Genomic DNA, 72089 nt, shown 5'->3' on the forward strand with positions numbered 1-72089 from the left:
GTAACCTGGTACTTTACATTTGAATATGGTTGTGTTTGTTTTGTTGTGGCTGCAATTTATAGCAAAAAAATACCATGTTTTGAAAAAAGTCACCTGCTAGTTCAATCTTAGGGTTTTATATTGCCTCTGAATGTAACCTGGTACTTTACATTTGAATATGGTTGTGTTTGTTTTGTTGTGGCTGCAATTTATAGGAAAAAAATACCATGTCTTGAAAAAAGTCACCTGCTAGTTCAATCTTAGGGTTTTATATTGCCTCTGAATGTAACCTGGTACTTTACATTTGAATATGGTTGTATTTGTTTTGTTGTGGCTACAATTTGTAGCAAAAAAATACAATGTCTTGAAAAAAGTCACCTGCTAGTTCAATCTTAGGGTTTTATATTGTCTCTGAATGTAACCTGGTACTTTACATTTGAATATGGTTGTGTTTGTTTTGTTGTGGCTGCAATTTGTAGCAAAAAAATACCATGTCTTGAAAAAAGTCACCTGCTAGTTCAATCTTAGGGTTTTATATTGCCTCTAAATGTAACCTGGTACTTTACATTTGAATATGGTTGTATTTGTTTTGTTGTGGCTACAATTTGTAGCAAAAAAATACAATGTCTTGAAAAAAGTCACATGCTAGTTCAATCTTAGGGTTTTATATTGCCTTTGAATGTAACCTAGTACTTTACATTTGAATATGGTTGTGTTTGTTTTATTGTGGCTGCAATTTATAGGAAAATACCATGTCTTGAAAAAAGTTACCTGCTAGTTCAATCTTAGGGTTTTATATTGCCTCTGAATGTAACCTGGTACTTTACATTTGAATATGGTTGTGTTTGTTTTGTTGTGGATGCAATTTATAGCAAAAAAATACCATATTTTGAAAAAAAAATCACCTGCTAGTTCAATCTTAGGGTTTTATATTGCCTTTGAATGTAACCTGGTACTTTACATTTGAATATGGTTGTGTTTGTTGTGTTGTGGCTGCAACTTATAGGAAAAAAATACCATGTCTTGAAAAAAGTTACCTACTAGTTCAATCTTAGGGTTTTATATTGCCTCTAAATGTATCCTGGTACTTTACATTTGAATATGACTGTGTTTGTTTTATTGTGGCTGCAATTTATAGTAAAAAAATACCATGTTTTTGAAAAAAGTCACCTACTAGTTCAATCTTAGAGTTTTATATTGCCTCTAAAAGTAACCTGGTACTTTACATTTGAATATGGTTGTGTTTATTTTCTTGTGGCTGCAATTTATAGGAAAAAAAAATACCATGTCTTGAAAAAAGTTACCTGCTAGTTCAATCTTAGGATTTTATATTGCCTCTGAATGTAACATGGTACTTTACATTTGAATAAGATTGTGGTTGTTGTGTTGGAAAGAAACATGTTATTTTAAATTTCTTATAAAGTAACTTGTTAAATGATTTTCATTTTTTATTTTTGCTTCAAGAAGTGACCTGGTACTTGTAATTTTCTTGGAGAATAAATTTTATTAAAGCATTAATTCATTATGGAGGAGAGTGGAAGCTACTCAATTTACAAAGTGTCTGGTGTACATATTCCAAAAAATTGTTCATTATTTGATTTGGGAAATTTGATCAAAAATGAAATAAACACTAATTGGGACAATGTTGAGATCTCATACCAAGGTACTACTTGTTGTACCTTTGGACTTGCCAAAAAATTTATTCAACCTTCCTGAATATGAAGTTATTATATTCTGGAAATGGTCAAGAAAAAACAGATTAGAATTCTTCAAGACAAGAAGGTTCTAACATCAAGCCATTTCATAAAGGAAAAGAAAAAACCAATTCAAACATACAGCAAAAAGAACTAAATGACAAGTTTTTTTCACCTAGCAAAGTAGAAGAGAATATTGCAAATTCAACTATTCAAGGGATAAAGACAAAACATTAATCAACTGTAGAACAAATCGAGGAACCAAAAGAATGAACTTCTTAACAGGGGAACAAAACAAAAAGATGGGATTAAAAGTAGGAATCTACAAGAGAACCTGCAAAAGAATGGTGAGAAGTCGTTATATGTAATAAATTGGAGTTAGGGCGAATCCGAAAAATGTTTGCTAAATCAACTCATTAAAAAGGAAAAAAATAAGTAAATAAAATGATTAAATGGCAATGAAAGCAACCCTTTAATCCCTCTCAAAAGGAGTGAATAAAACAAGTAAAGATATAAAACGTTTGAACCCCGTAACACACCAAGCTATAAATGAGAGAAAAGAAACCCACCCCAGCACAAAGAGAGAGGATATTGGATAAGCAGCTTCACAGCCTCATTGAGCAGCTGGCTTCGAAACAGGCACAAGCAGAAGGCTTGGTAAGTGAAATTCATATAAAAGGGATGGAACTAGAAAATTTGAATGGTGTGTGGAGGTAGCTTGAAACTAGCAGTGTAGAAGTGAATGCAACAAGAAATCAGTTTGTACGAAGTGCATCAGAGAAGGGGTCTGCTTCTTCTGATTACATTGTTGAACCTAATTAATTACAAGAACCCTTATTCTCCTGGTGGCCGAAATGAAAGTCAGCAAAGGCTTATGTTGCTCAGATCAGGTTTTGTGCTTTACATTTTAGTTTTGCACATCTTAGTCTTCATCAAAATTTCATTTTGGTAATATGATATATGTATTTTTATATAAAAAATATATATGGAGATGCTGAGACTGATTCACTACGTTATTTTATTCTTGGTTTTATGCCTCTAATATAGAATGGAGTATACTAGGAAAAAAAGGAGATTATCTTAAGAACTCTTGCGTGTATGAATTATAGTTGTGTATATACAATGTAATGTTTTATCTATACTCTCAAGATCATGTTGTAGTAAATTCGTCATTAATGAGAGAAAAGAAACAAAACAGAATGCTTTGGTACTCGGTTCAGTTTGTGAAAACGACGACAGACAACATCTAAGAAAAAGCTATGGTTATCACTCACCATGATCCACATCAATGCTATACAGGTGTGAAATTAATGATTTCAGAGAAGGGAAAAATCATAAGACATGGAAAAAGTTTTAGAGAAATTATTAGAGCATGTAAAAAAGTATGACACCATAAAAAAGTTACCAAAAAAAAATCAATGTTCATTGTTCATTGTTCATTTACTTGCATCACAAATTAGAGCCTGAGAATTGGCACAAACATCCAAACATTCTAATTTTTCAAGAAATATGATAATTAAAATCAGCCCACCTTGATGGAAAGAACTAACAGTCACACTAGGAAGGAGATGCTCAAATTTACCTTCTCCCATTTTTGATTTCCCACCTCTGTCTCAACAACTCGATTCGTCGGAATTGAACCACAAGCTAGCTTCGCCGGAAAAGGGAATAGAACCCTAACTCTGCTTGAGAAGAAACTCACACCTGGTTGTCACCAACCTGAGAAGGAAATGAGTGAAGATGGCAGAAGACGAACACGATGGAGATGAGTTTTAGAAGAAGCTTCACCTGAGAATGAAAGGGGTGAAGATGGAGGAGAAGACAGAGAGGTGAAGAGGAACAATGGTGGAGAAAAAGACAAAAAGGTAAAAGAGAAAGTGGTTTTCTGGAAAAATATATAAAAAAAAAAGTTAAAAAAATGAAAAAAAAAAGAATAATTAGCTTTTTTAGTCCTTGTACTTATGACACTATACTATGATGCCCCTTAATTTATAAGTGTAGTTAAAAATACCCCCTAAAATATATCAGTTGGAATAGTATAATCCTTCTATCTAATTCTGTTAAAATTGACTAAAGTTGACTGTTAAATTAATAATGTGGGATTATACATAGATAGTAGTTGAAAAATTATATACCATTAGGAAAATAAATTACAAGTCATAAAAATTACAATCACAGGAAAAAAAAAATGAAAAATAACATCCCAAAAAATAGAATATCATTACCTTAATTTTCCAAAAATCCCATGTTCTTTCTAGTGATATCCATCTCTTCAAATACTGTAGAATCCTAATTTTACACATTTTTCTAATTTGAACGGCTAAAAAACGATTGGAATTATTTTAATAAAATTACTTTTATTAATTTTTTTTAAAAGGTTATGAAATTATTTTTTAATCATCTTTCATTGTCAGTTATTATGCCATCTCATAGTCAATTTTCCCTCTAAAAAGAGATGAAATTACTACTCTATCCTTTGTTATAATACCACATCATCAATACAAACGGTATTTTTAAACAAAATAAACAGAAGGACTAAATGTATGCATATAAAATTATACAAGGACTATTTGTAACAAGCTGAATAGATTAAGGGGCATAATAGTATAGTGTCATAAGTACAGGGGGTAAAAAAGATAATTATTCAAAAAAAAATCCACATAATAAATTAAAATAAAAAAATACCATAACTTACTTAAAATTAAAATTTATCCATATATCTAAATATTTAATAAAAATCCATAATACAGGTAATATCTAAATATTATTCATTTAAGCTATAAAATAAAAATTAAACAACTTATTTATATATACTTATAAATAAGCAATGTAAGATTAGTCTTATAAAGATCTCAAAATGTACCTTTTTATTTTTTTAATAATTCATAAACAATGTTTCAACAAGTTAATTTTCTCATTGTTTTATAATTTATTTATAGTTAATTTTAAGTTGTTGTGAGATTAATTTTTTGTTATTTTTGAATTATTTACACTTATTTTTTTGATGAGAAAAAAGTATTTTTATAATTTAAAATTTTAAAATCATATTTTTAAAAAATTTGATTTTTCTTAAAGAAAATATTTAATTTATATGATTGTAAAAAAATATATACTTGAGTAAAAATGTAAAGGGTAAATTTTATTTTAGACTCTGTGTTTTACAAAAGTTACTAATTGGATTTTTTGTTTTGTTAAATGGCAAATGGACCTTATATTTTTCAAAATGGTAAAAATAGAACATTCAGTTCAATTTTCAACAATTTTATTTTTTAATATAATCAACTTTAAGAAATTCTTTAACACAAACAAATACAGAAAATGTAACTAGTTTTGTCATAACATCTCTAGATCAGATTATTATTAAGTTTTATTTTGACAAAAAATGGATCCTATTTGTACAATTTTAAAAAATACAGGGTCTATTTTGTCATTTGATAAAGCAGAGACTCTAATTAGTAACTTTTACAAAACAAAGGGTAAAATTGTATTTACCTAAATCTAAATAAGATATACTTACTTGGCATTTGTGATGAAACGACAAGTCGTCATTAGTGCGAGAGAAAAACAAAAAAACCGACTTGTCGTCTCAAACAAAGAAATAAACGACATTAAATTCTTGAAAAGCCGTTTGGACTTTGGAGTAGCCAGAAATTGGCGGGTAAAAACCGTAGAAGACACTGTTGAATTTCCATAATAGCCCTCAGAATTGTTCTCAATCTTCAAATCTTACCCTTGTATTTTCCTGATTAACAATGGGATTTCTTACCTTCAAACCTGTTCTCCTCAGATATTATCTCTTAAGACTCCTCTCCTTCAGTGTTTTAATACTAGCCGTTAGATTTGCATTCATCGTCACCGTCGCCGGCGGCTACTGTGGCTCCGGCCGCTGCTTCTTCCCCAAGAACGACGTTCTTCCCGGAGTCGAAGACGTATGTCACCGAGATACTCTCGCCGGAGAATCTTTAATCCCTGACTTCTCCACCACTAAGAGGTACCGTAAAACTGTTGATTATTATTCTTCCATATTCCAAGATTTGGAATCCGAAGGTTTCTTATCGTACAATTTTAAGGCTCTCTGTGTGGAAACCCAAGCCGGTGAGGACGTGGTGGCGCTTAGAGAGATTGGCGTGTTTGATTCTGTAGGAATCTCCAAGAACCCCTCGCCGCCGTTGCTTTTCTCCGGCGAAGCCTATCGCCAACCTTTCGATGATAACACCTTCGATTTCGAGTTCGTTGGGAAAAATCGTATGGACTGGTCAGGTCGACCTGGGGATTTCGCTTCCGAAGTTTGTCGGACTTTGAAACCGGGTGGGTTTTTTGTGGTTCACACAATGGCTAAAGATTTGTACAGCTTCAATTCTTTTCTTGATTTGTTCAACTGTTGCAGACTGATTAGGGCTCGACAAATCGATGGCTTTGATTCTTCATCAGTTCGCGAGATTGTGATGAGGAAGGAGACTGCATTTCTTGGCCATGGAGAAGAATTATCCATTGGGAATAATTGCTCAGTTCCTGCGTATAAACGGCATATAATTGGGAATGCAGAGCCATTGATCCAGAAAGAGTCATTAAAGCCTTGGGTTTCATTGAAGAGGAATATAAAGAGTATAAAGTATCTGACTTCAATGGTGGACATTAGCTTCAAGCAGAGGTATGTTTACGTTGATGTTGGAGCTCGTAATTATGGTTCAAGCATAGGAAATTGGTTTCTTAAACACTATCCAAAACAGAACAAGACTTTTGAAATATATGCAATTGAGGCAGATAATACTTTTCATGAAGACTACAAAAGAAAGAAAGGGGTAATACTTTTGCCTCATGCAGCCTGGATCAGGAACGAGACTCTATTTTTCGAGATTTCCAGAGACACAAGCAACAGAATTGGGAAACAAAGAAGACGAAGAGGAGGAGGGATGGGTAGGATTCAGCCAGTGATGCCTTCAACAAGTTATATGCAAGACCTGGATAAGATTCAGGGATTTGATTTTGCAAATTGGTTGAAAAACACAGTAACTCAGAACGATTTCGTGGTGGTGAAGATGGATGTAGAAGGAACTGAGTTTTATCTGATACCCAAGTTGATTGAAACAGGGGCAATATGCTTGATTGATGAGCTATTTTTAGAGTGTCATTACGATAGATTGCAAAAATGCTGCCCTGGTGTGAGGAGTTCCAAGTATGAGAAGACATACGATCAATGCTTGGACTTGTTCATTTCGCTTAGAAAGAGTGGAGTTCTTGTACATCAATGGTGGTGATGGGTAACACAAAACTGTCTCTGCTAAGTTTCTTATTTTCTGTATATGATAGGCTGTATATTCTTTGTATTGAGAAAACTATAAAGTTGGTCTTTTTTTCTTCTTTATAATCATCAATTCAATTGTGACAATTTTCAATGGAATAATGAATCAAACACATTCTTTTATATCAGTTTTTCAGTTCCTTTAAATCGTCTGATTTTCTGGTCAATACACATATTCTCTTTGCTAAGTTTATAAAAATGGTGATAATTTATCTTTAAGACAAGGTTTATATTGTTAGACCTAATCATGATTCTAATTAATCAACGTCCAATTTTAATTTCAGTCCGTCCAAATCGGGGTTCAGTTTCTACATGTCTATCTTGTCTCTATACAAAAATTATATAAAATAAATAAAATTCCGAGTTACATCTCATAAATACTAAGCCAAGGATGTATGGAAATGCCAAAGTGACAAATTATCCTTTGCCAAGTGGATTGGTCAAACGTCTCAACGTATAAGAAGGAACAATTACCTCTCATTTTTGGTTCTTTTGTTTCCCATATGTGTCTCAATTTCTCCCAGTTGGTCTCCCATGCAACAGCCATAGCGTTTCCTCTCCTCTTCTCTCCATAGCTTTCTCCATAAAAAACAAATTAGAGGGGTTCTTGTCCACACCTCTCTGTGTTATTATGCTGCAAGGTTCAACTAGCCATTGACGCTGGCAGGGTAAGCCCGTATCGGACCCAATGTTTATGGGTAAGAATGATCTTAAGGGAGAGGTTACAACCTCATACATTTGCCATATTATTGATCAGATCAATTCCCGGGGTATATGGTTTGGAGATGACCCTTTGGCATTTTCTCTTCCATTGTTGCTGCTGCAGCTTTCTCTCATCTCAATAGTCACCCGCTTCATCTATTTCATCCTCAAACCATTTGGCCAGCCCTCAATTGTTTCTCAGATTCTTGTAAGTGAATACTTTATTATAAAGAACTTGTTTTTAATTTGTCATACAATTATGTCTGATTTATGTTTTGTCACCAGGGTGGTATAATTTTAGGTCCCTCGGTTATAGGAAGAAGTCCTACATTTGCAACCAAAGTTTTCCCACCTAAAGGGAGAGCTTTATTCGAGACATTATCAGTTTTTGGTTTCATGCTCTCTGTTTTCTTAATTGGGGTGAAGATGGACCCTTACATTCTTCTAAGATCAGGTAAGAGAGCCATTGCTGTTGGATTCTTAGCCTTCTCTGTTCCTTATGCGTTGGCTGGATTTGTTGCCTTTGTCATAGACCATTTTCTGTCTTTGGATCCTGATGTTTCAAGTGCGCTTCCCTTTGTGGTTTCAATACAGACCCTAACAGCCTTTCCTACTGTAGCTTGCTTTCTCGATGAGCTTAGGCTTCTCAATTCAGAGATTGGACGTCTAGCGTCTTCTTCATCTATAGTATGTGATGTATGCCACTGGTTTATCTTTGTCTTGAAGTTTCTAACACACTTAGCTTCACAAAGGTCAATAAGAATATCATTTGGGTTTTTACTCTCAGTTGGCCTTTTTGCTGCAATACTATTCTTTGGAGTCCGTCCAGCTGTTTTGTGGGCAATTCGACAGACCCCAGAAGGGGAACCTGTAAAAGAGGCATATGTCTTTGCCGTTCTGATCAGTGTATTGGTATGTGGTTTTATTGGAGAAGTTATTGGTCTTAATGCATTTTTCCCATCATTCCTTTTGGGTCTGGTCATTCCAGATGGTCCCCCTCTTGGAGCTGCTTTAGTAGAGAAACTTGATTGCTTTGTTTCTCAAATACTCATGCCCATCTTTTTCGCCATGTGTGGATTAAGAATGGATATATTTGCCATTCAACAGTTTAAGAACGTAGCCACTATTCAATTGATTGTTTTCCTTGCTTTTGCCGGGAAGATTATTGGATCAGCAATCCCTCCCCTCTTCTGCAGAATGCCAATCCTGGATGCTATCTCCCTTGGTCTCATCATGAACTCCAAAGGCGTTGTTGAACTTTTCTTGCTTCTGGCTTGGAAGACCGAACAAGTAAGTCACCTATACACCTATACTTTTTGGTCTAGTACATAACAATTTGGTTTAGTTGGTTGATGATGATTAATATAAGTGACCCTATAAATTAATGTGCAGGTACTAAACGAAGAATGCTTTGCCATTATGATTATCTCTGTGGTGATTGTTGCAGGAATTATCTCACCTCTTGTGAGAGTTCTCTATGATCCATCAAAGCGTTTCTTGGCATATAGAAGGAGGACTATTTTACATCACAGGCAAGGAGAAGAGTTGAGAATGCTAGCTTGTGTCCATAGGCAAGAGAATGTATCTGCCATTTTGGACCTCTTGGCAGCCTCCAATCCCACCGAGGAGAGCCCCATCAATCTTGTCATCCTCCACTTGATCAAGCTTGTTGGGCAAGCCTCATCTCTCCTCGTCTCCCACCAGCCACGAGAAAAGCCACCTTCAACCCAATACCCTTCTCAATCTGAGAGAATCTTCAACGCATTCCACAAGTTTGAAAAACATTACAGCGAACATGTCACTGTACATTGCTTTAAGGGCATTTCCCCATACTCGACAATGCACAACGACGTTTGTTCTTTGGCTCTAGAAAAGCGATCAACCTTTATTATCATCCCTTTTCACAGGCTTTGGATAAACGGTTCGGTTGCTGAGACCTCTCACTCTCTTCGCCACCTCAACAAGAATGTTCTCGAAAAGGCTCCTTGCTCGGTAGGGGTTCTAGTTGACCGAGTGAACCGTAGGAAGTATCTATCCTCTCTTTGCATAAACACTTCGTTGTATAGAATTGCAGTGCTCTTCTTCGGTGGTGCAGACGACCGAGAGGCATTGGCGTACGCAGGCCGCATGTCTAAGCATTCCAACGTCTTGACCACTCTCTTCTGCTTCTCTTCTTCGACAGACATAGTGGAGGGAAGCGCCAGGAGCAAGGCACTAGACACTGATGTCTTGAGCAAGTTCAGGCTCAGCGCCTTTCGCGATGACAGAGTCTCGTTCCAGGAGGTTGAGGTGGGAAGTGGGAAGGAAGTGCTTGACGTACTGAGGTCTCTGGATGGCGCATATGAACTTGTCATGGTTGGAAGGCGCCATGCAGAGTCGTGGTTGATGACTCAAATAGCAAAATGGAAAGACCGTGGGGATCTCGGGGCGATCGGTGAGCTTCTAGCTAGCTCTGAAATCAGAATTGCTGCTTCAATTTTGGTAGTGCAACAACAAACAAGAGTTTGGGGGCTACGTGATCCTGAGGAGTCTATGCACTTGCAAAGAGACAGTACTAATCCTAGACAAGATGCTTAATTAGTGACTCCTATTTATTGTATTATGTACAGCCTTTAGATCTAGCAGTGTTTGTCAAACTCGTTCTTATATACTTACACATTTCCATATTTGGTTTGGTTTGGTACTACTCTCCTCGTGTTTATGCGTGATCACAATTATATAATTATGTGAATTTAAACACTAAAGAGTAGTAATTAACCAAGAGAGAAAATTTATAAATTCAACTCTCCCAGTTGGTAAATTTATGTTTTGAATATTGTTAGTAGATGTGTGTATTTATGTGTGTGAATGTATGAAGATAAGTACAACTTTGCAGCTCCATGTGTCATCCAAACGAGGCATGTGAAGGTGTCCCTATCATACTGATTGACAAGAAAATTTAACTAAAGCATCGAATTCAAAACTAGATAGATGGCTAGTTAAAGTTGCAATAATATTCAATTGGATCCTGAGCCATATGGATGGTGGAGTAGATGAATTCAGACATGAGAATATGTTGGAGTTGTATAAGTTTCGGCAAATGCATGAAAAAAGTAAGTTTTCTAACACAAATTCATGAATTATTGCAATGAGAAAGATGAGCACATGTAGTGGGAGCAGTAGAATTTCTACCATGAAAAGCTTCATATGTTCCAGTAAATTAATAAATCGAGAGAGTACCCAGATAATCTTCCCAAAACTAGATAACTACAAATGGCAAGAGATTGATTCACTGCCAATCTGCCATACCTTCAAAGCAAACCTTTCTCTACTCTGCTTCAAATAGGAACAAAATATTTCCTCATAAAAGTTAGAAATTGGTGATCAAATAAGCAATCAGTCATGAAAGTAACATTTTGCAGTTCCCATTATAATTTTGGAACAAGAGAGTATTAAATACAAGTGGTTGAGGATATGGGCATTAAAGAAGTTGAAATTGAAACTGATAGTATAGTTTTAGTACAAGCTATCAAAGACAATCAAATAATGCACTCCACTTTTGGTTTTCTTATCCATGACTGTCAAATTTATTAGCTTGTTAGTTTTCATTAGAGAATCAACAAATCGAGTAGCACACTATGTGCCTAGACACTCTCAGTTGTAGCATTTATTAGTCTAATAGTTCAGCTGATTTCAAAACCTTAATTATATCCAGAGCTAAATTTATGTTGATATTTCATTTAAGAAAAGTAGAAACTAAATTTCTTACTATTTAGAATATAATGATATACATTATACATTTCCCCTTGGCAAGTTCCTTTATCCTTATTCTGCATTTGATGCAGCGTGAGCTACATTTCTTCCATTGGGTCATAGACTCGCAAATATCAAGTAAGGATTAATCAAACACACTGAATTTTACTCATTGTTAGATGGTCTTACTCCAAATGTTAGCCTTTGTGCTCAAATTTGGAAGTAAGAATCAAAATAATGTCACTCTTTAATGGCTTTCTGATTTTTATATAAATCACTTCTCTAATCTACTCCGCATTAAGCAGGGGCTGCATTTGCTACCCCATCTAGCACTAACCCACTAGTACCTTCAAAATTAACCATTAGGTGACAGTGTCACATCCATAGCCACACCTTCAGCCTCTGGCATATTTCCAACCTCATTCAGTATCCTTGCAACTTGTTTTATCAGTTCCGAACGTGCATAATCAGAACGCTCCCTAGTAATAGATGATTCCGCAAATAGATTTTCCATAAGACATTGAAATTCTGGAATCCAGTCATCATTGCTATGTTGAGTACCATTTTCTTCATAAAAGACTAGAGAGCTTTCTCTTCGCCACCTATTCAGATAGTATTTTTCAGGAAGCTGAAAGTAGTTCTTTACTATAAATACCCGCAGAGCATGTCTGCATAATAATCCTGAAGATTCAAATTCTTTACAGGAACAGTGAATCTGTTCATCTTCTGGAACCCATATAACAAGACGCTCCCCGTCCATCTTCTTGAAATGGCGTACAATATAGGATCCATTAGCCATCTCAGAAGTAGCATATTGCATTGACAGGGCTAGTTCATGCTGAAATTCGTTGAAAACAAAAGGCATAAGAATACTCCTAGCATGCTCCTCAATGGGGATGCATGTCTTGGTATACATGTATTGCATCTCTGGACGCGTCTGATTCTGAAAATTAGCAGAGATGCTTACCTAAAAAGGTGAAATTTTGATCAGTGCAAGAACTTAAGGACAATCAATTGAGCAAAGTTGTGAGAAATAATATAAACCAGTACCTGCTCAAAAAAAGTGCGCAAACATGTTTGGGCATTGAAAATGCCCTTCAAAAATCCATCAACAGATTTCGAATATACTGTTTTTGCCATTCGAGCAAGCAAGTATCCTCTTGTATAGGATGGAGCCCAAGATGAACGGAATGAATAGAGTAAAGCAATATGTTTGTCTGCATTGAATCTAAACACAGAAATCATTTGATTCCATTGAAGTTCAAACTCCTCCGTAGTTTCCAATCGACAAAGTGTGTCAAACTCAGATTTAAATTCTGCAAAACGAGATCCAAGTGGTTGAAAGAACCAACTGTATACCTTGGATAAAATATTCCACACAGAAATGACATGTTTAGTTGCTGGCAAATCAGTCTGTATAGGATCCCTAAGCCCGGGGTCAAGATCAGTTAGAATTGTTTGTGGACAATTTCCTCTCATGAAATGAACAAAAGTCTGTATGCAAAGTAGAAAAAGCATCGTCAGGAATGCTATATGAATACACAGCTAAAATCACTATAGAGGATACTGATGGTAAACCTGTAAAGCCCACGAGAATGAACGAGATGTTTCATCTTGGAGTAGAGCACAACCAAAGAAGATGGTTCTTCCATTACTGTCAATGCCAAGCCACGCTCCAAAAAGCATGCCATATGTTATTGATCGATATGAAGTGTCAAAATAAACTACATCACCGAACATGTTATATGCGTGGACTGAATCACTATAAGACCACATGATGTTCTCAACCTTATCATTTTCATCAACAGTAAAATCATAAACAAAATTTTCATCTACATATTTGGCCAGCATGCATGCTTCAAGGAGTTCCATTGTATCACTCTCCCTTTTCTCTGTTAGCAACGCATCATTCTCTTGAACAACCTTCTTCTGATTTTGAACAAAATTTCTAACATCCCTCTCCAAAAAGGGAAGCTGCCCACCTTGAATACCCTTTTCCAACTCCAACACCTTCACAATTCGATGTATAGGGAAGCCTGCTGTTGGAAATTATTTTACCAGGATCTAGATTTACTAACAAGTATGTTGGATTAACAACCTAATATGAATTCTAAAACAATGAAAATAAACACATATAAAGTTAGAAAACCTTACAGTGGGTGCAGCGGAATAATATGACTCCTTCCATTCAGATCTCTAGCCCTTGATTCCTTTCTGTAGCAGAGCATCACCAAGATCTGAACCTGGATCTTCTTTTCTCCTTCTTTGATGCAGAAATTCCATAGTCTTCCATACTATGATTGAGATACCACTTGATTTGTGTGGGCACTACTCATCTCACAAGGATTTCGAAATTTCTCTCTATTTTTCTCCCTCAATTTCGTGGCTCATGGTTCATATGATGTACAAGAGAAGAGAACAAGGGCTGCTATATATAGGGAGAAGGGAGAGCACAACTTTTCAAATAAACAGTTTCCTCTTTTACTGTGTAATTGATTAACTGCCTTATTTAGTGTGATTCACCACTTTCCTATTATAGCTAGGCTTTGATTAGCAATTACATGACAATTTAAAAATAAAAATAATAATTGGGAAACACAAAGGGAGTGCTCGGCCATAGAGGGAATATGGGCCTCACTTGGATTTTGCAGTTTCCTCAATTTTATTTCAATTTCTCCAAAAATACCATTTTTCCAATTCTAATCATTTAAATGCCAAAACTAATTATTTAATAACTAAAATAGATTATTAAATAATATTGTCATTTAAAATAATTATTAATTAGACATGCAAAGTCTCTAAATTAATAATTAAACCTAAAAACCCTTTTCTTTACGATTTCATCCTTAAACTGTGAGAATTCATAAAGTAGACATAGTCTAACTTTTAGAATTATAATTGATTAATTAAAATCAATTAACTGAGTCTTACAAGCAGTATGGTCTCAACTAGTATGGGGACCATGGGTCTATATAACCGAGCTTCCAATAAGTCGAACCGAATTTACCAAGTAAATTCCCTAACTTATTAATTCCTCATTGAATCCACACTTAGAACTTGGAATTGCACTCTCAGTCATATAGAAACGCTCTATATGTTCCACGATATAGACACGTCATTAGTTATCCATTGTTATAACCCTAATGTGATCAATGATCCTCTATATAGATGATTTACACTGTACATGGATTAAATTACCGTAACACCCTACAATGTATTTTATCCTTAAAACACTTAACCCTGTATAAATGATATTTCACCTAAGTGAAATGAGATCTCCACCATTTATCTTCGTTTGGTTAAGCTCGAAGGAAATCATCCTTTACTTCTATTTGCCAAATAGAAGCTATAGATTCCATATTTATGTTAGCGCTCCCACTCAATTGCATTACCGTGCTCCCAAAATGTACGTATTACCCTGATACAAAACTAGGCTTAACTAACAAATCAAAGAACACGAATAATACTCTTGAAATTGAGCCTAACCATATTAGGATTTTGATCATGTGATCTAGGATCAACTTATGATATTGAATTGAATAGATATTTACGGTAAGTTTCAAAATCTAATTCAAAGTTCAATATCGGTCCATTCCAATGCATACTCCATGCATCCGATACTGGTAAACTTTGCCAATGTCCTGGAAAGGACATAACACTTTTCCAAGGTGTAAGAATACCTATCGCTGATTATACCATGTCAGTCTAAATCCAGTGTTCTGACAAATCAGGGAATAAACTTTTGAACATATAATAAAGATTATATTCCACTGTGCTGACAACACTATAATCTTTAACCAACTCATACGTTCTGGACTTAAAAAGAATTCATACATTATATACACATATAATCATGAAATAAATCATGTGAACCATGCAACATAAAATGTTATTTCTGATCTTTATTAATAAGTAAATCTGATTATATGAAATGAGTTTTATTTAGGGCATAAAACCCAACAAACTCCCACTTGCACTAATATAAAACAAAAAGTGCATTTCAAATAATCATTAACACCTTGATATACCAATCAAGTGTAATAGTAGTAAACTCCTCGTAATAGGATCTGACAGGTTGAATTAAACACAACCTCTTCTCCACTATTACTCTTCCTTAATCACAAAATCCTTGATAATGTGAAATTCCTCTCTATATGTCTACTCTCTTGGGATACTGGATTCTATACTTTTGGGCAACTACTCTTTCGTTATTCAGGAAGTAACCCTAGTAGTTAAGGCAAGTTGGAACACTGCCACAAAAGTATAGAACTTTCCTTAGACTGAATAAGTATCTTTCCTGCAACTTTTAACATTCAGTCTCTTTCTGGTAGACCAAGAGATTTCAGATAGATTTTTACACTTCTCCAAAATCGCTACTCCACCCCCAAAGTAATCACCATCTCATCAACAGACTTTCTAGCACAAAGGCAAGTCTTGAAATCTGATGTGGTGTAGTCTAAGAGTTTCAAAAAACACCCTTATTGACTAACATATAGTTCCTCTTCTTAATCTTAAGATTTACTTGATTGTCTTCCAATGTTCTTCTCCTGGATTAATCTGATACTTACTCATTACTCCCACTCAACAGCAGGTGTCTGGTCTAAGGCATACTAAAGCATATCTGAGACCTCTCACTGTTGATTTAAGAAATTCTTTCATGGCTCTACCTTTTCTGGAAAAGTTGTAACTTTTCCTTAGATAAATAAAATCTATGCCTAAGAAGTTGTGAAGCTTCTATAGATTTCCATTGGAAAGAAAATGCACCAGCATCTCACTAAAGTAAGTTGCTTGCATTAGAGTAAGTAATTTCCAGGTATACCACAAGCCATAGGTTTATATAAACTCAAACCTATAATACTAGGAACAGGAAGTTTTGTTAAGTCCATTGAATAGACTTATGAATGAAAATTTCCTTTCATGTCCTTGTAATAGAAAACTTTAGGTTACTCCATATGAATGGATCAAACTATAGTTCTCTTGGCTTTCTTCTTAGTTTCTTATCTTGACAATCCATTACTTGTTTAAACTCACAATGGATTTTAATCACTAGTGTCTTCCAAGTCATGAGAAGGTAAAGTTCCTTGAAACTCTCCCACTACGACAAGGTACCGTGAACTATGTCAAAGAAAACTAAATGGTATTGACCTCTTCAGTTGTGTTAAGACAACAGAGGCAGTGGGATCATCTTGTAAAATAAGATGATAGAACACTTTTGGAATCAAGAAAAAATATCTCATTTATTTGCTACTTTATTTTCAGACTTAGTCATTTTCTTAGAAAAGTAGTATTTGTTTAAACAAACACTTTCTTGTCTAATGACTATGGGATGCTCCACCCCTAATCACTTAGAATAGCTAACAAACATGCAAACCAGGGTTAGCAGTTCTAGCATTTCTTAAGATTTCAATTAGGTCATCCATGAATCTAGTAATGATTTACATTAAGTATACAACCATTACATCATTCTGAAATTTTATTTCCATAGAAGGATTTAGGCAACGACTAGTAACTAATCATCAATATGCAACTCGAATTTCTGGGGAGGTAAGTTTGGATATAATTCAAAAAACAAATTAATGATCTTTGAACTGCATATCTACTAACTTTTTCTCCACCCCTATCAGTTCGCAAGATCTTTAACCACCTACCATTGCTAGAAATTCATGAAATTTTTCAAATATTTCAAATTTCTTTTGCATAAGGTAAAATCTAGAGTGATCGTTTTAAGAATACAACGAAAACTCATATCCACCCCTGAATGTACGTCCATCTGCGAATGAGATGAAATTACTTTCAGTGGATATAGGCATATTAACTCTTTGCAGAGAATGATCTTGTTAAAACCACTATGAACAAGATACACATGCCTTAGATTTATAAAATATGTGGTTGTATCTTTTGATGACTTAAGTTTAGTTACATCAAAGAGTTCTTAGAATAGTGCAAGTGGATTCTGGTCACAGAATACTAAACTCATACAGTTTAAATCCATTGATAGAAAATGGTTATGAAACACTTGTGAAAGCGTAACTGTATAATTAGTGATTCTTTCTTGGACCACCACTACTAATCTAACCCTATGATTTGCCTATACAAGTAGGAGATATCTAAGATTGAGGATTTATATCATTTAGAGATAGAATTCCGGGAATATAATCATATGCGTCATCTAATCTCTTAAGAGAAAATATGACTTTATATGATTTATAGACCATTCATCCAATGATATGTTGTTAAGCTAATTCGAAATGAATAAGCTAAGAGGAATTAGGATAATTTCGTTTTAAATAAGAATCCAACGATGCTCCGATTAGCGAGAGTCAAAGTAATCTTATTTATACAATCTTCTTGTTTCATATTGTAAAATACTAGTCTAAGGTGTCATCAATTGATGAACAGTTAGATGTTGCATATACAATATTTATCTTTCGAGATCTAACACTATTATGTTAGTCTAATGGTGAAAATCCATTAGGGATTTATTGTTGGAAATTATTTTACCAGGATCTTAGATCTACTCACAAGTATGTTTATTAACATCCTAAATAAGAACTTTCTAAAACGATAAATTAAACACATATAAAGTTTAGGAAACCTTACATTGGGTGCAGCGGAATATAATGACTCCTTCCGTTCAGATATCTAGCCCTTGATTCCTTTCTGTAGCAGAGCATTATCAATATCTGAACCTGGATCTCTTTCTCTGAATCTTTGATGTTGAGACTCCTTTGCTGATGATCTTTCTTCACGATCTTCCTCACTATGATTGAGGTATCACTTGATGTGTATGGGCACTACTCTAATCACTAAAGATTTCGAAATATTGAAGAAGAAGAGAGGGAGTGGTCAGCCAGATAGGGAGAGAGAAGGCTCAGGTTTTTCTGATTCAGAAAGTGTCAGGAAAAAGTCTTATTTTTCTGAAGCCTTCACTATCTATTTATAGCATTCCATTAGGGTTAGATTTGAATTATATGGCATTAAAATAATGAAAAAATCAACTTAAAAACCTACAATAGGTGGCCGGCCATACACTTAGTGGATTGGGCCTTGCTTTTTGTAATTTTGCAATTTTAACACCTTTTGTATCTGATTTTCTCAAAAATGCCAATTTCCTAATTCAACCATTTAAATGCCAATTCTAACTATTTAATAACTATAAATAATTATTAAATAATATTGTCATTTATCATATTTATTAATTGAACCATACAAAGTATCATAATTAACAAATATGCCCCTATAAACTCTCTTTACAATTTCGCCCTTACTTAGTGAAAAATTCACAAATAGACATAGTCTAATTTAAGAATTATAATTGATTAATCAAAACCAATTACATGAGTCTTACAAGCAATATTATCTCAACTAGTGGGGGGACCATGGGTCTATATAACCGAGCTTCCAATAAGTAGATCAAGAATTTAGCACTAAAATTCACTAACTTATTAATTCTTCGTTGAATCCACGCATAGAACTTAGAATTGCACTCTCAGTATATAGAATGCTCTATATGTTCCACCATATAGACACATCATTAGTTATCCATTGTTATAATCCTAATTTGATCAATGATCCTCTATATGAATGATCTACACAGTAAAGGGATTAAATTACCGTAACACCCTACTATGTATTTTATCCTTAAAACACTTGACCCCGTATAAATGATATTTCAGCTTGTGTGAAATGAGTACTCCACCATTTATGTTCGTTTGGTCAAGCTCGAAGGAGATCATCCTTTGCTTACTATTCGCCAGATAGAAGCTATAGATTCCATGTTTATGCTAGCGCTCCCACTCAATTGCACTACCGTGTTCCCAAAATGTACGTGTCACCCTGACCTAAAAGTAGGCTTAACTAACAAATCAAAGAACACGAATAGCCTCTCGAGATTGAGCCTAATCATATCAGGATTAAGATCATTTGATCTAGGATCAACTAGGCGATATTGACTTGAATAGATTTTACGTTAAGTTTAATTAAATCTAAGTCAAAGTTCAATATCGGTCCCTTCCGATGCATACTCCATGCATCCAACCTGAGCTTTACTTTAACCAATGCTCTGGAAAGAACATAGCACTTCTCCAAATGCAAGTAAACTCTGTTGTAGATTATCATATCAGTAAAACCCTATGTCTGATAAATCTAGGAAACTTTATTCACATAGTCATGTTTACTTTCCAATGTGTTGACGGCACAATAAACAGGATTAAGTATGTGAAAAGGGTTTCAGATGAATTTATACATTATGTACATATAATCATGAAATAAATCATGTGAACCATGCAACATTAAATGTTATTTCTGATCTATATTAATAAGCAAATCTGATTATATTGAAATGAGTTTTATTTAGGGCATAAAACCAAACATTTATCTCATTAGAAAAACAAATCAAGTTAGACCAACAATGAAGATTCGAAATTAAACTACAATTTAATAACAGAAAATAACATGGTTCAATACAAATTCATACACAATTCAGAAATTATCAAGCACATAGCAAGTAGGAATGACAAGTGAAAATACTAAAACATACAATCCTAAATAATTTCCAAGGTTTTCAACAAACTGATATCAGTGTCCCGTTTAGGCAAGAGTCAAAGCTATCATCCATTGAATAGAGTTGTCAGCTCATCTAAAATGTCAAACATTCTAGCAACCTTTTATTCGATCAAGATGTGAATCCGCGTTGTCCCGTTTAGGCGAGAGTCAAGGCTATTCTATCTTATGAGCTTCCACCATTGTTTCATATTCTTGCAAGTCTTATACAGTCGCCACCATTAGGGTGGTCATAAACTATATAAAACACTTACAAGATTACTTATCTTTCGAGATTAAACGGTGCTAACTTGCTAATGAACGTTCCTCCATTAGAGAGGATTACTCACTAAAACAATAGCTATGTAAAACCAACAATGGAGATCGAATATCCTTATAATAATAAAGCTCATTATTTAATGAAGGGTTGTATTTTCTTCTAATATTTATTTTAATCCATTTATTTTAAATATATATTTATTTAATTAAAATTTCCAATTTAGAATGAAAAATTCCAAATATAAATTTTAATTTAATATTTATAAATTATACTTAGATAGATAAATAACGTGAATTATTTCCATCTTAGTAATAATTTCCATAAATATTTAGAAAATTATTCAATTTAACTTGTTTCAAAATTAATTTAAATTAATTTACAACTCAAATTTAATTTTCTATAAATATATATTGCATTTCGCAAAATGCTTTAAAATAAAATAAAAATAAATCCTGGAAAATTACTCTAATTTTATGTTGTCCCAAAATTAATTAAAAAATTAATTTTCAACAAAAAATATAATTTTCCTATTTAATTAAATATCTAAGAAAAATTTCAAATATTTAAGTATCATGATCAAAAATCAACTTAAATATTAATTTTCTATTTAATTAAATACACTAGAAAAATACTTCAAGCAAAACAGATAATATCTATCTAGACTTTCATAGACTAATCAATTCAATTTCTAATTATAATATATTTTAGTTCATTTATTTTAATTAACCATTAAATGAAAAAGTCATTGATTTAAGTTGGTCCAAAATTAAATAAATAATTTTCAACTTTAATCTATTTTTCAAATAAAATTCGAAATTTCTACATTAAAGAAATGTAATTTCGAAATTTTGGGAAATGATTAATAAAATAAAATAAAATATATTCTGAAAATTATTCAAACTTAAGTTATTCTGAAATAAAATTCCAAACTTAAAATAATTTTCAACTTTAATTAAATATCATGAAAATAACAATATTAAAGTATCATGATGAAAATCAACTTAGATATTGAAATTTTCAATTTAATTAAATGTATTAAATTCAAGAAATAAATAATTAAGTAAAGAGGAAACTTAATTATTAATTCTAGTTTAATACTAGGAAAATATACTAAACTTAGATTGTACCAAAATTAATTAGGAAACAATTAATTTCACAATCTATGATATTTTCCTATTTAATATTAGAAATAATAACTAGTACTAGAAATAACTGTCTAGAATATATCATTAACTAAGTGTTTTTCTAAAATTAACTTTAAAATATTACAATGAAAAATAAATTTCATATATTTTAAAAGTTAATTATGTTGCTAATTCAATTTTAATTAGGTTAGACTAATATAATTAACCTAATACAATTATTTAAATAAGGCAAATGGGCCTTCACAATTGGGGTAGTTCATGTGAGGGGGAGTTGGGTTCAGTATGTCGTACCCACTTCTATGGCCCCCAACTCTCACACAAGGCCCAAAAGAGAGGAATTTAACCTTAAAATAAACAATTGTTATTCATTGAATAAGCCCAAATCTAATTGGGCCTAAATAAATTTCCTTATGTCAAAATTTATTTTAGCAACCTAGTCCATTTACTTAGTAAAAACTTAAATGGGCTCCCTATATGCATCTAAGCCCAAAAGCAAACATATAGGCTCACACAGGTCAAATGATTTGGATGGACCCTATCATGTTACTAGGTTTACACAGATGAAAGAAGTACAAAATTTACCTATTACAAATTATTTATAAGATCTATCTTCAATTGGACTATGATTAAAATCAGATCATTAGATCTGTCACCAAGTTAATCATAGCAATTTAGATCACATAAATAATAGGTTTGTTAAAAAGAGTTTTTGAATAAACAATATAAATAAACAAACATTGTCCATGTAACAGATGTGAATTAAGATATTAATATAATTAAATTATTATTCTTAAACTAACCAAATAAAGGAAACTAATTTTAAAATATCTAGGTTTATTTGAATCAAATTAAATTAAATATCTAATAAGATCAATGATTTAAAAGGAAAGAATCTCCAATATCACTTTCAGATCTTATAATTTAATAAAATAAACCAATTTTAAAATAGATTTGGTTAAATAATAATTACCATAATTATATGTCAAAATATCTCAAATTAAGCAATATTCAAATCTCTACAAAAATATCTATGTTATTTAAATATTTAAGATATGATTTATAAATTTCTAATAAGAAAAAAAATGATATATATAGAAAAAATATCATTTTTAAACTTATAATTTATAAATAATTAAATATTTAACAAAATAACAAATTTTTGAATTTGAAAACATTATGGTAAGTATATCTATAAAAATATCTATGTTAATTTCAAATTTATTAATTATTTAATTTGTCATATAAGATAATTTTAATATAATATTTTAAATAAAAAGACAAAGTTATCTTTTAATTTAAAATATCTTAAATATCAAAATATCTAATCTTATAATTAAATAATAAATAAATATTAAAGAAGTTAACAAATTTTTAAATCTGACCATAATAGGAAATATTTAAAATTGAAAACATTCCAAAATAGAAATATTTAAAAATTGGAAAAATTCCAAATTGAAAATATTTAAAATTAGAAACATTTCAATTTAGAAATATTTAAAATAGGAAAAAAATAAATTTTGGGAAACAATCCCATGAAAAAATTGGATTTTTGGGAAAAAATCCCAAAAATCGCAATTTTGGGAAAGTGGCTGCATGCAGCAGCCCAGGAGGCTGCAAGCAGCCTGTCTACGCGCGCGGACGAGGGAGGGGCGCCGAGCAAACTCGGCGCTTGCAGGTTCTTCGACCGAGAAGCCTCGGTCAGCTGCAGGGTGCACGCCCAGGCTTACGCGCGCGGATGGGGAGGCTGATCCGAGGGTCTGGTGCGCACGAGCACCACCCTTGACAGCCTTGAATCCCGATTTTCCAAAATTCATATCTTTCTCAATTTTTATCGGAATCGAGTTCCGTAAAAATAAAAATTGCTCAATTTTTCACAAGGAATCCAAATAAAATATTTTCAAAAATTGAAAAAATATTTTTCATGGAAAAATTTCGTACAACATAAACATTCATCACATAAGCACATAAACCAACATGAAACCATCCAAATCAACACAAAAACATATAAATCATCGTTTTAATTCATATTACATGAAAGTAAATCATTACCATGGCTCTGGTGCCAGTTGTTGGAAATTATTTTACCAGGATCTAGATTTACTAACAAGTATGTTGGATTAACAACCTAATATGAATTCTAAAACAATGAAAATAAACACATATAAAGTTAGAAAACCTTACAGTGGGTGCAGCGGAATAATATGACTCCTTCCGTTCAGATCTCTAGCCCTTGATTCCTTTCTGTAGCAGAGCATCACCAAGATCTGAACCTGGATCTTCTTTTCTCCTTCTTTGATGCAGAAATTCTATAGTCTTCCATACTATGATTGAGATACCACTTGATGTGTGTGGGCACTACTCATCTCACAAGGATTTCGAAATTTCTCTCTATTTTTCTCTCTCAATTTCGTGGCTCATGGTTCATATGATGTACAAGAGAAGAGAACAAGGGCTGCTATATATAGGGAGAAGGGAGAGCACAACTTTCCAAATAAACAGTTTCCTCTTTTACTGTGTAATTGATTAACTGCCTTATTTAGTGTGATTCACCACTTTCCTATTATAGCTAGGCTTTGATTAGCAATTACATGACAATTAAAAAATAAAAATAATAATTGGGAAACACAAAGGGAGTGCTCGGCCATAGAGGGAATATGGGCCCCACTTGGATTTTGCAGTTTCCTCAATTTTATTTCAATTTCTCCAAAAATGCCATTTTTCCAATTCTAATCATTTAAATGCCAAAAATAATTATTTAATAACTAAAATAGATTATTAAATAATATTGTCATTTAAAATAATTATTAATTAGACATGCAAAGTCTCTAAATTAATAATTAAACCTAGAAACCCTTTTCTTTACGATTTCATCCTTAAATTGTGAGAATTCATAAAGTAGACATAGTCTAACTTTTAGAATTATAATTGATTAATTAAAATCAATTAACTGAGTCTTACAAGCAGTATGGTCTCAACTAGTATGGGGACCATGGGTCTATATAACCGAGCTTCCAATAAGTCGAACCGAATTTACCAAGTAAATTCCCTAACTTATTAATTCCTCATTGAATCCACACTTAGAACTTGGAATTGCACTCTCAGTCATATAGAAACGCTCTATATGTTCCACAATATAGACACGTCATTAGTTATCCATTGTTATAACCCTAATGTGATCAATGATCCTCTATATAGATGATTTACACTGTACAGGGATTAAATTACCGTAACACCCTACAATGTATTTTATCCTTAAAACACTTAACCCTGTATAAATGATATTTCACCTAAGTGAAATGAGATCTCCACCATTTATCTTCGTTTGGTTAAGCTCGAAGGAAATCATCCTTTACTTCTATTTGCCAAATAGAAGCTATAGATTCCATATTTATGTTAGCGCTCCCACTCAATTGCATTACCATGTTCCCAAAATGTACGTATCACCCTGATACAAAACTAGGCTTAACTAACAAATCAAAGAACACGAATAATACTCTTGAAATTGAGCCTAACCATATCAAGATTTTGATCATGTGATCTAGGATCAACTTATGATATTGAATTGAATAGATATTTACGGTAAGTTTCAAAATCTAATTCAAAGTTCAATATCGGTCCATTCCAATGCATACTCCATGCATCCGATACTGGTAAACTTTGCCAATGTCCTGGAAAGGACATAACACTTTTCCAAGGTGTAAGAATACCTATCGCTGATTATACCATGTCAGTCTAAATCCAGTGTTCTGACAAATCAGGGAATAAACTTTTGAACATATAATAAAGATTATATTCCACTGTGCTGACAACACTATAATCTTTAACCAACTCATACGTTCTGGACTTAAAAAGAATTCATACATTATATACACATATAATCATGAAATAAATCATGTGAACCATGCAACATAAAATGTTATTTTTGATCTTTATTAATAAGTAAATCTGATTATATGAAATGAGTTTTATTTAGGGCATAAAACCCAACACCTGCTTTAGAGAGTAAAAGTATTCTTTCTTGGTCTGCCTCGTGAATTTTTCGATAAGCTGGAAGAAGGCGAACTTGGTCATCCTCTAGAAGCTCATGATTATGAACATTACTAAATTGCACAACAAACCATTGTGAATCCCCATCAACAATCTCCTTTGACAAGTACATCTTAGCATCACATCCACACCGCATCGATTTCCTATCCCTATGATGTTCTCTAGTAGGTTTTTTCTTAACAGGAGCAAATCCAGAACGATAACAAACAAAATCACGTTTATAAATACCCAATTGAGGGCTTAGTCTTGATCTTTCTTTCCTAATTGAGAACCCATTTTTTCTAGCAAAATTTCCGTAGTACTCGAAAGCATCATCATCACTCTTAAAAACCATTCCAACATAAGGGGAAATCATAGCCTCTGAAGGTGAAGTATCATTCTTTACCAATTGGGATGCTATGGATGTTTCTTCGGCATCCCCTTCATATGTTACATAACACTTCCAATCTCCACATGGGCATTGTTGCCTCTGAATCCATATATTCTTCGAAGGTCTTAAGTCATAACACTTAGTATTAAGTATCAAGTTTATACACCAAGTATTTGAAGTTACCCAGGAAAGCTAGTTGACTGTATAAATGCTTAAATTGAAGGGGAAAAAAAAAAGGAAAGGAAAATTAATGAGAAACACGAAATGGTTCTTTCACGCTGACACTTAACACAATATTTTGCACTACATGCAAAGAAATGTCATAGTATAGAAATACAAGTAATGCATCCCTATTAGGCAGGTTTAAACATTAAAAAAATAGAGTAATTGGGGTTGAAATTGAGAAAGAGATTGGGTTAAGAGACAAAAAATCACAATACCAGTGGCAGAAAGAAAGATGAGCCTAAGCCCCTTTTGTATCTTCAGGAACTCATCCAATCGTTTTTCCTTAACTCCACACTACAGAACAGTAGAGATTTCATGAATGCAAGACACTTGAACGACCACACATACCACACAGCTGACGGCTGAGCCTTCTATAGAGGCTTTGACTCAAGCCCCAACATTTCTATCTGACTTGTACTGAAGAATGTACAATACAGATGACTCATTTGATAATCGATCTGTGCATGAGATCATCTACACCATAAATGATATCAGGATTTGTTGGGACCCAACTTTCAGTATGTATGTACTTTAAATCTACAAAGTGCAAATTAAAATAAAATTGAATCAAACATCTAATGAAAAAAGACAATCAAATATCAACTCAATTACCCCAAAATAAAGAATTGAAGTTTTTCATGAACATAAATTCCAAAGAACTAAAGTATTTCAGCTTACCTCAAAAGCAAAAAGAAAAATCTGGTCAAGAATTCCTTCCCAACTCTATGATCGACGACAAAAGCACTAAATATCTCCCCAAAGCACAGTAAAATAGTTTAATCCTTATCAAAGTTCCAAGAATTAAAATTCAAAGAAGGCGCGCAAGAACGAAGACTGTAAAACTAAGCTTAAAGAGTGAAACCCTACAAATCTTCGGATGGTTAAGATGAGCAATTTAGTTGAAGAGAGTTTATGACAATGGTTGTTATGAAAGAGAGCTCAATCAATTTAAGTTTACACAGAAAACAAATATCACTCACTTATTTTCTTTCCATATTCCAAACTAGTTCAAATTAATTTACAAACGGCATCGAATTTTAAAAACCATAGTTCAAAATGCTAAGAAGAATATCATCCCTACTTTTTTTTCTTAAATTTAAAATTTGAAATTCCTTCCTCACTCTTTTCCTAACTTAGACAATCCAAGGGAGCATTTACTAGCTCTTAGACAATCCAAGGGAGCATTTACAAGCTATAAAAGCCTTAATACTAAGGTCGGCAAAACGGGTCAGAAACGATAACACGACTTGAAACCTGCACGAGAGTTAGCGGGTTTGGATTTGCCTTAAATAGATTAGGGTCGTGTTCGAGTTAACTCATCTAACCTGTTTAATAAATGGGTCGTGTTCGAGTTAACACGACTAACACGAAATTGACCTGTTAATGACCTATTTAAAATTATTTTAGTACTTTAACATGTCATTAATGAGTTATAAACGTATTATTGGTTGATATGTTTAAACAAAATATACTTATAAATGGGTTACACGAGTCATGTCGTGTCAACCCGTTTATAAACGGATCTTGTTTGGGTTTTATATTTTGATACAATTATTAAACTGATCATATCTGAGTCGAGCATATACTTGTTATACATAAATTTCGACACGACACGACACGACACGAACAAGACCACGAACAAGAATTACCACCCTACTTAATACCTATCCTTACTTAATTTGGTAAATAAGTAATGACACCTAGTCTTCCAAAAAGTTAAACATAAATTTTCTCATGAGAAGCTTTAGTGGATTCAAACCTACCACTACACTATACAACAAAGTGGTTATACTAAAAATGCAATTGTATAATAGAAAGAAAATTGAGTAAGAAAAAAAAAATTAAATAAAATTCAAAACGCCTAATTTTCTATTATGTATTGAACATGTTAGTATCTTGTATTGAATGCTTATGACTTGTTTTTTGAACATGCATAATGATATTGAAGTCAATTCTAATTATTGTTGTCATGCATACATGTGTTGTTTACTGAAGTGACAGGTACAAAAGGAGATGAATGCGCATAGTCTCAATTTTGTTGTACCTCATGCATGTTTGGTTTGATTGTTATTGGATTAAAATGTCTTCAAGGTCAATTCATACATAATATGTGTATCCTGTCGATATGATATTGTGTACGTCTTAATTGGTTTCTTATGTGTGATAGACAATACAATATTATGGTGGTTGATTATATTGTCCAAGTGGGAGAATGTTAAAATTATTATTGTGGACTAATATAATCGTGAGCTTAATACCATAAACACAATCATTAACTATGTGCCTAATATTTGTTCACTACCATAATGGGATGGTTAATAATCATATATTATATTAGAGGCACATGAGAACACGCTTAAAAACTATAATTGACCCATTAAATTATAGTATACTATTATTGGATCACTTAAGCCCAATTAGTAAATAACCCTTTAGGGTTAGAGGGGCATGATATATATATATATGTGTATGTCTTAAGTGAAGTGGTACTAGGTTAATGGTAATAAGTTGAAGAGGGGATAGCTTAGCTCCACATTGTGCTCCTCTCCAATCTTGAGTTTGCATTGCATTGGTGGTGATTCTTGGATTCAAATGGCTCACATGGATATCTCAATGAGAGGTATGTGTGTATTTGTTTAATTTTCTAAATAAATTATTAATCTTAGTTTTATGATTATGAACAATATTGATTAATGTTGAATGTGTGAATGGGAGCTCATACTCTACATGATAATTTAACATTATCGGCTAATATCCTTTTTATATTTTATCTTTTGTTAATGAATTAGCATTTTAAAAAGATTTTTTTTTTTAGATTAGGTCCTTAAACCGTAATTTAAGGCAAATGTGAACCTCATGAGTTGAGGCAAAAAGTGGTCTAATATGAAACGCTTACATTTTAAAATTAAAATATATAAATATAAAGCTTTAAATTGGCCACCAATATCCGCTTCATTCTCTCACCCACTCAATCTCATTCCCATTTCCCATGCACCATGCAATCCCATAATTCCCAAAAACAAATAACTCTCTCTTTCTCTCTCTCTTCTTCGTTTGGTTTCTCTGATAATTTTCCCACGTAATAAGCTTTCCTCTCTCTGTGCCCAGATTCTTGAAATGAATGAGTCCACGACTGGGGCTAAGAAATGGGTTTGCAAGGATCTCAGCAAGCTGGTAAGGTCCGCAGGCGTTTTTTATGGCGACAATCCTTTCGATTTTTCTACTCCGATCCTTTATGCACAGCTCTCTATATCTGCCTTGCTCACCGCTCTTCTTCAATTGATTCTCAACCCACTTGGCCAAAGTGCTTTTATTTCTCAGATGCTCGTACGTACTAATGCTATTTTCCTTTTTTTTTTGGGTATTACTTTCGCCACCCAGGTGTTTGTTTAAATGTCTGAACGGTTTTTCCTGTACAAAAAATGGCTAAAGGAAATGGGCATGCATAAAAACTTGATCTTGAACACTTTTTTATGCCTTCTTTGATTAAAGAATGTTGTTACTCAAAACTGCAGGTGGGTATTATTCTAAGTCCATCAATTATAGGCGATACTACATTTGCAAAGACAGTTTTCCCTGAGACCAGCTTTTATATCAGTGGAACCTTTGCCTTTTTCGGGTGCATGCTCTTTATGTTCCTCGTGGGAGTTAAAATGGATTTGGGTTCGGTGTTTACTTCAGGAAGGAAAGCAGTGGCAATCGGCCTCTGTTGTTTCATCTTTCCATTTCTTATGAACACATCCGTTGCTGTAATTTTAAAGCAGATGGTGAAAATGGATGTAGCATTAGATAATTCTTTGTTTAGCATAGCATGCTTTCAATCCATGAGTTCTTTTTACGTCACGGCATGTCTCTTAACAGATTTGAAGCTCCTCAACTCGGAACTCGGCTACTTAGCCGTGTCTTCTTCTATGATCAGCGGGACACTGTCTTGGCTCGTGATTCTTATGGCTTTCACTGTTAGACAGAGTTCTTTTGGAAGTACACACCCACTTCCTCTTTTGGCAGTAAGTTTGTGCGTTATGGTGGTTATCATACTGGGCATCCTCAGGCCTATTATGCGTTCCATGGTTAAAAATACAAACAGAGGAAGAGCAGTCCCAGAGCATTACATCACTTCCGTTTTTTTAATGGTGTTATGCTGTGCGTTCTTGGGGGAGTTTGTTGGGCAGCATTTCATGTTGGGGCCAATGATTTTGGGTCTCGTTGTACCAGATGGTCCGCCATTGGGATCGGCCTTGGTCGATAAGCTAGAGTCTTATGTTTCCTCAATATTGTTACCAAGTTACTTTATTTACAGCGGTGCTTCCATCGATCTATGTTCCGTTGACATGAAAACGTTTGGGATTGTTTGGGTTTTGGTTTTTTCTAGCTTCTTTGCAAAACTCGTAGCAGCTATGGTGCCTTCACTCTTGTGCAAAATGCCTTTGGTTGACTCCCTAGCACTTGGCCTTGTCTTGAGTACCCAAGGCATCACTGACATTCTCATATGGCAACATGGCATGATGCTCCGGGTAATCAACTCATCAACTTTCTTTTGCTAGCTATTTATTACATGTAGTTTATCTAATTATTATTTTTTTTTTGAAGAAAAAGAACAAAGTGCTAAAAAATAGAATCTCAACTTGGTTGGTAATGGTGGTACTCTACTAAAAAGGTAGAATGCCCCCATTCTCAAAATAGTTTTTTAGTAACGAAAAAGGAACAATTACAGAGTATGCAAAAAAGTTTTGAGGAAAGAAAACGAACAAATCATATCTGAAATAAAATTCTAAACCATATAACTATCATTATTTGCTCTGTTTAAGAATTCATGTCAGATTAACTAACTTTATTATCATCAATGTACTAAGTAGTTTGATCTCTGAAAATACAAACCAAAAAACTCTTCTTTTTTTCTCTATTATTGTGGAGACCCACTAGTGGCGTCGAAGTTTTTCAGTCTATAAAGATTTGAAACTTGTAACAAAGCACGTTCGAACACTCCTTCTATAGGGCCAGTCCTAGACTAAGGCAGATTAGGCCCGTGCTTTGACCTCAAAACTCCAGCCCCATAAATTTTGATTAAGGTTACAGATTGAAACATAACAAAATATAAATTAATACATCACTATATTAAAGTATCAAAATGACTCTGTGGTGACAACCTACATCTATACTTTAACTTGGTGATATTTTACTATATTTTCCAATAATAAAATTGATGCTAAGAGTTTCAAATATCAAAACTTATTTCATTACTACACCGAAGCACCAGATTTAATATTAATTTACTAAAAGGTATTTGTATAGGCAGCAAAATTTTATTTTGAGCTTAGGACCGGCCCTGCCCTGTACATACAACGAGACCATTAACCAAAAAACTTGCATGATTAGCCAGGAGCCTAGATACTCGCACTTGCAGACGTACATAATAACATCATATCTAGTTTTTTACTGTTCTTTGGATTAATCTGAATATACTTTGTTTCTAGCTAATTAACTTGTGTGTTTTGTGTGCATATCTTTGATTTTTCAGTTGGTCGACCAAAAATCATACACTTGCATGATTTTATCAACCATCTTTATAACAGGAACCATAACCCCACTAATTAAACTACTCTATAACCCATCGAAGAGATACGCATCAACCAAACTGAGGACCATTGAGCATGCCTCAGAAAACGACTCCGAGCTCCGGCTGCTAGCCTGCATCCACCGCCAAGACAACACTCCTTCCATCATCCATCTCCTTCAACTCTCCAACCCCACAATCAAGAAACCCATCTGCTTCTATGTTGTCCACCTAATCCGACTTGTTGGCCGATCCTCAGCCCTTCTCATAACTCACCGTCCAGGCAAAAGAAAGTCTTCCCACTCCATTCAATCCAGCCGCATAATCAACGCTTTCCAACATTTCGAGGAGGAAAATCATGGCAAACTCACGATAACTGCAGTCACGGCCATGGCGCCCTCTGCCAGCATGCATAACGACGTGTGCACTCTGGCTCTTGAGAAAAGGGTTGCCATGGTGATCATCCCTTTCCACAAGTTGTGGACACGACACGGCTCAGACGAGACATTGATGAACAACCCTTTAAGAACAGTGAACCTTAACATCCTAAGAAACGCACCCTGCTCGGTTGGGATCCTTGTCGACCGTGGCTCCTTAAGTGGCATCATGAATCCACCTGTTTCCTCCACAAAAACAACTCACTCAATCGGAATGGTCTTCCTTGAAGGACCTGACGACCGAGAAGCATTGGCATACGCAACTCGAATGGCAGAGCATCCTTCGGTTGGCGTCACGGTTGTTAGACTCAGAGATTTGAACAAAGCAGCAACAGGGGTTGATGCAGAGGACGTTAGAAACATAGAGCTTGATTCTAAGATGTTGGAAAAGTTCATGGCGGTGGCTAAGGGAGCCGGGGTTGTTGGGAAGAAAAGGCATCACTTCAGAGACAAAGGTGTTAAGAACAGCGTGGAAATGATCAATGTGGTTCGGTCGATGGAGAAGTTATACGAGTTGATTTTAGTGGGGAGACGCCATTCGAGCGAGTCACCTCTGTTTGCTGGGCTTACGGAGTGGAGTGAGTATCCTGAGCTGGGTTTCATTGGAGATGTTTTGGCATCATCGAGTAATAATTGTGGGGTCTCTCTTTTGGTAGTTCAACAATCCGACGAGGGCAAAACCAGTAAGGCTAAGTGCCCTGGCGTCGTTGTTACCACCAATAATAATAATAACAACAATAATATTGCAGGCTCGGTTCGTGTGGATATACCACGTAGTAATAATATTAATAATAATACTAATACTAATAATAATAATAATAATAATAACAAAGTCCACCCAGTTTCTCACGAAACAAACAGAGAATCATTAGGTGTATAGTTCACGTATGTGTGTGTATATATACAACCGTACATATATTTGTATACATATGGACTGATAATCATTACAGGAATACACTTTTTTTTTTGGGTGAGTGTGTTAAAAAATTAAAAATGTTTTCATATATAACGAATTTTAGATTATTTTGATCATTATTGTGTTAGTTTTAGAGAAATGATTGAGGCATTTAAATTATGCACTCAAATCACATAAATATGTCATTAATTTTAATAAATGAAAGGAGAAAAACAAAACAGCCAAGGAATATCTATAAACCTTATAAAAGAGAGAATAGATTTTTGGGCTTTTCATAGTTTATTTACAAAAAAACCCCTTAATTATTTTGAAGAGTTAGTGTTATTCTTTCTCATCATATATATTATATACTAAAGAATTTTTACTAAATAATCAATTTATAAAATATACATAAAACATATTTAATTTTTTTTAACAGCATAAAGTAAAGTTTATCATGTGATTATTTTTCTACTATAATAATACTATTATTGATAAATAATTATTACTTAAATAAAAAAATATAACATTATATTCTCATTCTATTAAATTTATAATTAAAGCTGAAAAATAAACTTATGAAAAAAATAAATAAACATACAACTCAAAAAGTTATAAGAAATTAAATATAGATAATGAAAGATAATAACAAAACAACACTATAATTAATTTGGGAAATTCTATGTTTTACTCTCTAAAATTAAGTGTACCAAACACTACTTTCGTATTTTCGATATCCAAATAATATTAATCTTAATTATTTTATATGACAATGTACATTGTAGTTTTTTTTTTTAAAAACATCTTGCAAATTTTCAATAAATTCAAAATAATTTAACATGCGAGAAACAAGGTTCAAATAATCTGTTTACTTATGCCTATTTTTATAATTTTTTTAAAATTAATTCTGTGTTAATTTTTATTTATTATTAGTAGTATTGAAAATCCAAAAATATTTCTAAGAACATTTAATTTTTTCCTAAAATTTTATTTTTACTTAACAATTAGATTCAAACTTCTCTATTTTTACTAACTTATATCTATATATTACTTATCGAATTTTTTCAATTAAGTATAAAAAAATGAAGATACAAATTTTTCATCTAAATCAAGAATAATATATTTATTGATCAAAAATACATTTTAGGTAAGAATTTTTTTTTAAAATAAAAAATATGAAAAATTATTTAATTATTTAATTTTTTTAAGAGGAGCCATGCTTTAGAAGTAGATAAGATCTGGAGAAAAAAATATTAATTAATAATGCCACATCAACTTTTAAATGATAAAAAAGAATGATAGTTAACAAAAATATTATATCTCTAAATAGAAGAGTTTACGAAATTTTTTCAACATGATATACATTTTAAATGATACAATTATATAGTGTTGTAAGTTCAAGAGACAAAATATTAATTATTTCTTAAAATAGTTATACTTAAATAGTTTTAGGAGCCACTCACGTGCGAAGCACGTGCTATCTCACTAGTATATCATAGAAATGAAAATTAATGATGTCGTTTTCTGATAATTTACATATTATATTCCGAGAAACACCAAAAATATATATTTATATATATATATATGTATTTACAATTATACATACCATTTCTCTGTATATACACAGTATTTAAAGTGATAATGGCTGACACGTTATTATCTGTTGATCTCTCGAAGATGAACATGGATCATAAAATTCTGGACACTTACGTGAGGTGGACATAAATGAAAGAGCATTTTGAATATAAAACTTTTGTGACTTCAAATAACCTGTCACCAAGGATTGAGGAAATTATAGGGTATAATAGTCCAACAAATCAATAATTATTGATAAAGTTGTATATAAATGTAGACGAACTAATAATTATTGATAAAGTTGTATCTATATATATATATATATATATATGTAGACAAACTAGTCATGCACGCTTCCAGGGCCCCGCACATGCCACTGATGGGCCCAGCCCAACCCAACTTCGAAAGAGAAAAGAAAGAAAAAGACTGGAATGATTGATGGGAAGTATTGTAGGGACTGTTCTGTAGTTAGTTGTAGCAATTAATTAATTAATTAACTGGAGAAAAAAAAATCGTTCTCTTAAACGGCAGTAATGGTGCTATAATAATATCATGAAGTTTTATTTATTGTTATTGTGTCAAGTTTTATATATTTATTCATCAAAAAAAAGAAAAAAATTATTAATTATTCACAAGACATCACTGTAAATATTATTACTGTCAATGTTGGATCATATATATCTATATTAAACGTTTGAAATCAATCAAACAATTGTCCATATTATTTTTTTTTTTGAACAAAATAATTCATTAAACAACAATATCCGCTAACACAATAGACTGAAGATCATGTGAAACATTGCTCTCAGTAAAAAGACGATCAGACCAAAAATAAACACCGTGAACAACACCAAATAAAACATTCCTATATAGGACACTTGGAGTTTTTAACACCAAATAAGTGATGTTTTGTGATTAATTAGCCAAATTCTTTATTTTATTAAAGTATATGCTTCTCACTAAAATTACCATATAGCCACGTGTGATCTTCCCATTTGATCTCTCACATGCCCATCAAACTTAGCCAAAATATATAATAATAGTAAAATATATTTTGATTTTTTTTTTTTTAAAAAAAAAAAGAAAAACGACTGGCTTGGCTTGATGGATCTAGATAACACAGGGCATGCATGAAGTGAATTCCCTTTTGATGATATTGAGTTCTCAACTACTAATAGTTTGCCAGGGGAACAAGGACAGCAAGGATATGGCTCACTCAGTCTTCTCAATAATTAATAACCACATTTATATAATTATACACTTCTATTTCTTTTCTGTATATTAAATAATTTGGACAACATATATTTCATTTTACCATTCTATTATGCCTAATTATATTATTACTCAAATAAATAAATTAAGTTGACATCTCTTTCTTTGAAAAGAAACTGAGTCTCCTTTAGATAATGAGCCTGTCATGATTTATGGTGCAATTAATTATATATAATTTCAAGTTATTAATCTTGGTGTTGGGGCTAGACTTAATAAACTCCATATTGACCAACTGACACTGAAACTCAAATCCCAATTTCTATAAGTATGTACAATTAATATAAATAATTTGTATAGCAAGATATGCCAAAACAGTTTATATATAAATTTATGTCTTTTACTTAAGCTATTGGACCCGTGAATTAAGATCCTTTTTGTCATAACCAATACATTTTCAAGGCTCAATGAGTACTTGAGTAGTTCATTGGGATCTCCCATTTTAGTCCTTTATAATGTCTTAACTAATTACATTATAATCCCATGATTAGTGCTACAAATTATAAAGAGAAAACACCCATATGTTAAAAAATGATTAAAATTTTCTATGAAAATGGAAATGTAGGATCTAAATATGGCAAGAACCGATGGAGGGGGTCATGGTACAAATATATATTAATTATAAGTAGATATATTATATATTTCTATATTTATATCTATATATGTATAAAATTGTAAAATAATATATAAGATGAATTTGTGTGTGGTGAGGGAAGTGGGAGAAGGAGAAAGAGGGAATCCAAGTGAGGAAACCGAGTTATATACGAAATACGTTTAAGAAGATTTGCCAGGTTGTTTGCATTTAATACGATGTACCTTCAATTATTCCAAAAAAAAAAATTACAATGTAGCGTGAAGATGTCGTTTTTTTTTTTTTTTTTTTTGTGTGGGAAGAAATTTTGGATTTATATGCTGATAATTTATACTATTTTATTATATATATATAATTATTTCTAAATAAAATAAATCATAAGGGGTTTGAAGCTTCTGTCCTCAAATATTAATTTTATTACCGCAGTCATGAGGTTTAATACTATAGTATCAAAATGTCAAGTTTATTAGTTCATGAATAAGCTGTTATTCTAATATTTTTACTTAATAATTAATTATTTATCATATGGAAGAAAAATAATAAGCATCATATACTTGTATTTTGTTGACATAGATTTCTTAAGAGAAAAATTGTGTATAATATTTGACTATAATATTTAGGATAACATATATATATATATATATTTTGTTTATTTTTATAAGATGAGACCTAATACTTGAAAAGAAAAAATATAAGTATTTAATTTAAATGTATTATCGTATTATTTCTTAAAAAAAGTATTAAACGTATAACAATATTATTGACAGAAGGTATATTTACTCTAAAATAATATTCGTTAAAAAATAATGTCTTTTTTTTTTCTTAAAAAAAAAAAAGAATAATAACCCAATCACAAGTTTTGATTTGATTTTTAACTCAACATAACAACAGTTTAATATGAAAAAAATCTTATAAAATCATTATTAAATTTTTATATACTTGTACAACTACAAACTATACTTTAACAAAATTATTTCCTAAAATTTAATTAATCAATACCTTAGTCATTTATTATATATTTTTATTAAAGAAGCTAAATAATTATTTTTATTTTAATTATATATCTGTGTTAGTTTTTCAATAATATAATTGGTAATAATTAATTAATTAATTAATTAAAAAGAGTGAGAATGGTGTGCAATTAATGATATGTGTTATTATCCTATATATTTCTTTTTAATTATTTATAAATGAATATTTTACGATAAAATATTGTATTAGAAAGTTGTTTTAGTTATTACCTGCCCGATATTCCCTCTCTATTTGTAGGCTACTAATAAAATGTCTCAATTCGTAAGCTACACACTATGAAAAAATAATTATTACAATAGAAAGACATATATAATTGTCAACATGCATATATTTTTATCTTTATAAAATTAATTATAAAGAAAGTACTAATGGGGTCAGCACTATTTAAATTAAATTTCCATGCATAGAAGAACCAAATATGATGCCCTGGATTCCAATACATATATATACAATAACATTAGCCTCTCTAATTACTCAACACTAGCATGATGGCACGTTTGCCCCAATCATACAACTAACCCATAATGGTTTTTTAATGTATATTATTAATATGAGCTGACTGACCCAATTTCAAATTTCAATACAATAAAATTGCTCTATTAAATATTTGTTGGACAATATATATAAAAGAGATTATAGTCAAAATTACAAATTAATTGAATCATGAGTTGTAATTGTTGGTTGCTGGTCAATTAATGAATACCATCAAACATATTAATCAACTAATCATGAATTATATAGGCCAATTATATATATGGGTCTCTAATTAACCATATATAATAAAAAGTGTTGAATATATTTGAGGTTCTATAATATTTACCAAACCCCAAGTACATAAAACAGAGTAATAATTACTTAATTCAACTTTTCGGTATATTTTTGCTATTTATTACTTACCATGCATATAATGTGTCTACTATTTTATTAACAAAAACACAAAACAGAGTAATATAATTTGATCAATCAAAGATTCAAAAGTGATAAAACAAACCAAATTTTAAAATTATTGTAAAAAAACACACACACACTCATCAAGAAATTTTTGGTAATTTCTTTTCCCACCCAGAAACATCTTCAGATTATTAGATCAAGTAGCTAGATATATATAAAGAAGAGAACTATATATATGCATAATTAATATAATTATAATTATTTTTTTAACAACTTATAATTACATATTAATTAATTAGGCTTAAATATATGAATGAAGGACAACCGTTATTTCTTTTCTCTCTCTCTCTCTTTTTCCTTCTTGCTCCGGCATATGCATTTTCTCAAGAACTTATTTTAAATCGATCTCATGACCGAAACAACAAACACAGAAAATTTTAAACTGATCATAATAACAAATTTGAGAGTAAAAATAAAAATATATATATTTATCCACAAAACCGTAAACAACCTCACAAACATTAAAACGAAGTGAGAAAAAAAAAAAAAAAGTAACCGGCCCCATTGCATGATTGATCCTTTTGGTCATACTAATCACCGGTAAAAAAAAAAGTCAACATTCCGGCGCCGGCAAAAAAAAGAAATAGTAAAAAGAAAGTAAATCAATCTTCGGAGATACTTTCAAGATGAGGTCGCCATACTCCGATTTGGGAGCTACTTCTTCGATGATGCCGGCGTGAAGATTTCTTCTCGGAGATAATACTCGACAAGTACCGATCACAGTCGACGGAGTCGACGAAACCGGCGGCGGCGGCGGCAGCGGTTGTAGTAGCAGTAGTAGTGGTGGTTGACTTTATTTTGATCTTATTTTTTGTGGGTATTTTCTTGAGAGCGTTGCCGGAGGATTTTTTCTTGTCGGCCGGTAAGGAAGAAGATGGGATCAAGAAATATATGCTGCCCCTTTTGAGCTCTGTGTCCGGAGAAAGTATCAAAATCCGGCGAACAACTCCCTGAGAGCATGGTTTGCTAATAACATGATTAGGGTTGGCCTTGAGAATCTCGCCGGCGGTGACCGGACGTGTAATTTCCTCGACGTAGCCATTTAAATGGACTATACGAATTAAATCTAAGGCACCACATGGAAGAACACAAGCCAAACAACACCTTAAGCTGTTTCCCATTTTGTAATAATAATAATAATAATAATTAGATCAAATATATTGATTTCTCTCTCACTCTCACTGTATATGTCGCCGGAGAAATATTAGCTAATCTTCTTTCTCTCTCTTTTTCTGATCTTGTGAACTTAGTTGGAAGGAATATACATAAATATATAATTGGTCCAATGGGATAGAGAAACTGAGAATGTGTTTGTATATATAGATGAGAATTATAAGTATAATTTACCGTACGTACACTACACATACGATGAGGATTCTTATTATTAATATAATTAATTATGATTGTGTATGGTATACGTGGATATTATATGCATTATTATTTTGTATTGTGAAATGACTAAAATGTCCTCGTTTGGAGTTTTCATGCATAGTACTCCTGTCCTGGGTATTTTTGGTTTTTCGATTCTTATTAATTATTCCTTCAGTAGGATAATGACTTAAGCCGCCCAGTCATACACTAATGACAGTAAACATTATTATTGCTTTGATAATTAACTTCTTCTGATTAGTCTTTTCTAACAAGTTGATTAAGTCTTTGGTCTAAGCTAGCGTACGGATGCAAATAATTTATGAGTGCCTTAAATCTCAATTTTATCAAATTAATAACATTTTCATTTCTTCAAATGCAATGAATTAGGAAAATAGACTGAAATTTTATCAATTTTGGTATGAAAATAAAGTTTTTTGTGGCTAAATCCTTTCCACTATCATTCTACTTGTATTTAATTCTCTAGGTTTAAATTTTGATGTTAAAACCCTTCAAACTACCGAACTGCTTGTAAATTTAAGGTGTTCATCTATTTTTCACATGATTGCTAATATCGACTGTTTATGTGTACACTTTGTACATGCGTTAAATTTATATTGGTACACCTAATATTATTATTTAGAAAATATAAAAATTATTTCAAAATTTATAATATATATTTTAAATATTTTCTTTAATTTTAAAATTAACTTTGAAAATAGTTTTTAAATAATAGTATTAGGTGTACCAATATAAACGTGTTATGTGTACAAGCATGTACACATAAGCAGCCCATTGTAGCAATTAATTGGATGACACCTTAAAGTTGCTACTAATTTAGTAACTTGGAGGGTTTCACCGCTAAAATTTCAGCTTAGATAGTTAAATACAATTAGCAAAACGACAATAAAAAAAGGTTTAACCGCCAAAAACCTATGAAAATATTATTACCTAACATTAATAATAAACAACTTTTATATCTGAGAGTACTAATGAGAGACACACATGTATACCCCAATTAAAAAAAATATATACATAAAAAATATATTATTTTATTTGATAAATAAATATTTAAATAGTAATAAAAATATATTTTATAGTAATTAATAAAACATATGAAATTAAATAAATTTACAAAAAGCAATTATAATTTATATATATAATTATAATAACATAATATTTATCTAATTATAATTTTTACTTAATATTGACACAAATACATATTTTATTATAACTAGACTCTACGTAGTAAAAATTCGGGGTCATTAGTTGTGGAAGCTTGACAGTAGCAAGATTAGAAAGATATGGTAAAAATCAGAGAAAGCAAGATAGTTAGAACCAAAAAAAGCAAGAGGAAAAAGAGAGAAAGATTTAATAGAAAAACTTATCTCTCATTAATGAGAGATTCTTTATTTATAAGCACAAAGTTAATATAAGTGGACAAAGTAAGGAGCTAAATATAGCTCTACCAAAACAAAAAACATAGAATTATAAGGTAAACAATTAATTAACTTCTAATTAATAACTAACTAAACTAACTGAAGGTTATGTTAGCCAGCATCCCTCCTCAAACGAAAAGGAGTGAAAGACATTTGAAGTTTGCCCTCAAAATAGAGAAAATGATCTGTTGAGAGAGGTTTAGTTAGAATATCGACAGCATGATATCGATCAATTGAAGGGACAAATCTGAGCGAGAGTGTTTTGTCCAAAATCTAATCTCTCACAAAGTGAAGATCAATTTCAATGTACAACATGAAATACAGTGTTTGTAGCAAGTGCGGCTACACCTTGATTACTTACCCAAATAATTGGTGTTTCATGAAGAGAAACATGAAGCTTGTGCAGCAAGTTGACAAGCCATTTAAGTTCTGCAACTATATTTTCAAGTGATCTGAATTCACTTTCAGTACTAGACCGTGCAATGACTTGTTGCTTTTTGGCAAGCCATGAGATGAGATTCTCACAAAGATAAACGACATAGTCACCGTAGATCTCCTGTCATCTACACAACTAGCCTGATCAGCATCAGAGTAAGCATACAATTGAAGATTGGTAGCAGGTTTGAGCAGAAGAACATTTGAGATTATGCCCTTTAGGTACCTCAACAACCTCTTGCAAGCTTCTCAATGTACCTTTGTAGCATGGATAAATTGACTCATTTTTTTGATGATGAAAGCAACATCTAGTCTTGTAAGATTCAAATATTGAAGAGCTCCCAAAGTGCTTCTACATAGAGTAGGATCTAGAAAAAGGGGCCCTTTTGTTAAAGACAGTTTTTGAGCAAAACTTGTAAGGTTTGAACAAATTTTAGCACATTCAATGTGTAACTTGACAAGAAAATCTGTGACATACTTGCTTTGGAAAAGATCTCACCTGAAATCTCTATATATTTCAACACCAAGGAAATAATGCACTGGTCTAAGATCTTTTAAGGAGAAGGAATGATTCAAATCCTTAATAAGTTTGGAAATAAGTTGTGAATTGAGATCAGTTATAAGTATGTCATCAACACACACCAATAAAATGATCTACATTGTACCTAAACCAGAAAGAAACAAAGAGGAATCTAACCTAGATGTAGAAAACCCGTAGTCTTGTAAAGTCTGGTTGAGCTTGTCATTCCAAGCTCGAGGAGCTTGCTTCAATCCATATAGGGCTTTATGCAAATGACATACATGTGTAGGTTTCTCAGGATCAACAAAACCTTGAGGCTAATGCATGTAAACTATTTCTTGAAGCTATCCATGTAAGAAAGCATTACTGACATTTAATTGTGTAACTTGCTAGTTTAAGGTAACAGCAAGAGAGAACCGCTCGAATTGTTGTTGGTTTTACTACAGGACTAAACATTTCTGCATAATTAATTACAGGTGTTTCCAAGTAACCCTTTGCAACTAACCTTGATTTGTATCTGTCCAAGGTTCCATCTACTTTTAACTTGATTCTATGCACCCAGTTTTTATCAATGACAATTATTCGTGGCTGATATGACACCAAGGTCCATGTATTGTTTTTGATGAGTGCATTGTTCTCTTGCTGCATTGAAGCATACCATTTAGGATCAAGAAGAGTAGCTTTTACAAATCTAGTGTTGGAAATAATAATTTTGGAAGAGGATGCGTTGTTGACAAGTAAATCTTGGATTTGGAGAGATGCTACTTTGAGACGTGGTTCTCATTAGATGAGTTCTAGGAGCTGTAGTAACATCTTTTTTATTTTCTGGATCATTAGTACTAGTTTCAGGTAACGCATTGGGTGTAGTATTTTGCGCATTATTTGGGACAGTAGGTGATATAGTAGGTAAGTACTAGGTGCATGATGTGGGAATAGAGACAGGTTGCATGGTGGTTTCTAGTATAGTATTGGACATGTTAGGTAAATGTTAGTTGCAGTGTATAGGATTTGATAAAGGAGACATATGATCTGTGGTGGAATGAGACAATGTATTTGGGATAAGTGGTGGAATTATAGGAGGAGCAGGGTGCATGGTTTGGGTTTCTAGAGAAGGTTTTGTAACATGAGATGTGTTTGGGATAACAAGCTACAATGTAGGCTGAGATAAAGATGTCTCAAGTAAAACATTAGATGACAACAAAGAACCAGCAACTGGATTAGTGTATTGATGATCATGTATAGTTGAGAAAATAGTAGCAGGAAAACATGGTTGAGAAGTGTTGTTTATCTAAGAGGGAGCAGTAGCAATGGTAGCAGGAAAATAATGTTCATTAAAAATCACATTCCTAGCAATGTAGATCCTGCCTTCAGAGTTCTCACAGATGTACCCTTTGTGATTAGGAGAATAACTAAGAGCGTGTTTGGTATTGTTTTCTGTTTTTTGTTTTCAAAAAATTGTTTTTAGAAATGAGAACAAAAAATAATTTTTGAAGTTTTTAAAAACAAGTCATGTTTGGTTAGTGTTTTTTAAAAACAATATTGACTAAAAGTGAATTGGTTTTTAAAACAGAAAACAACATTTTGTTATTTTCAAAATTCTTGTTTTTTGTAACTTTGTTTTCTGAAAACTGTTTTCAAAACACAAAGCCAAACAAGCCAAATTGTTTTCAAAAAACAATTTTCTGTTTTTAAAAACAAAAAACAGTTTTTAGTTATGATGTCAAATATGCACTAAGGAACAAACACTGCTCAGATCTGAAATCAGGTGTGGAAAGTTAAGCACATCCAATGGGTTTTAGAATTCTATAATTAGATTTGGTACCAAATAAAGTTTCATAAGAGCACAAGTAATCAAGTACAGATGTGGAAAGCCTGATTATGGTGAACACTGCACTCTGAAAAGCCAACTACCAACATGAAAAGTCCAAACCTGATTGAGCCAAAAGAGTAAGTCCATTTTCTGTTGCTTTTGTTCTACTCTTCCATTTTGTTCATGATTATGAGGGCATGGATGAGTAAACTTGATCACTTGATCCTTTGAGAACCTTACAAAGGTCTATATTCACCCCAGTCAGCTTGAACACCTTTAATGGGGAGGTTGAACTAATTTTCAACCATACTCTTGAACTTGAAAAACACATCAAATGCTTAAGATTTAAGGGTAAGAGAGAATATCCATGTATATCTAATATAGTCATCCATAAAGTGAACATAGTATTTAAAACCTTCTTTGGAGACCTCATGAGTAGGCCCTTAAAGATCTGTATGAATTAATTTAAGAGGCTAAGTGGCATGATTTGTGGATGAAGAGTATGGTTGTTTGTGGCTTTTTCCTAGTTTACAAGCTACAGTACAAAATTGAAGATCTTTAAGGGAATTAGTGTGAGCAACAAGTTTTAAAATTCTGGACAGTGTAGCAGGTCCAGGGTGTCCCAATTTATTATGCCATGTGTTAATGTAATTTTGTAATTGAGAAATGAAAACTTGAGAGCAAGATTCTGGAAAGTATTCAAAAGAAGAATCTTTATACATAGTAATCAAGTTACAAGATTTCATTTTATTATAGCAAGAACGGAAAGATGGTTCAGTAACTGTTGTAAGATAACTCAAAAGCATAAGCAACTTTGCTTGAACCATCATCTGGAACTGGAAGCATGTATAAACCTTCCTTGAGCCTTCCTTTAAGAAGAACTTTCCCCGTGTCATTGTTCTTGACAAAAAAACAATTCTTTGAAACTCAAGAAAAATATCATTATCGTTAGTGAGCTTATAGACACACTTATAAGATTCTTTTTCATCTCAGGTACTTGAAGAACAAAATTTAACAGTAATAAATCATTAGAGGAAGATGGTAATCTTGCAGAACCAATGTGAGTAATGAGCAAACCTTTACCATTTCCCACTGCTATAGTTTATGTTCCAGAGTAAGCAATTGTAGAATCTAAGTTGTGATGTCCATTGGAGAGATGTGATTTGTGGCTCCTGTGTCAACAAGACAAGCAGAATCATTGCCAAAATCAGGAATAGAGGTAAAGGCATATACTTGAGGATCATAGTCACAATCAGTTTCAGTTAAGTAGGATCATGGGGATGCTCCATTAGGTTTGGGAGTAACCCAGTTCTTGTCAAAATGATAGTGACACATAGGATTGGTGTGACCAAATCAAAGACAAACTTGACAGATGAGTCATGGATTTTCCATTGGATAACCACGAGAAGTACCACAACCAGTTGGTCTTGGGCTATCTTGGGAATTTTCTCAAGCAGAAGGGGGTCTATAGTTTCCATTTCTTGAAGAACCAAAAACAAGGTTGGTTTGCATCTTGACAGTAAGGTCTGTCATAGCATTATGATGCTCAAGACGACTTTCATGAGACAAGAGTAAAGCTTGAACCTCTTCAATGGATAAAGAACCACTCCAAGATAATATACCAGACACAACAGAGTCAAATTCAGGGCCTAGACCATTGAGAAGTTAAAGAACAATGTCTTGACTTTTCAAAGAAGATCAAGCACTGGCAAGAGAATCAGCTAAATATTGAACCTTATCAACATATATAGTCAAAGATTGATGAGTTTCCCTTCCGTACATGAGAGAATTGGCCTTTAAGTTGAAACAGTCGAGCTCGAGTTTGACTGGTAAACTTCTGCTCCAAAGCTCTCCAAACAACGAAGGAGGTGAAGTGATTTGTAAATGAGGCCAAGATCCATTTGGACATAGTCGATCAAAGCCAAGAAAGTAACAATTGATCTCGTTTCTTCCATTGATTGTTGATCAAGTTGATTTCACGAGAAACAAGATGTTGAATAGGAAGCACACCACTTAACAAGATCTCATCCAACTTGTAACCAATAACAATTGGCACAACCTAAGACTTCCATGCAAGATAGTTAACAACACGATTTAATTTTATGGTGAGAGAAGAGGAGACGGAGCTGGAGAATGGATTCCAATTGGGCAGGGATGGAGCAGGCGCAAACAAAGGAGCAGCGGTATGACCAATTTGAGTAGTAGGATCGAAGGAAGTGGAGGTATGAATCGAGGACTCCATTGGAGGCGACTGATGCCATGTATAAGCTTGGCTGCAGCAAGATTAGAAAGATGGTAAAAACCAGAGAAAGCAAATGGTAAGAACCAAAAAAAGCAAGAGTAAGAAGAGAGAAAGATTTGACTGAAAAGCTTATCTCTCATTAATGAAAGATTCTTTATTTATAAGCACAAAGTTAATACAAGTGGACAAAGAAAGGAGCTAAACAAAGCTCTACCAAAAAAAAGAAAAAAAATAGAATTGTAAAGTAAACAATTAACTAACTAAACTAACTCAAGGTTGTGTTAGCTAACATCCACTACGAAAAAATCTATCTTTAGTGACAATCTTATAATCATAACATAATTTTTTCATGACTAAATGTGACTTTTAGTCACAACAAAAACTTTTAGTCACAACAAAAAGTTACTTGTGACTAAAATATATTATATACAGACAAGTTGTCATTAATTTAGTTTCAATCACGACAAGTATTATGATTAAAAATACATTTAGTCACAACTATTTATAATTTTTATGACTAATACTTTTAGCCACGTACTTTTTAGTCACAATATAAGAATAATGATTTATAATTAGCATAATTTTTTTCACTTTTATTCACAAGTTTTATTGTGGTTAAAAATAATTTTTTGTAGTGATCAGTAAGAATATTTTTTTACAAGTAATTGTAACAAAAGACTATCTTAATATAATATTTTGTGCTAGATTTTTTTACATTAAAATTTTACACGTAGCAAGTGTATTTGCATTAGAGCATCTCTAATGAAATGTAAAATAGTAGTGTAGTGATATTTTAGGACTTAAAAAAATTAGTTCTTGCTAAATCTTGTGTCAAATTTGATTAATGCTGAAAGTTGTGCCAAAATTAACAATATATATTGTTCCAAATTTAACACACAATTAATGCACATTTTTTAATTACAATTTTGTCATTGATCATTAATAATAAACTTTAATATACACTTTCTAGTTGTAATATTGTCCTTAATTATTTTTTAAAATATTTAATTTTATTTATGATCATTAATGTTATTTTATTTTATTTTTTTGTTATAATTTGCACTATAAAATGTTACATAATTACTAAAATTCTTTACTAGTGCCTAGCACCCTCTTTAGTATCATACTGTTATTGGTGTAGTTAAGTATTAGGTCTAGGTATGCACACTGGGTGAAAAATCGGCCGGGAGTGCTCCTGCCGTCTCCATCCCCGTTAATGACTTTAATCCACATCCCCACTTATTCTCCATCAGGGATGAGGTGGAGAATCCCCTAATAAAAAAAAGTTTATAATAAAAATTTAACTATATAGAAATATTAAACTACATAAAAATTAAACTATTACACATTAATTATTATTCAATAAACTAATTATTATCTAAAACACAACTTAAAATTCATATAAAAAGAATACTAATATACTAAAAAAGGCAAACATACATTATAAATTATAAAATATTACTAAAAATATAAAATTAAATACTAAACGGGTTCCCGTCAGAGCGAGAGGAGCGTAATTCCCGTCTCTACCCCGTTTAATATTCGGGGACAAAAAGTAAGGTCCGTCCCTGCCCCGTTTCCCATTTAGACGAGGAATCTCCGTCCCATTAGGGGCGGGTCCTCACGGGGCCCATCCCCATGGGAGAAAAGTGCATCTTTATTAATTAGATCTCATATAATTTAAGAAATAATTTTTAGAGAATATTACTAACTAATTGTAGGAAATCACTTAAATACTAGGTATTACGAGTGTCTAATAACAATGTTCAAAATATTATTGTGCATTAGACACAATAACAAATATTACAATAAATATAACCTTTATTAATTTTTTTTTTATCAAATTTAACTTAATATTTAGATCTTGGATAAGAGAGAAATATATAGATTTTACAATTACATTTATAAAAATAACCGTGTGCACGTGATCTTAACTTCATCTACTCTATTCTTTACTACTCATCAATAGTTTCTTAATTAAGCACATCTCTCAAGCCTAATTAATATTAATTAATAGTAAAAGATTTAAATGTGTTTGATGATCATCTTAACATAAAATTCTATAAAAATTAATCAGCTTAACAGTACTTGATCATTTTTTAACGTACTATATATTATTATTTTTATTTCTTTGTGTAATCTAATGAGATTAATTTTAAATTACAAACAAACAAAACACCATTTTCTATGCAATAATTCAGTTTTTCAAGCAAAATAAGAATAATACTTTATTACGATTTTTACCCGTGAATTTTGACAAGTACTAAATTATATTATCTGAACTTTTAAGGTCGTTAAAAATGCCCCTAAACTATTAAAATTGTTGGATTTAAGGACTTTTGTCTAATTTTAGTAAAAAAAATCTAACATGGATGATAGTTCAGAAAGCATGATTTAGTATATGTCAAAGTTCGAGAGGCATAATTTAGTAGATATCAAAGTCTGGGGAGCATGGTTTAATTAGTACATAAACAATCACTAAAATAGTAAAATTGAATGAAATTAAATAAAAGTCCTTAAATCTAACAATCTCAATAGTTCAGGGAAATTTTTAACCGCCAGAAAAATTTAAAGGACATGATTTGATACATGTTAAAGTTTAGGTAAAAAATAAAAATCCTACTACTAATAATAATAATAGAAACCAGGGTACTCCTAGATTTTTTTCCATATGGTTCCAAATGAAGTCATTGGAACTTGTAACTAATTAAGTTTGATTATACACATATTAATTAAACAAAATTAATTAATTATAGCATACTCTGAATTTGAACTAAAAACAAAAGATTTTAGGGCTCGAGCTAGAACATTAATTATTATTAAGGTTCATCAAATTAACTCACAATAATAAACTGCATGATCCTACATATGGTTTATCCAAATTATAGGATCAATGATGATTATTATAATTTTTATATAAAACATTAATTAATTAGACAAAGCATAAAACAAAACAAGTACTTATATTCAAACTATATTAAGTGGAAAAACTTTAGTCCTATACAATTGTTTAATTTAATTAAGTAATAATAAACCAAATTTATTATACGTTACAATGTTCTCTTCAATCGTGGTTTATGATTTATCTGTCTACTTAATTATAATATATAATTAAACCACAGTACTAAACTTCTAAACATAAGTCATACAAGTTTATATATGTGTTCTCTCTTCCATTTACAGATAATATATAAGGGAAGAAAAATAATAAAATCAAGAATCTTTTGTAACAGTAATACTTACTGACTAACAATAATAGTAAAATAGATTAATTAAATCTTATGTATGGTCTTTGTGACTCCGAGTAACGTCTAATGGTCTTTGGGACTCAACTCTTGCTGAGTAATCTGGTACTGTTCTGTGGATTCATGGCTACTGTAATGGCCACTAGTTCTGTTGATGAGATTGTGCAATTGACTGATAAGTTGGGTATGGATCAGGAGGAGGAATGGGAAGTGAATGAAGAGCAAGCTTCTGAGTTTGGAGATAAATCTTTGGTAGGGAGAATTGTTTCCAAACAAAATCTCAGTGTAGGATTGTTTAGAACGATTTTCACTCGAATGTGGAAAACATTTGGAGAGTGGAAAGTGAAGATTATGGAAGAGGATAAAGGTAGTAGCTATTTTGGTTTATCTTTTCACAACCGAGGAGATGCGAAAAAGGTTCTTGAGAAGCAACCTTGGCTTTTCAATGGAGGGTTCCTGGTTCTTGAGGAATGGCCAAATAGTGGACAGTGGAGAGATGCTCGATTGGATAGAGTTCCTTTGTGGGTGAAGATGAGAGGCTTCCCTCTTAAAGCTTTGACATTGAATAATGTAAAGCGACTTGGCAACTTGGCGGGAGTGGTTCAGGACGTTGTTTGGAATAACCCGCAACAAATTTTTCTTAATGGATATGTTCGAGTAAGGATTGGATTTCCGATTATGGGTGAGGTATTTGTAGGCAGATTCATTCCTGTGGATGGTGGAAAGCGATGGGTGCAACTTAAGTTTGATAAAATGCCCTTAATTTGTTTCAACTGTGGTGTTTGGGGACATGATCAGGCTATTTGTACTAAACCACTGGCATTGGAATTGAATGAGCATGGTGATCAAGTTCCAAAATTTGGAACATGGTTAAAGGATGAGGATCCCATTCCAAATTGCTTCGTGGCTCATGATCAGAGGAGAGCAAAGTTGCATGCGGAACGATCCATGGCTGGCGGTGATGTAACGGATGAGGCGGTGAGTCGTCGGCCGGCGGTGGCTCGGGTGATTGAGAGAGACATGGCTAAGGGGGTCGAGTCCACGATGGAGCAGTTAGAGAATGATGTGGGTGATGGGAATGATCGTGGGATGGAAGTTATGGAGGATGCTCATAATCAAAAATTAAAAGGGAAAGTGTCCATGGATTCTGATGTGGGCCCTTATCAAAAAGAGATGGGCTTTGTTCAAAGCCCACTTATGTTTGAAGCTGGACAGAGCTCATTTGGGCTGGAAAAACTTGGACCCACTAGTAATTTAAATCATTCACGTGGGGAAGCACTTTGTGCTGGGTTGGATACCCAATTACCAAAAGTGTCTGTTGGAAATGAAAAAGGGGTGAGATATCGGGAGGGGAAGGACTGTAGGGTAGAATTTGATACCCAGGAGGAACGGGAAGGCAGAAAGAGGAGGTGTGGTCGTAATGGAGTTACTATGGATGGTGGGGCAGCTCCGATCGAAGGCGAGACGATGGTGGATATGGTGGAAGCTGGCCGATTTAATATGGGTTATGGGAAGGCAGTACCTGGGGACGGGAATCATGGCAAAGAAGGTAGGAAAAGAGTTTCTATCAAAAATAAGGCTCGGAATAAAGCTAAGCAGGGTGGTCCGAATGTGGATTGTAGTCTCTCCGAGAAGCAGACATTAGGGACAAGCACGGATGGAATGCCTGAAGTAAATGCTCTTGTTGGGAATGAAGAAATCAGCGGTTGTGAGTCTATTTCTGAGGTTGGTATTTCTAATTGTTTGGATTTGCCTTCTTCTTTTACTGAATTTGAAGCGGCGAGCCTTGTTAATCAAGGCCGCCGAGCGCAATGAAACTCTTAAGTTGGAATGTCCAGGGAATTGGGAATCCCTGGACATTAAGAGCATTACAATCTCATGTGCGTGATCTTCAACCGAGTATAATTTTCTTAGCTGAAAGTAAGTTAACTCGGGTTCAAGCTGAACGGGTGTGTAGTGTTCTTCAATATGAGAATTTGTGGACTGTGGATAGAATTGGGTTGAGTGGGGGACTGTTGTTAATGTGGAAAGCTGATATTCAGGTGCAAGTTTTGTCTAGTTCTCCCGGACATATACTTGCTACTGTTGCAGGGTGCGGATTTCCGCCTTGGTCTTTTACTGGTTTCTATGGTAATCCTGATGCTGGTCAACGTCGTTTTTCGTGGCAGCTCTTGCGGGATTTGAGGAAGGAAGTGCAAGGGCCGTGGCTTTGTATCGGGGACTTTAATGAAATTGTTAGTTTGTCTGAGAAAGTGGGTGGCCGTGATCGTCTTCCAGGGGTTATGGATGGGTTTAAAGAAGTACTAGATGATTGTCAATTTATTGATTTCAGCTCTACAAAACATGAGTTGACTTGGTGTAATGAGCATAGTAATTCAAGGATTATGGAGCGGTTGGATCGAGGTTTATGTACTGAGGAGTGGTTGGATAAATTCGAAGGGGCTGATATATCGCTGCTTGATTGGTGGGAATCAGATCATCGTGCGTTGGTTGTGGATATACCGGTTCGATTGGATGGAGATAAGTGTGGGAAGGCTAAACGCAAGAGTAGGTTTCACTTTGAGGAGGCATGGTGTCAAGAGGAGGAGTGTACTGAGATTGTGGATCGGTTATGGAGTGAGGAGAATGTTAGTGGTCGAGTGGGGTCTTTTAGATGTAAGATTAATAAATGTGGGAAAGCCCTTCAGACATGGAATCGAAAGAAGAAGTCTAAGCTGAACAGTGAAGTTGAGAAGCTTAAAAAAGCACTGCATGAGCTAACAATGATGCAGCAACCGGGGGTGTGGGAAACTATACAACAGATGGAAGCTAAATTGAATGGATTGTTAGAAAAGGATGAACAATATTGGCGGCAAAGGAGTCGAGCTTTATGGTTACAATGGGGGGATCGTAATACGAAATATTTTCATCATAAAGCATCTGCCCGTCGAAAGAAGAATGAGATTAAAGGGCTTCAAGATCATATGGGTGTTTGGCAAGATGATAAGGTTCTCGTGTGTAGGATTGTGGAGGACTATTATGAGAAGCTGTTTACGAGTTCTGATATTAATGAATCTGTCCTAAACGAGGTGCTTAGTGTAGTCCAGCCGAAGGTCTCTTCAGTTATGAATAATGACTTGTTGGCTGAATTTGGTGAAGAGGAAGTGATCCGAGCAGTGAAAGAGATGAATCCTACAAAAGCGCCTGGTGCTGATGGACTTCCAGCACTTTTCTATCAAAAGTTTTGGTCCAAACTGAAAGTAGATGTTGTTGCCGTGAGCTTAAATGTGTTGAATAACGGGGCAGATCTGCAATGTCTTAATGATACAGTGGTGGCATTGATTCCTAAAGTGGATAAACCTCAAAGAATTGAGGAGTTTCGACCTATTAGTCTTTGTAATGTGATTTATAAAATTGTCTCAAAGTGTTTGGCTAATAGGATGCGGGTTTCTCTTGGAAGTGTGGTTTCTGATTCGCAAAGTGCTTTCTTGAAGGGTCGCCTCATTCATGATAATGCCATTGTGGGCTATGAAAGTTTGCATGTGATGCGGAAGGATAGATTTCGGAATGGTTCAAAAGTTGCTTTGAAATTAGATATGGCAAAGGCGTATGATCGGGTGGAGTGGCGGTTTTTGGAAGCTATGATGGTGAAGCTCGGGTATAGTCAGTTATGGGTTGCAAAGATCATGAATTGTCTTACTTCGGTGCAGTTTTCTTTTATTATCAATGGTGAAATTCAGGGCCGAGTACTCCCACAACGGGGGTTGCGACAAGGTGATCCACTTTCACCTTTTTTGTTTCTACTTTGTGCTGAAGCTTTTTCGTGTCTTATACAACATGCTGAACAACAAGGTAGATTACATGGGGTTGTGTTTGGAAGGCAGCGTTTAATGGTGTCACATTTGTTCTTTGCGGATGACAGTCTCGTGTTTCTTGATGCGACCGAAGATGAGTGTAGGTGTTTCAGAGAGTTGTTGGAAAAATACTCTATTGCGTCTGGTCAACTTGTGAATTTTCATAAATCTGAGATGTGCTTTGGTCGCTCTGTTTCGGCTCCGGTTCGGACTCACTTGGCTACTTTCATGGGAGTGAAAGTGGTAGATAATTATGGGAAGTATTTGGGGCTGCCATCCTTTGTTGGGCGAACAAAAAAGCAACATTTTGAGTTCATTAATAAGGTGTGGAATAAGTTGAAGGGATGGAAAGGGTCATTCTTTTCGGCTGCTGGGAAAGAGGTGCTAATTAAGGCGATTGTTCAAGCTATTCCTACGTATACAATGAGTTGTTTTCGTTTACCTAAGAAGACAATTAATAGTATTCATAGTATGGCAGCCCGGTTTTGGTGGGGATCGTCGGAAAAGGATGCAAAAATTCATTGGTGTAAGTGGTCTGTTCTTTGCAAGCACAAGGAGCAAGGTGGTCTTGGATTTCGGGATTTGGGTCTCTTCAATCAAGCCCTTCTTGCTAAACAAATATGGAGGTGTATAAGGTACCCGAATTCTTTGTGTAGCAAAGTATTGAAGGCTAGTTACTATCCGAATGTAGGGGTGTTGGAAGCTAAATGTGGGAATCATGCGTCTTTCGTGTGGAGAAGCTTAGTGTGGGGGAAGAAGATTATTCAAGCGGGGTATCGATGGCGAATTGGGAATGGCAATTCGGTGCGAGTTCTGGATGATCCATGGTTGCCTAGGCCGGTTACTTTCAAGATTTATGACAAGCCTCCGTTACCGGATAACCTGCATGTCATTGATTTGAAGAAAGGGAATGGGGAATGGGATGAGGAGTTTGTTAGAGCTGTCTTCAATCCAACGGATGCGGAGTTAATTCTTCAAATGGCTACTTCGGAATGTGACATTGAAGATAAGATATTATGGCACTACAGTAAGGATGGTGAATATTCAGTTCGTAGTGGCTATCGTATGGCGGCGGCTTTGGAGGTTAGAGATATCCAGTCCAATACGGAGGCTACTAATCGGTGGTGGCGACAACTTTGGAAGCTCAAAATCCCGCCAAAGGTGAAACACTTTGTGTGGAAGATGGCCCATTCTTGGATACCAACCAATTCGGCTCTTGCTCATCGAAAAGTTCAGATTGAGCCTTACTGTACACGGTGTTCAAGTGGTGCTTATGAAAATGTCTTTCACGCATTATGGAGTTGTAGAGTGAATTGTGATGTGTGGAAAATTTCTGGGTTCTCAAGCAAAATTAAGAGACAAGGTAAAGAGGATGTCCTTGCTTTTTTGATGAGAATGTCAAGTAGTTTGGCTAAGGAGGACTTTGAATATTTTCTGGTTTTGACTTGGAACCTGTGGTACATCAGGAATTCGGTTAACCACGGGGGACACAAACCCGTGGCTGCTGCCATTGTTGAATGGTGCAGCAAGTTTCTCGCTGAGTTTCGGGATAGTAATGTCTCACAGAAGGCTGGAGCAGCGAGGGCTGCTGCTCGTTGGGTTGCACCAGTTCGGGGGTCCTATACAATCAATGTGGATGCGGGAGTGAAAGTGGGAGAAGGTTTGGCAAGTGTTAGTTCAGTTATGCGTGATCATGAGGGGCGAGTAAAGGTGGCTGCTGTCCGAGTAGTGGAAAAAGAACTTTCTCCCCTTCATGCTGAGCTTACTGCCATAGCAGACGGGATCAAGGCTGGGTTGCAGCAGAAGCTTCCTTCTTTTCATGTTGAAACTGATTGCTTGCAGGCCGTTAATTTGGTGTTGAAAGACGATGGGGGCTGTAGGGATGTTGATGGACTTGTTACTCAAATTAGGTGTCTTTTGCAAGATGTAAGGGTTCATGGAATATCTTTTGTTTATAGGGAAGCAAATCAATTTGCTCATGTATTAGCCAATGAAGCTTTGATTAACAAAGCTAGTGCAATGTGGGTTGGGGTTGTACCCCCTTGTGCGAGACAAGCGGTTCTGCTTGACTCGCCTAATCCTATGTAATTTTTGTTGAATGAATGAATTCCATTTCAAAAAAAAAAAAAAAACAATAATAGTAAAATTATTACTGAATGAGAGGCTGATTATTAAATAACTTATCAGGTAATAATATTATTATTATGGGCTTTTGGGGTGTGTGTGGATCCCACAACATGACCATGCTGACTGGTCATCGCGAATTCAGGCATTGAGAAGTGTAGGAATTAAGTTAGGAACAGATTTCTTTATTTTTTTATTTAATTATATATAATTTAATTTAATTAAAGTAAATTAAGTAGAGTAAATAATTGCCTTACACTCATAAATATGTGATTAGGTACGGATTGAAAATTTAAGACTACGACTACTCTGGTAGTACTACTGATATGTACAATATAATTTCTTTGTATTCTTCGAGCAATTGATTAACTAACCCAACACAACAATTTTGTTTTAACTCACAGACTCACAGTCATATATTATTGGTCAAAGCATTGGTATTGAGTATTAATGGTGCTTTAACAAACACCTTTTGTAACACTTTAAGATTGATTATATCAATACTTAAAAGTTATTTTTTTATCACTACTACAATCTAAGCTTTTAATTTCCCTTTTTTCAATCTAATTTATAAAAAGGGAAGCTAAAGAGGGTGAAAATATCTACATTGACATTTAGAGGCAGTTTTTTGGTAAAAACCGTAGGTATAGAGTGTATATATATCTATGCCGTCGGTTGGGGGTTGGGAAAAATCAGGATTTTTTTATATAACCCTATGGCGTCGGTTATTAGGTATTAACCGACGCCATAGGTGCCACCTTTATTCGACACGTGGCACCTATGGCGTCGGTTAATACCTAATAACCGATGCCATAGGGTTATATATCAGACCCTTTCTGCTTCGTCTTCCTCACTTCCTCATTTCACACCTTGCTGAGCACGAAGAACAGCCACCCACAGCAGCCCCAAACCCACGAAAAAACCCTCGCCAACCACCACTAAAACAACCTCATTCTCCCTCATTTCTTAACCATTTTACCCCATTTTTGTCTTAAAATCTTCTATTTTCTATACCTAAACCTATACTGTAAAACAGTTTAGTTTTTTTCCCCTCTATATACCAAACCGAACCTATTATAAAGAAAGGTGGTGGGTATAACTCCGGCCACCGATTTTAGCGGAGAAAACGTTGAGTCTCAACGTCCATTAAGGTATAAATATGCTTTCTATTCATTTTATTTGTGTACATTGGTATTATTTCGTTTTTGTAAATTTTTTTTAGAATTTTTTTATTTTATTAATATTATATTGTGTGTGTTCTAGAGGTGGTCGGATTTTTGTAGCATTTTATCGCCGGATTGCGTTTATAAGGTAAATATTTATTAACTTGATATATAATATATATGTATATATTTTGTGTTTTATTATTGAATATGTGTTTATATATATCTTGTGTGTATATACTATTTGTGTATTTTGTGTATTTGTATTGTATATATATTTGTTGTGAATGAGAATGAGAGGTAGTAGGAATTTAATTAGTTTAGAGATAAAATTTTTAAAATAATGGTAGTGTGAATATATAATTGATTATATATGTATATATATTTATATGTTATTTTTTAAAAAATTAACTATGGAAATTAGTAACTAGCTAGTAACTTGCTACTTTGTTTGATAACTAGTAAGTAATTTAATAATTAAAATTTTAAATTGGTTGTATATTGCATTATGTTATTGGTTGTGTGCTAATATTTGAGGGTCGACATATTTCGGTGTTGATCGAATTTGCAATAGGTATATCCATCCACTAACCTTTTGTTAGTATAAATAATTATCAATGCATGCTTAGTTGAGTTTGAATATCTTAAATATTCATCCGTAGTGAAGTAGGTTCTGCGAATACATGTACTGCGGTCGGATGGATGGATAAATTTTGTATTGTTTATGTTAGTTTCTTTGTTCTGTATTGTTATATTTGTTTTGTTTGTTACTTTAGGCACTTTTAAAATTTTTGGGAACGTCCAATTACAGCCGTTATGCTGCCAAAATTTCAGTAGAATTTGGATCAAATTTTATTATAAAAAACATAAATGTTAAAGGAAAAGTACATAACATATATAACTAGGTTATTACTCGCTAGTTGTAAGAAATTAGGTGACATAACACATTCATATTTGACTCAAAACATGTTCGTGTTAGTAGGTCTTTATATTTGACTCAAAACATGTTCGTGAAATTAGGTGACATTTGTTTTGTTTGTTACTTTAGGCACTTGTCTTGTATAATCTAATTGATGTGTCTATGCATTTATTATACTTAGTAGGTCTTTATATTTGACTCATAACATGTTCGTGTTAGTACCATGATTATCAATGTCAAAGTTCATATTTGAAAGGTTCTCAAATTTTGTTTATTAATGGTATTAGGAAAATGTTATTAATAGATTTAAATTTTTTGGAAACGTTCAATTATAGCCGTTATGCTGACGAAATTTTGGTAGAATTAGGATAATATTTGATTTTCGTTTCTCTTAAACTTGGTTGTTAGGATTTTATCGGAAGTGACTTTATCGGAAGTCAAGTACATAATTTTTGGTATAAGGTATGTTTTCTTTAACTTACTTTTATAAGAATATTTTTTATATATATTTAGATAATCCTTAAATACTTAGAGTAATTTTCGAGTAATATTAATACATAGGATAGATATTGTTGAGTGTTAATGATAGATATAGTAAGCTAAAAAAATACAAAAATATTGGGATAATATACTAATTATTATACAAAACATAACTTAAAAAATTATAAAAATAATAATAATATACTAGAAAAATACAAACCCATATTATAAAATTTAAATGTATAGAAATATTAAATTACATAAAAATTAAAATATTACACATTATTTTATTATTCAATAAACTAATTATTATACAAAACATAACTTAAAAAATTATAAAATTAATACTAATATACTAGAAAAATACAAACCCATATTATAAAATTTAAATGTATAAAAATATTAAATTACATAAAAATTAAAATATTACACATTATTTTATTATTCAATAAACTAATTATTATACAAAACATAACTTAAAAAATTATAAAAATAATAATAATATACTAGAAAAATACAACCCCCTATTATAAATTTTAAATGTATAAAAATATTAAATTACATAAAAATTAAAATATTACACATTATTTTATTATTCAATAAACTAATTATTATACAAAACATAACTTAAAAAATTATAAAAATAATAATAATATACTAGAAAAATACAAACCCATATTATAAAATTTAAATGTATAAAAATATTAAATTACATAAAAATTAAAATATTACACATTATTTTAATATTCAATATACTAATTATTATATAAAACATAACTTAAAAAATTATAAAAATGATACTAAAATACTAGAATACAAACACATATTAATTATAAAATATAAAATATTAATAAAAAAATACCTAATATACAAACATATAGAGCAATGTAAATTTGTATTTATTTAACTTTTTAATTTAATTTTATTTATGCTTTAATTTAATTTAATTAATAATACAAAAATAAATTTAGATTTTTAATAAATGTAAAAAAAAATATATTAATGAAAGCTAAAAAAAAATTTAGGAAACCCCTATGGCGTCGGTTATTTTATAAAAACCGACGCCATATGTACCCCTATGGCGTCGGTTATTTAATAATAACCGACTCCATAGGGGTCCTATGGCGTCGGTTATTTCATAATAACCGACGCCATAGGGGTACATATGGCGTCGGTTTTTGTAAACCCTTTAGCGTCGCCCTGATCAGCGTCGGTAGCGAATTTCGCGAAAACCGACGCTGAAAGGGCTTAAAAACCGCCTCTAAAGGGGGTTTTTGTAGTAGTGTATAGGACTCGATACTTATTACAACAATAACGACATGATACTGAAAAAAAATGTTAAAACTAATAATACCTTTTAGTAATTCTCTATTAGTTAGAACCATTTGGGTCTTATCAAACTATGATATTTGACCTGTAAGAAATATTATTTTGTTTATTGTTTATTTATTTATTTTGAATATAGAAAGTAATTTATTTTTCAACACTTAATAATTTGGTAAAAGTTGAACCCACAAAATAGTAAATAAATTAAAGTTGTTTCCTCTCTGTGTCGTTGCCCTAGAGGGCCGGTCCTGAGTTGATTTAGGTTTTAAAAAAAAAATAAATATTTTAGACTTTTACTATAAGAATAAATGATATTTTCTATTTTTTTTAAAAAAAATATATATTTATTAAAAGTTATTTTTTTTTATTTGGGCCCCTAGGATGAGTGGGCTCTAGGCGTGGGTCTAGCTTGCCTTAGCCTAGGGTCTGTTGCCCTAGCTGCAGGTCTTCCCTTGTGAGTTTCTCGATTGAAGCTCACTTGTTTCTTCTTTGAAGCTAGTGGTGCTCCATTCGTGGAATATTTATCCTTTCTTTCATGCCGGCGTGGTATTAGAATATTTTTTATATTAGGCATAAAATTAATTTATTAATTTTAACGTGTATGAGAGATAATGAATATTTTATATTCATTGCATTTGATTCCAATTGATTGGTTGATATTCTATATATGGTCGGATTACGATTTATCAAATAATTCATTTTCCGATTTGATTTTCTGAATTAATTATTAAAATATCTTGATAACTAATGTGGCAAAGATACTGATGGAGTATCTCACCAATAAATATAAGGCCTTGGTCCTCGAGCTGCTCACTCGTTCTATGAAAATAGCTAATTCCATAGATCTAAAGGGAGTAGAGAGCTTGGAAATTTGATTACCGACACAAACTAGTTTCTTTTTCTTTTGTAGATCCAAAGATCATGTGGGATTGAAGCTTAAATAATCAATGACTGAAGATATTTCGATCATTTGTTCACAATGCATATATGTTATACCCAAAATTTAGCTATACTCCAGAAGCTGACACGTGTCCAACAAAAGGTATAGGAATCAACTCTACAGACAAGGATAATAACAATTGAGTTGAGATTAACGAGACATATGCATGCCTCAGAATATACAGACAAGAAGGGGGACATTCATCCATTCGAGTAGAATGAATGTAACAACATAATTGTCTCGCATTACACATAGCGAGAAGATCACCTCACTATGTTAATGCCAACAAAAGAATATGAAGAGATGATCTACTTCCCAACACTTAGTATTTTTTTATTAAGATGGACAAGGAGGATAACTCGAATCAAGCGAGATATGACTTTCCAACTTAGCAATAATCGTCTAAAGGATAAGAGTAAAAAGCGGTTGAGTAATTATTAAATATTAATCCACATGCGATTAAATGAAATGTAGGGATTATCCACGTTTCATGAACCATTATATTTTTAATCAAACCCTAAAAGAATAATTGCCAACCTATATTCTTATAAATAGGGACATATTCCAGAGGAAAAGAGACGAAAAAATTGAGAGAGAAAATACTATTATTCAAATTCTGATATTGTATTCTGTACTCAATAAATATCCTTAATAATAAGGACTCGTGGAGTATGTAGATTTTAACTACAAAACAACGTAAAAAGTATCTGGTGTTATCTGATCATTTATTACTTATATATATATATTTGTAGAGAATTTATTACATAAAGGCTATTATATTTTGGTTAACAAAAATTTACATTAATAGTTTAGTGCTTTCATTGAGAGCCTTGGTGATAAAACTCAGAAAAATATCTCCTTATAAACTTGATCTGATCACATTCAATAGCTAATGACAATCAAAACGATGAAAATTGCCCTAAAGAAACAACTCGTCGCCCTAGAAAAGAACCCATGGGATCTCTAAGACCCTATACCACTAGAACATCATGTTCAAGAAGGAACGATGGTGGTGGCGATCAAATTCTTGAAAGAAGGAATGAAGATGCTTATAATTCTACTAGATACGTGCCTATGAGTGAAGATGTTTATGACCCAACTAGATATGTACCATTGGTGGAGTTGGAGAATAGGCAACTTCGACAACGTTTAGTTGAATCTAACCGATGAAACGCTGAGTTGGAGAGAGAGGCTATAGCAATCAGGGCGGCACAGGGAACAATTCCTCAGAATCAACCTGATCCTGTAGTAAAAAGACCACGAGGACGACCTCGAGGCTTTAGAACCAGGAGACATGAAACAAACCAGGGGAATCCTCAAACACCCAAGAAGAACAACCTGGGGATACAAGGGATGTCCCAATGGATAATCAAACAAATAATCAAGAACAATGGTGAGATGTTCCTCAAAGTTCCCATGGATTTTAAAAACCAAGGGAATAAGCAAACTGATGTGTCAGAGGCATCTCGTAGGAATGAAGAGTTGAGACAGCCTCGACCAAAGAACCAGGGAATACCTCGTGGTAATGAGAGAAACCCTAGAAATTAACCAAGGTCAAGTGGGCTACCTCCGAGACACCCTCAACGTCCTTCTCGAACAAAGAGAGAGAGAGGATGTATACACGTACTTGAATAAAGGACGTGTATCTAACCTCTTTCGTAGGAGAAGGCCGATACAAGATGAAGCAAGTTCAAGTTCAGGATGTTCAAGGTCTCGAGGACATAATCGATCGAGTAGGCATACACGAGAAGGAAGTAGATCTCGACGTTATGCTGACTGAGAAAGTATTAGCAATTCACGAAGTTATTGATCCGAGAGTTACTCGAAGATGAGATTTGTGAGTAATTATGAACGAAGACAGCCTGACCTTCGAGAACACTTAAATCGAAGACAGCCAGATCTTCGCGAGCGTCTGAATCAAAATGCACCTGGATTTGCGCCATCAACTTAATCAAAATGCAAATCAACAACAAGATGACCCCATCCAACTGCGAATAATTGAATAAGAAGATAAGTTCAGGAAGTATCAAGATGGAGAACATGGTAAATTTCCAGGCTACGACTCGGATGAGGAAACCAAGCCATTCCATCTAGATATCCTAAATTTTGAATTTCCCCAAGGATTTGAACCCACATGTTTTGCAGTATGACAGGACCACAGACCCAGTCACTCACTTAAACAACTTTAACATTATTATGCGAGCCAGCAATGTCACGAATAATTTGCATTGCATTTATTCCCGACCTCTTTAACAGGAGCTGCGAGCAGTTGGTTCGAAAAATTTTACTCATCATTCCATAACGTCCTGGGAGAAATTGTCCAGGGACTTCAAAAAGCAATTTCAAGTCGCAAGAGACCGACGACCTAAAGTATCATCCTTAACCAATAAAAACAACAACCAAGCGAGTCACTTAAGGCTTATTTAAGTCACTTTAGCATAGCCACCGCAAAGGTCAGAAACCTGAATGGCAGTATACAACTCACGACACTTCAGGCAGGCATAACAACTGACCTATCCATTGTTGGAGGCAAATTATGGGATGATCTCCAGGGTCACCCTGTGAGAAACATTAATGAGTTTAACGAAAGAGCATAAGTATTTGTGCGTAAAGAGGAAGCGAGAAATGAGATGAAGCTATTGAAAACTAGCTCCAAAAGTAAACCTACCACGAGTACGGCAAAAATAAGCACGATCTCGACTAAATTAGACAATCCTAATGTTTCAAACACGAAAAGAAAGGATGATTCGATTATCTAAGAATAAAAAAAAACAGAAAAGGCATGACAAATAAGTTTCGATTTATTCAGTATACACTGAGTTGAATGAAACTCGTGAGAACATATTTCTCGCTAACAAACATAGAATTGCATTTTGCAAACCTAAGCCCATGAGGCATGCGAGACATAAGCGTGATTCAACAAAATATTGCCAATTTTACAAAGACATATGAATGTCGAAAACTAAAGGACGAGATAGAAAGCCTGATCTCGCGGGGATATTTTAGACAATCTGTAAGGCATCAAGGAATCGAGCCTAACCAGCCAAACAACCCAAATAACCCGAATAACCAGAGAATGCAACCTCCTCCTATTGAGGGCGAAGATATCTTGGTCATTTCAGGAGGGCCGCACCTCGTTGGAAATAGTAATAATGGCCAAAAGAGGTATATCAATGAAATAAAAAATAGACAATCGACATTTGCTCTAGAACCACTAAAAAAAGTAAAGTAAAATAAACCTTCGATTATCTTCTCGGAGGAAAATACAAAACACGTACAATACCCACATGTTGATCCCCTCGTCTTGACAGTACAACTCGCCAATAAGAGTATGAAAAGGGTATTGGTGGACAACGGGAGTTCAATCAACATCCTATATAGGGACACATTGAAAAAAATAGGATTAGAGGATGTGAAGTTGAAGCCTTGCATGGTGAGCCTATGTCGATTTACAGGCGATAGTGTCGCCAACCTTGGCATCATCAAACTTCCATTGACTGTAGGAGAGCCACCCTTATCAATGACACTAATGCCGGAGTTCTTAGTTGTCGATCTTCCATCAGTGTACAATTTATTGATGGGTCGCCCAACACTAATTGGCTTGGGGGCAGTAAGTTCAATCAAACACTTGTCCCTAAAGTTTCCAACCCAAGCAGGAGTAGGAGTAGTCATAGACGACCAATTATTGGCTCGGGAGTGTTATCGAATAGAACTTCAGAATAGGAGAGCCAATCATTAATTGATGGTAATCTTAACTGTAGAAGGCAAGACGGAAGAAGAAGATTGGGATCCTAGAATCCAAGACGAGAGTAACCAGCTCAAACCTATTGAGGAGCTAGAATAAGTTATTTTAGATCTAAATAATCCTACTAAATGCGTTTACATTGGGAAAAAATTAGAGGAAGAACTAATATAGCATTTAATTGAGTTTTTGAAGGCAAACCAAGATCAATTTGCATGGAGCCACTCACATATGATAGGGATAAATCCTAATATAATTTGTCATCATTTAAATAGCAAAAAGATAAAAACGACGACTATTAGATTCCGAGAGACAAGAGAACTCAAAGAAGAGGTTGACAAGTTGTTAACTAATGATTTCATGCGCGAGGTCTTCTATCCCTCGTGGATCTCAAACCCAATTCTTGTCCCAAAACCAAACGACACTTGGAGGACTTGTATAAATTTTTCAGACTTGATTAAAGTGTCATAAAAATTGTTCCCCACTACTCATAATCGACTAATTAGTGGATGAAATAATAGAACATGAACTTATAACTTTTATAAATACATATTCTCGATATAATTAGATAAGTTGTTTATTAATTACGTACAAATTAATTAGAGCATTGTTATTAGGCATTAGTGGTGCTTAGCACTTTCTCCACATGTCGAGTTGCGATTGGTTAGCGATACTTTCTAAAAGTTATTATATTAAATTATATGTGATCCGATATTTAGTTGGACCAATAGTGATATTGACACATAAGATAATAGGAGAATGTTAGGTACTATTGGTGCCCTTTAACATTTCGATAGAGGAAAAGCAAAACGTTCTCTCACTCAAATAATTGAAGGAATAAGTGCCATGAGAGAGAGGAAAAATAAACATATACGTACAAAGGCTTACTTCCATGGTCTCCCTTATAACCGAATAAAAACAATAACTAATGTTTTTATTTAAAAAAAAAAACGCAAATAGTGTTATTTTCTTCGGTAGGATATAATTTTTTTTTTTTTTAAAAAAAAAAGTATGGTTATTTATTTATTGTGAAAATAATAATCTTAGCTGTCTACTGAACAAAGAATAAACAGATTCTTTTGACCATGGAATAATCCATTCATCATGATCTACTATTTTTTTGAAGCTATAATTAATGTCCAAAATATTTATTTAAAGTCTAAACTCAACATCCTTATTATATTGAACTTGTATATATATATATATATGCATTCATTTTCCAGAAAAGTAAATATAAAGGTATGGTAACATTAACATATTTACGTAATTATTAATAATATAAGATAGAGTAATTACATTCAAATTGTGCACATCAATGACTGTATGTAATTTTAGTTACATATAATTTTGTGTAGCTAGTTAGGTACATTGTTTTAAATATATATATGATTAAGATATAATTACAAATTATGTGTAAAAATATTAAGTGTGTATATATTTTGAACACTTGTAATATGGATCTAGTATTACATATATACATATTATTAATTTTATTCATTAATTCATTTTAATTAAAACCAAACATAAATATTCCCAGGCCGCGTAACATAACTGATCATATATATAGTTGAGATCCAAAAATTTATATGTATAATAATTGTCGGTTGATATAAAATGTAAATATCTATAATTAATCAGTGATAAAAAGGTTAATTGTAGTTATATGTATAGTGACCAAGTTCATTAATTTTTGTATGGTGAACATCGGTGATATACAGTATATATATGGTGACAAAAGTGATAGTCAGATATGAGTTAATAGTGTCTACTATATTATGATTATATTATATATATATAGGCGTGTGGGTGATCTATACATATAGATATATAACCATTGAAGTACATGGCATCAATTAAACGAAGCTTCGTGGCACCAAGGTTTCGGGCACCGACCTTCTAAGCCAGCGGAAAACTCTCATTTACTACTATTATTATTATTATTATTATTATTATTATTATTATTATTAGAATAAATAAATATTATTTTGAGCTTGTGTTTTTATAAAATTTATTAATTGGATTATTTATTTTGTTAAATGATAAAATAAATTTTGTTGTTTTTACTAAAATAGTATAGATAGGACCCTGAGTTTAATTTTTGATAATTTTTTTTTTTTAATATAACTAACTTGAAATTACGAACAAATACAAAAAATATAAACAGTTTTATCATAATACTTTTAGAGCGGATTATTATTAAATTTTATTTTGATAAAAAGATCAATTTAAGATCCTATTTTTACTATTCTGAAAAATACAAGTCTATTTTATCATTTAACAAAATAAAAAATTCAATCATTAAAACATAAAATTATGATATTTATCATTATTATTATTATTATTATTATTATTATTATTAACACAAACTAAAACTAATTAAAAGTAACAAAAGACAACAACGGTTGTTAAATATATATAGCAACGCACGAGGTATGCCATAAGATTCCTGAACTTGAATGTAAGATTTAATTAATTTTATTATATAAATAAAAATTGGGAAAATAAAGGCTATTCATCATCTCTTATAATTATTGAACAACGTGAGCTTAGTCTGTCTTTACACTAAAGCCAAGGTGGAAATTCAATTTATTATTTAATCCTTCGATATAGCTCGTTGTTTTTTTTTTCATATAAATTAAATAAGATTTTTTCTTGGGGTTGGGGTTTTGATTGAGATCATTAATATTATAATATATATAATAATGTTTTATCTGTATAAACAAATAACTGGTTTATAAAAATATAGTTTTGATTAATGATTATCATTAATGGTGTTAAGAGAGTATGATTGAAGCTAATATTCTCTATGACCGTATATGGTACTTTTTTCAACTTTATTATCTTCTTGTACTTGATCCACCATGCACCACTTTTTAAGACATGATTATTATGATCTTATTACTTTATTTTAAAACCAGCTTCATCTTATATATTTGTGGTTACTACCATCTATTTGGTTATGATCTCCAGGTTCAGATTAATAAATTTTATGAATATATGTGATAAGAAAGAGCCATTGATTCAGTTCATGATTTTGAACAATGGATTTTGTCCCCTTTAGCTGGCATGTTTGCACTATAAAGTTAAAGTTATATATATACATACAAACTATAATTAATCCTATTTGAGTGGATATATCATATATAGATTTAATGGTACGTTGCTTTTCCAATTCATTGTATCAAAACTCACTGGTCCACGTTAATGAATATATAAGTATCTACTTGTAGAGTAATATGAAGTTGTCTATTGATCATCTTGTCTTAGAATTTCTTTCCAAGCCATGAAAAGATAATTGTAAAATAAGAAAAAGAAGTCATTTTTAGTTTCTTATAATAATCCTTCGCCAGATATATATTCAATCATTCGATTTACTTTAAATATGTTTATCATGATTAATATATAATTGTACTCAAAGTTCATGAAAGTCTCATTTTTGATCACTTTATCACTTTTTCTTTTTTTACCCTTTTCAGTTTTTACTTGAGTCAAATTAAGGTGATCCCGGACTTCAATAAATTAATAAATATATTTATATAGGCCAATTATGTAAAATTTCACTATCTTTTCAACCATTAGATTGATGAAAAGTATGTATTTGTTGGTATCATAAGTAGGTTGATATGTCTCTATATACCTAAAAACAAAGGTATGAGACTTGAATGAAAGGGAAATTTGATTTTCTATACTTAAAAAATTTTAATATTTTATTTTTAAACTAATACATTTCAAACTAAAAAATATATGACACTTTTATCTAAAACCTAAAAATACTCCTCTCATAACTCAGCTCCATTTTTTCCCAACCCGCATATGCATCGGACCCCCCCCCCCCCATCGGACCTCCCATCGGACCCATCGAACTCCATCGGGCCCCATCAGACCCCAACCATCAGACCCCATCGGACCCATCGGACCCCCACCCAATTTTTTTCCAACTCGCAAGCATCGGACCCCCCATCGGACCCCAACCTAATTTTTTTCCCAACTCGCAAGCATCGGACCCCATCGGACTCCCCCCCCCCCCCCCATCGGACCCCATCGGGCCATCGTCTTCCCCAAACTACAATTTTCCCAAATCACAGATCTGAACCTAAAATCGAACATAAATCTAACAAAACTCACGGTGCACACATAAACACATACATTATACATTATAACCCTAAAATCAATACCTATCAATACTCCAAAACATATATCACACAAAAAAAAAAAATCACAAAACAAAGGAGGCCAGCGGTGGGAGATCGGTTTTGGTTTGGGAGGGGGCCGGCGTTGTGGACGGTGGTGAAGGGGGGTTTGGGTTGTGGACGGTGGTGATCAGGGGGTTTGGGTTGGGTTCGGTTTGGGTTGTAGACGAGCAGAGAGAGAGAGAGATGGGGTTGAGTTATGAGAGGAGTATTTTTGGGTTTTAGATAAAAATGTCATATTTTTTTTTAGTTTGAAATGTATTGGTTTAAGAATAAAATATTAAGGTTTTTTAAGTATAGAAAATCAAATTTTCCGAATGAAATTGGTAACCGATCAAATATGGGTTTTATTATTGTACCATATCATCCATTAAAATAATATTTTAAATTGATATAGTAAATTGTAGATTTTTGTGTGGATTCAAATTGTGATTTTTATAGATGTTATTATTGTAACGCCTGTCTTTTTTTTAGAGCATTCCTAATAGATATTTTATGATGTCAAATGTAACACCCTAACTAATTTAGGCGTATTACGTGATTTTTAAACGTACTGTGCAGCTCGTTGCTAATCAACGAGGTTTATGGAAAAACGTGATTAATTAAAATTTTGCTTTTTCATTAAACTTATAAACCATTTTAACAAAAAGTCTCGGGATCCCGATTTATAAAAATATTTACAAACGTTTTTACTATTCAACTTTTACATCAAAATAAGGTCATCTAACGACCGTTACAAAAATCTCAGCCCTGCTGTCCCGAGGATCGTACGCTCCAGGCCTAACCACCCCGACATGTACAATCCCATAAGCTCGCTCACGGTCCATCAGCAACTGCCTTGCCTTTACCTACACATGAACGTAAACTGTGAGTCGACAGACTCAGTAAGAAAAGCATACTAATATCATACATAAAACTGACTGCCGTGTCCAACACGATACTGAGTCCCGCTACTGCCATGTCCAACATGGTACTGAGCACTACTGCCATGTCCAACATGGTACTGAGTTTTGAACGTTCAGGGGACGGTACTATTGACAAGTATCCTCCTGATCGGTCGAACCGGTCATACTCCGGCTGCTGGTCATACTCCACTCGTACCGACGGATAGGTCAATAAGATCGAACCACCAACCAAGTGTCACTGACGGCCGAACCGGCCATACTCCGGCCGTCGGTCATACTCCACCTCGTACCGACGTGACAGGGTTGGGTGGTTCGAAGCCTAAATACATATCTAATGTAAACTAACAGGCTTCCTACATGCACGCTAAACATGTAAACTACATATGCATACTGTTATACTAATCTTACCTGGATTCCGATTTCGTGTGTGCCGTCAACCTGACTGGAACTGAAGCTGAACGGCGGATTACTGGCTCCTAAACCATAAAAATCACAACGCTATAAGTGACACGCTAAATCACTTCCCGGGGACTAAAACTTGAAACTAAAAGTTTCCCTATCGATAAAAAGCATGGCAATACCCCTAAAAACCCAAAAACGAGGAAAACTAGGGTTCTGAAAAATCCCCAACCTACAGACCGGTTGCCCAACCTAATTCCGGTTCTGGGAAAATTCAGGACCCCATCCGGAATTCCGGATGCTCAACCGGAATTCCGGTTCCTCGCAGGCAGCAACCAAAAATTCACACATCTTGACCAATTCGAACCCAATTGATCCCAAACTTTCCAGACCTGATCTATAGGTCCCAAATAACAATTCTAGAGCATCAAACCTACCCAGAAACCCCACATGCAAAAATCACCATTGAAGCTCAAGCTTTGAGTTCCAAACTCAAGCTTGAGCAAAACCAACTAAACAAGCAATCCACTAGCTTAATTCAACATAACTAAGCATAAAATAATCTCTGCAAACTAACAAGAACATCCAGCAACATCACAGAATATAATCACAACATTTTCCTTCAAAAATCATACTTTTTCACATAAAAACTAAGAGCTTGAACAATTCTAACTAATCATGCTTCAAACAACCTAAATAACCTCACATAAACATGCTTTGATCCTCAAAAATCAACAACAAAAGCAGCAGCAACAACATCTAAAACAACATGCATGCATCATCTTTTTCACACATTTTCCTCAAGAAAAACAAGGTAGAACAATTATTTAAAGAAATACCTCAACAAGGGTTACTAGAGCTTGCAATCCAAGCTTGAATCACCACCAAAAATCCCAGCTTAGAACCCCCTTGTTTCAGCCGAAAAGAGAGGAAAAGGAAGAGAGTTTTTTTTCTATTTTTTTTTTTCTTTTTCAACACTTAATGATTTTTTTGATAAAAAAGGGAAATAACATATAACACATATACTTATTCAATTCAGCCCATTAAACACTTAAATAATTATTTATTTACCATTTCATAAAGTCATAAAAGACAAAATACTAATGGGGCAAAAAGACCATTTTGCCCCTCCACCATAAAATCACTAAAATCATACTAAAGGGGTATTTTTGGGACATTCTAAATTCCCGGCCATTCCCGACATTCCCAATGTCTAAAACCCGTCCCCAAAATACTAACATACTAAGTTGTGATTTCTACTGAGCCAAACGCCGAGTTCCAAAATACCGGACACCGGAAATGCGAAATATAAAACCGCCGATGACATAATTATGCATATCTGAATTCCATAAATAACAATGATAAATTATTTAAATAGCTATAAATAATTTCCCGATTAACATAAATAACTGCTAAATTTCCAAATTAACTAAGCGGGCTTTACAACTATTCCCCCCTTAAAAGGATTTCGTCCCCGAAATCTAACCTGAATAACTCTGGATATTGAGCTCGCATATCTGACTCAAGCTCCCAGGTGGCTTCTTCCACCTTACTGTTTCTCCAGAGAACCTTGACCAACGCTATGGTCTTATTCCGAAGGACTTTATCCTTTCTATCCAGGATCTGCACTGGCTGTTCCTCATAAGACATATCTGACTGAAGCTGAAGGCTCTCATAACTGAGTATATGAGAGGGGTCTGAAACGTATTTTCTCAACATTGAGACATGAAATACGTTGTGCACTGCTGATAAAGCTGGAGGCAATGCTAACCGATATGCCACTTGACCTATCTTCTCGAGAATCTCGAAAGGTCCTGTAAATCTAGGGCATAACTTGCCTCTTTTCCCGAAACGTTTGATCCCCTTCATCGGAGATACTCGCAAAAACACATGGTCCCCTACTCGGAACTCAACATCCCTACGTTTCGGATCTGCGTAACTCTTCTGTCTGCTCTGGGAGGCAAGCATTCTAGCTTTGATCTTTTCTATTGCCTCATTGGTCCGTTGGACTGATTCTGGACCAAGGTATTTCCTCTCCCCTGTCTCATCCCAGTGGATAGGGGATCTACATTTCCTACCGTACAACAGTTCGTAGGGTGCCATCCCTATCGTACTCTGGTAACTGTTGTTGTACGAGAACTCCACTAACGGTAGGTATTTACTCCATGAACCCTCAAAGTCCATAACACAGGCTCTCAGCATATCCTCCAATATCTGAATTGTCCTTTCGGACTGACCATCTGTCTGAGGATGGAATGCTGTACTGAATTTTAGCTTCGTACCCATTGCCCGTTGCAAACTCTGCCAAAATTTGGAGGTGAATTTCGGATCCCTGTCCGAAACTATAGACTTCGGTACCCCGTGAAGTCTCACTATCTCCCTGACATATAACTCGCCAACCGATCCACCGTAAACGTTGTTCTAACCGGCGAAAATGAGCGTATTTCGTAAATCGATCCACCACTACCCGGATGGAGTCATACATACCCGTGGTCCTAGGTAACCCGACCACAAAATCCATCGCAATATCCTCCCATTTCCACTCGTAGGGTTAGAGGCCGCAACAACCCCGCCGGGTCTCCGATGTTCGGCCTTGATCCGCCGACACGTGAGGCATCTCGAAACGAATTCTACCAAATTCTTCTTCATACCGCTCCACCAGAAGTACGGTTTCAAATCTTGGTACA

General features: G+C 33.5%; 5 protein-coding genes across 6 annotated transcripts; 3 read left to right on the forward strand and 2 right to left on the reverse strand.

Annotated features, from left to right (window-relative positions):
* The first annotated feature begins 5312 nt into the window (after nucleotides 1–5312).
* LOC115720774 (uncharacterized) lies at nucleotides 5313–7098 on the forward strand. Its single transcript, XM_030649954.2, has one exon. It carries the CDS (start codon nucleotides 5426–5428, stop codon nucleotides 6929–6931), a length of 1506 nt encoding a protein of 501 aa, XP_030505814.2. The 5' UTR covers nucleotides 5313–5425; the 3' UTR covers nucleotides 6932–7098.
* Nucleotides 7099–7173: 75 nt separating this feature from the next.
* Nucleotides 7174–10363, forward strand: LOC115720405 (cation/H(+) antiporter 15-like). Its single transcript, XM_030649554.2, has 3 exons — nucleotides 7174–7885; nucleotides 7963–8967; nucleotides 9070–10363. Exons 1-3 carry the CDS (start codon nucleotides 7664–7666, stop codon nucleotides 10252–10254), a joined length of 2412 nt encoding a protein of 803 aa, XP_030505414.2. The 5' UTR covers nucleotides 7174–7663; the 3' UTR covers nucleotides 10255–10363.
* Nucleotides 10364–11390: 1027 nt separating this feature from the next.
* LOC115720404 (putative protein FAR1-RELATED SEQUENCE 10) lies at nucleotides 11391–26355 on the reverse strand. Of its 2 annotated transcripts, none has more exons than XM_061110621.1 (5): nucleotides 26233–26355; nucleotides 25366–26003; nucleotides 12988–13445; nucleotides 12460–12903; nucleotides 11391–12376 (listed from the first exon to the last, which is right to left on the reverse strand). In XM_061110621.1, exons 2-5 carry the CDS (start codon nucleotides 25775–25777, stop codon nucleotides 11765–11767), a joined length of 1926 nt encoding a protein of 641 aa, XP_060966604.1. In that variant the 5' UTR covers nucleotides 25778–26003; nucleotides 26233–26355; the 3' UTR covers nucleotides 11391–11764. The 2 variants fall into 2 exon arrangements, with proteins under 2 accessions (XP_060966604.1, XP_060966605.1); XM_061110622.1 differs by having other exon boundaries at nucleotides 25366–25992; nucleotides 26233–26353.
* Nucleotides 26356–28763: 2408 nt separating this feature from the next.
* Nucleotides 28764–32982, forward strand: LOC115719740 (cation/H(+) antiporter 15). Its single transcript, XM_030648915.2, has 3 exons — nucleotides 28764–29344; nucleotides 29533–30531; nucleotides 31536–32982. The coding sequence occupies exons 1-3, from the start codon at nucleotides 29135–29137 to the stop codon at nucleotides 32886–32888; spliced, it is 2562 nt and encodes an 853-aa protein (XP_030504775.2). The 5' UTR covers nucleotides 28764–29134; the 3' UTR covers nucleotides 32889–32982.
* A 5739-nt stretch (nucleotides 32983–38721) lies between these two features.
* LOC115721351 (uncharacterized) lies at nucleotides 38722–39682 on the reverse strand. Its single transcript, XM_030650631.2, has one exon. It carries the CDS (start codon nucleotides 39441–39443, stop codon nucleotides 38925–38927), a length of 519 nt encoding a protein of 172 aa, XP_030506491.2. The 5' UTR covers nucleotides 39444–39682; the 3' UTR covers nucleotides 38722–38924.
* Nucleotides 39683–72089: the final 32407 nt, after the last annotated feature.

This window comes from Cannabis sativa, chromosome 2, assembly GCF_029168945.1.
Source record: "Cannabis sativa cultivar Pink pepper isolate KNU-18-1 chromosome 2, ASM2916894v1, whole genome shotgun sequence".
NCBI lineage: Eukaryota > Viridiplantae > Streptophyta > Magnoliopsida > Rosales > Cannabaceae > Cannabis > Cannabis sativa.

Bases quoted from the DNA above. Each gene is read 5' to 3' on its own strand.
- LOC115720774 (XM_030649954.2), top strand. From the start codon at position 5,426: ATGGGATTTCTTACCTTCAAACCTGTTCTCCTCAGATATTATCTCTTA.
- LOC115720405 (XM_030649554.2), top strand. From the start codon at position 7,664: ATGTTTATGGGTAAGAATGATCTTAAGGGAGAGGTTACAACCTCATAC. The intron at 7,886-7,962 runs GTAAGTGAATAC...TTTTGTCACCAG, and splicing joins CAATTGTTTCTCAGATTCTT to GGTGGTATAATTTTAGGTCC. The intron at 8,968-9,069 runs GTAAGTCACCTA...ATTAATGTGCAG, and splicing joins TGGCTTGGAAGACCGAACAA to GTACTAAACGAAGAATGCTT.
- LOC115719740 (XM_030648915.2), top strand. From the start codon at position 29,135: ATGAATGAGTCCACGACTGGGGCTAAGAAATGGGTTTGCAAGGATCTC. The intron at 29,345-29,532 runs GTACGTACTAAT...TCAAAACTGCAG, and splicing joins CTTTTATTTCTCAGATGCTC to GTGGGTATTATTCTAAGTCC. The intron at 30,532-31,535 runs GTAATCAACTCA...TTGATTTTTCAG, and splicing joins AACATGGCATGATGCTCCGG to TTGGTCGACCAAAAATCATA.
- LOC115721351 (XM_030650631.2), bottom strand. From the start codon at position 39,443: ATGGGAAACAGCTTAAGGTGTTGTTTGGCTTGTGTTCTTCCATGTGGT.
- LOC115720404 (XM_061110621.1), bottom strand. From the start codon at position 25,777: ATGATTTCCCCTTATGTTGGAATGGTTTTTAAGAGTGATGATGATGCT. The intron at 13,446-25,365 runs GTGTTGGGTTTT...TTCCAACAGCAG, and splicing joins ACTTTTACTCTCTAAAGCAG to GCTTCCCTATACATCGAATT. The intron at 12,904-12,987 runs GTTTACCATCAG...CTTTGCATACAG, and splicing joins CATTCTCGTGGGCTTTACAG to ACTTTTGTTCATTTCATGAG.